The following is a 72089-nucleotide window of genomic DNA, read 5'->3' as shown; positions in this document are numbered from 1 at the left end:
ACAAACCACTTCTATGTTTATACAGTGCTTGCTGAACTTTCCCATGGAAAGATGGCACGTGATTTTAATCATTGCGGCAGTCAACTCAATGTTAGTTTCATGCATTATCAAAACAATGTTTATTGAAGGAAATTGCTATTATTAAATGCTACTGGATTAGTAAAACCATATTTTGAAAATACAATGAAAGAGCTGCTAAGTAAAATAAAGTTAGTTCACTGATATATTTAGTTTGAAAGTTATTGTTGTTCGATTTTCATCTGCGTGTTCCGTTTACTGACAAAGCATGCTTTGTGTCACGCAATAGAATGAGTTAAAAAAGTATGTGATAAAATATGTCAATATTTCGCAATTGAAATGTGTTGGATATTACTATGATGTCTTTTTCTTGGTTTGCTCCCCTAGTTCTAGCAAAATTCAGCGATGGAATGATTGCAATTGAAATCATAGTCACGTCGGTGGAGGTAACGCAACAAGCTGTTTACGGTTGAAATATTGCGAAATAGAGATCGTAAAAAGACCTCAACGGAAAGCTAAAAATGATTTGCCCAGAGATTTTTCTTGTGAATCTGATAGAAATACATTAGATAATCCTCTGGGTGTAGGTTTTGAATAATTTGGTATCTCCGCACATAGTTTTTATAAGCAGTATTTTAAGGCCTTGATTTGCATTTTTAAACTTTGGAAAAAGTGTACACGGTAGAAAAATTATTTCGAATCTTAAATCGCCAAATATTCTAGAATAAATACAACGAAAAGCAAGAGGAATACCTATTCCTTCGGTAAAAAGTACCAACCGAAAAAATTGTTAAGTAGTTTAGCTGTAGGATGCGCTTATTTTCGTACTAAATTCCTTGACCTCGTCGGTCATTTTCCCCCTGCATTTGGGCGAAATCTATTTTCGTAAATTTCGTGGGGGAAAAATGTTTTTTTCAAAACTAACAACACCTCGATTTATTTTACACTAAGGGCTATCTAAAAACCAAATATGAGCGAAATCGATTTTTTGACTTGTGCCGATGTTTGGTCGATCCTTACAGAAAGTCGCTCTTAAACAGTTTCTAACGTCCAAAAAACACCAATATAAGAGAGTCTAACGGCTAAAAAAACACCAATTTTTGCCCTAGCGCCCTTGGTATAAGTATTAAATGTTAGCTGGAGATAAACACGGTTGTGCATCTGGGCTGTGCAATACTTGTGTTTCGCGATTTCCCTTGAAGCAATGAGTCAGTAACACATGGATGTCCTTTGCATGGAATGCGCTCGCGTTTGTTATTCTTGCTGTAAGTCATAAAGGTGCTGCATACAAATTAAATTAAACTTACCAACTCTTCTCGGGTTCACTAGCATCAATGCAATGAAGGTAGCAATGTAGTCTTTAACATGTTTGGCTTAGCGAAATACCTCAATTTACAAAGGAATTCAGTGTATTTATGTGCCAATATTCCTTATCTGTCAAACAACACTGCTTTGTTGTCAGTCGATCAATATTCTTGGAAATGAATGAAGAAATACTTGTTATGGGTGAAAGGTCAGACGCCTAATTGTGGTGGTCTGGAGATGGTACCAATTATTGTACTAAAAACATTTTCAGTCCGTCCCAACGGTGTCCTTATTAACGGGGTTCCACTGTATGAACAACACATCGAACACACTGAATTCACATGTGGCGACCGCAGAAAAGGTAAATCTTATCCAGTTGACGAATCGTTTGGATAACGGCATCGAATAATATAAACTAAATATTTGTGCGGTAATCTTCTGACTAGGACTAGCTGTGGTAGCTAATGCGCTGTCTTTTATACTTCTCCCGTAGAGGAGTTCAAAGGAGACTCTGCTCGCAGGGTAAGATGAACTTTGATAGGTCCATATTTCGTAGAATATATTTAAACTTGGCTGAATCGAGAAGGAGATCGGGCGCAGCGAGTTCGCATGGGCGGAGATTGAAGTTGAAAAATCGTTCTGTGGGCTAACATGGACATTTTTCCCCTTTGCTTCTTAGAACACCCAGTATCGAGGTGGGAATTTATGGGTAAGCCCGTGTAGTGCCAAATATGCAATGTTTTTCAAATTTTAATGCCGTGTTTTGCTTCTAGCGAAAGCTTATCTTAGGAAACAATAACTTTAATCCATAGAAAGGTCTTTTTGAAAAGATCTGAACAGATTATACGAATAGGTCTTTCATCAATTTCTCAAACTTGTTTCGCCCGGTATATATACTTGACGTAATATTATAGTCGCTTTTTCACAATTATTGTATCTACATTACATTTATTAATCAAATTTATAATAAAATACAATTAAGATGTAAAAAATAATCGTATAATATATACTCTGATTTGTTAGTAGATGTTTCTGAACACTGACTGGACGGATAGATGTGTTTTGTTTCGCCGGGTACATATACTTGACGTGATATTATCGCTCATTCACAATCATCTTATGTACATGTTCATATCTATAAAATTGAATTTAATGATATGATACACTTAAGAAATAAAACAACAGCCGTATGATATATAAACTGATTTGTGAGTAGAAGTTAAAGTTTATATATATATGATTATTCGCTCTCATAATTTAATCGAGAGTTCCGTCCGTCCGTCCGTCCGTCCGTCCGTCCGGGCGTGTACACAAGCATTCCGATTGGCTGGTTAGATTTTTTTTTTTTGGCGGGAATGTCGACGCGTTGCAACATCCGGGTACACATAAAGGTAAATCCGGCTAATTAAACTTTTGTAAAAAAACGTCTTACACACGTATAGAAATACCGAAAGATAACAACACAATTTTTTATTCAAGCTTATATTTATATTTACTCTATTTACGATGGAACCCCTTCCCGAAATCGATATGTCGAAATAAAGCTCAGAGGAAAATGAAGCCAAAAAAGAAAGGCCAGAAGTAAAAGAGTTTTTTTCGAAAGAAGAAAAACTCTGGTGGCGTGAAAAAGGAAGGCAAAGACGAAGGACTCACCAAAGAAAAGCGGCAAGCAGAGAGAGAGATAGAGAACGAAAATCCAGGCGGGACTTTGATTATAAACAAGGAGAACATGATCGTGAAAGAAAAAGGAATATGAGGCAAAACTTGGCGGATGAACAAAGAGAAAATGAACGTGAAATACAAAGGAAATTGAGTCAAAACTTCACGAATGAACAAAGAGAAAAGAGCGTGAAAGACAGCAGCAGTAAGGGGGACTCGCGATTGATGCCGTATATTTGCGGGTTTTACCCGGGAAATTACGAACGCGGGTACAGCAGATTTACGGAAATTCCGCGAAAAGTCCCTTACTGCTGCTCTGTTGGGTACTGCAAACGAAGTATAAAATACGTCATATATAATGGATACCATCAAAAGTATCAAGAACAAGACTGTGCGCAAACTTAGAACCCAGGTTCTGGACAGGTTAGACGCAGACTTTGCCTTTACGACATTTATGGAAGGTAATACGGATGAGACTATGACGCAGGAAAGAGCAGAACAGATAATCGACCTAATGCCCGAGGGTAATTACCGTTTGGAGTTGACCTTTATAAAGTATCTGGACGGGGAATGGATTATTGAAAGGGGCCGCAATCCCATTAGAGCGTCTGGTAAAAAGAACCTGTTCGTCTTAAGTAAGGCTACCAACCCGGGAGCATTAGAAGGAATTGACATGTTATTCTATGAGGTTGCTTACCCTGTTACAGTGGTAATTTACGGGGCGTATGAAATGCCCACGCCAGATGAAAAGAAGTTACAACCAATGCGACATCCTGGTAACTGTGTTGGTAAGCTAGTCCGGGAATTCTTTGAAGATGCTTCCCGTGGTGGTAAGTTAACCTTAAAGCGCCGAGAAGCCATTCGAAAGTGGGAGCATTCTACCCGCAAGACTGGAGGAACCATAGCCAATATTAAGAAGTTGGAAGTGGCATTAGAGCGGCGTATACACGTTAAAGATATCACAGACGGGTTTATTTACTCTGGGACTCACAAATATGGAGGTAGAGGAGCTCCTATTGTTATCTACCAACATAATGGGCACGCTTGGCGGGAACTAAGGTTTCCTAAGAAGGTTAAGACCTCAGTCTACAAAGTATCTCCGTTAGCAGACTTGGTTCATGAGAATTCCATCTGGTTAATGGACGCAGAAGGTAAGCAATTTATGACACAAGACGGTACTTTGTATAGACCCGAAATGGAACAGCTGAAGATAGACAGCGTTTGTGAAGACCTGGGTGAAGATTTTCCCGAAGTATTAAGTTCTCGTTCCCTGGACTTCTTAGCCGCAAAGAAGCGTAATGGCTGGAAGCCGACTCCTAGCGACCTTCCAATTCCAAAAGCCTGCATAGAACATGGTCACGGAGGTCTTTGGAATATGGAATACGACGAGGACGAGTATGTCTCGCTGGATATGAAACATTGTTACCCTGCGTCTTTCAAAGGCCTAGGAGATTGTAAAGAGTATTATGACCGTTACGGACATCCGGGCAGCCAATTCTTTAGGGTAGCTTTGGATGGTACGTACGATGCCCCAGCGACAGGATTCGTTAGATTGACCAGCTGGAAGCTAAAGGAGGGATTACATCCCATAATTTACGCGTGGTATGGGAAGCATCTGCAAGAAAAGGAATGGATCCCTGTGCCGCTATTAAAGTTCCTTGAAGAACGGAAACTCCTTACGTACGCTGCTCATGAGGCAATATTATGTCGTCGGGAGTTTACCAAATGGCTGCCAGAAGACAATGCTACCGCCCGCATAGTTATTGGTAAGTTCACTCAGGGCGCAAAGGAAGGGGAGAAGCACATGCAACGCCGCTTAATCACAGATAAAGGAGAATTAAGCTTCCTCGTGCAACGAGCTCACGACCAAGGTTCAATGGTGTCAGTAGAGAAGTGGGATCATTTCACAGATTCCCTGCAACAATGGAATGCCTTGTGTTACTATCAAGACCACAGACCGCAGTATTACCATCTGCGTGCTAGCATGTTAGCTTACGCCCACATTAATCTCTTAGCGATGTTGCTGCGGTTTGACAAGGAAGACATTCCAAGAGTAGCTACTGACTCTTTGTACGTCAAACCTGCAGTGCTTGAAAAGGTGCAAGAGTTCTACACCGACGACGAATTAGCAGAAAGCGGGCAATGGAGGGTCAAGGACGAAGAGATAAAGGCCTGGCGAGCAAGAGTAACCTACGACGGTAATCATACTAAAGGAACGGTAACCCCGACTGAGGAACCATTACCAAGTGTCACAGACCCCATTTCTTACCACCGCTTCTCTTATCTTTACGGAACAGGAGGCAGTGGTAAGACTACCAGAGTCCTGCAACTATTCCCTAAAGTAACCGTATTAACTCCTACACATCGTTTAGAACGCGAACTCGCCGCTAAGGGCTTTGAAGCACAAACTTACCATAGTTTCTTTCGTTGGAATGGCACTAAATGGGTCCCAGAAGCTATTCATGATATTCCTCCTGTGATCTTATGGGATGAAATCTGTACTGTGCCCTTAGAAATCCTAAAAGAGTTCGTAGACTTCCTAAAAGGTAAGTGCCAGGTAATCTTCGCAGGAGATCCTTGCCAGCCACCCCCAATAGCAGGGGAAATGCCCCACGAATGGTTAAAAGGAATGGTAGATTACGCAGAGGAAATTAACACCGATTACCGTAGCAAGGATCAAGTAAGGAACCTCAAAGCGGAACTAAGGGGCCTTACAGACGCTCAGCAATGTAAAGTACTCCGTAAGAGAGTACGAGCCAAGTCCTATGAGGAATTCATACAGGCCTGGAACCCCAAAGATGTTGTCTTAAGTAGTAAGCGTGCTTCTCAGGCCCGTATTCAAAAAGATCTGTTAAATATTCACCGCGAAAGATTCCCCACTAATCTCGTACCCGCTTGCTATAAGCCCCGAGATACCAGAATGCAGAAAAGAGACGCACGGGTACCTGGCACTGACATTACTTTAGAGAACGCAGTTACCCACGATAAAGCCTGGGTGCTAATGAAAGACGTAGAAAGGATTACTTCCCACCCCGATTGGAGACTTGGTTACTGCATGACGGTACATAGTGCCCAGGGATTAACCGTAAAAGAAACGATGTGGATCATAGACCAGCGTTTGTGTTGGAGTAACTTAATGTACACCGCCGTAAGCCGCGTAGAATACGCCAAGCAATTGAAAAGAGCTTGGGGTCCGCAACTGCGTTACGATAAGACCCCAGAAGACGTAGCCAAAGAGAACATTACGAAGAAACTCCTTCGCTACAAGCGCCACGACGAAGAAAAAAATATGACGTTCGACCTATGCGTGGACGACGTCTATAAGAAAGGGGCAAGGTGTGCCAAATGTAACATACCTCTACTATGGAGGTTTGACCCGAATGACGATCAGCAGTTCTCCGTGGATCGTATAAATAATGAACGCGGGCATTGCAGAGGCAACGTAAGACTGACATGCCTAGAGTGCAATCGGGCGCGTGGAGCTGCGCTACTCTGAGTCTTTGGGGACTATGAGCAGCTCTTCCATGACAAATCCACGACTTGGGCCATTTAGGTAATACAACACGGGTTGCCCTTCCTTGGTGACGGACTTTGAAATCTCATACGTTTCCAAAGACCAGTTAGGATCCGTGGCTCTCTTACTGCCACCTTCGAGTTCCCCCGGCTGATAGAGGTATCTGACCACTATGTTGCGGGGTAGCTTTTTTTCCTTCAGTCCGACCGCCCTCGAACTTCTGACGTAGGACTTGTGTTCCACGTGTTTCTTTTTTATGGCATCTCTGGGTTTTATTCCCGTAGCCCTGGCCGCCTCGTTGGTCAAAGCCGCGATGACCTGGGGGAGCCTCTGAGTCCATTCCCTGTTGCGTTTGGAGGGATCTTCCAGCTCTTTCCAATACTGGTACCCAAAGAGACGCTCGGCCAAGGTTTTATTAAATCTTTCGACGATGCTTTGACCCCTGTGGTACTCAGCTTCGGCTCTCCTAATTTTAGTGCTGTGGTCTTTCAGGGTCTTAGTAACCACGCCCATGAACTCTGTCCCCGCATCCACTTGCAGCAGCTTAGGCCATTTCAAGACGCGCTTATAAATCCTACCTAGGGCTTCTGCGACTTCCCCAGAATCCTTGCTGGTTATGGGTTCGGCGTCCTTGTATCTGCTTGCGATATCAACTACGGTCAAAGCCTACCTATAGGTCTTCTTTCTCACCTTGTCGTGCGGTAAGAAGAGCAAATCCGCCTGATGAACTTCATTGGGGGCATTTACGGTAAAGCTGGGCCTGGGAATGTACTTAGGCACGGGAAGATAAACCTGCCAGAGGGTTTGTTTTCTTAGCCAGTTCTTAGCCGTTTCATCTGATACCCTGGCCGCGGTCGCGAGTTTTTTAATAGCCGACGCTCCTTTCCAATAGCCTTCAGGCCCATAGTAAATCCTTTTAAGTTTGTCCTCAGTTCGGCCCATTATATGAATAGAATCGCGCTTCGCTTGATTCAAGCGAAGGATAAAACAAGATTGATCTTACGTCCATTAAAATCCACCGTCTTTCCGTCCACTTTAATGGTGATGTTTATGCTTTCCACCAAATTAGACAAGTCATAGCTCAAAGAAATGGGGGTGTATTCTACCAGGTCAAATGGATTACCTTTGGGTAGAAACTTGGACATAAGAGAAGACTTTTCTCCATTGTTGTAACTATGGATCAAGTCGCAATAGACTTCGTAAGAGGATGCGACTTTCCATTTCACATCATATGTACTGCCGTTATTTATCGTGGTACTAGTAAGACCCAGGAGTTCTACCAATGAACTGTCCTTCAAATTAGCGCTTCCATTATTTTTCTTAAATGTCATTTCATGGGGTAATCCTGTGGTAAGAGTATATCCATGCTTTGCTAGCTCCTTAGCCAGTGTTATAGGTGTGTATTGGGAATCTGGTATTTTTGGTTTGGCGGCATTGTCAACGACAAAGCCATCAATTAAATTATACCAAGAATTGTACAAAGAGCAACTAACCAACCGAACCCTTTCCGCGCGGATGGGAGGATTCAGATAAGTGGTAAAGTCATTCTTGTCGCTTTCCAAAAAGACGATCATTATATTAGATACGCCAAGGCCACGCCTCCTGCCAGCCCTGCGACTCCTACGAAGACCAACTCACTATTTTTTTGTTTCTTAGAAGGCTGGTAGTAATTCTTAAAGTCAGGCTTCTTTAACACCACTGTTGGGTGCGCCTGCGAATAAAGTTTGAAGGCGTAGTCTGTGTTTTCGAAGTTCTTATCCGCCTGCATTTTGTCTTGGTAATTCTTATCCAACCAATCCCTGTAGGCTTGTCTTTTTTTATTCCAAGCCGCCACGTCCCGCTGATATTTCTCCAGCGCTAAGTCGTGCCTTTTTCTTTCGGCGTTAGATTCTGCGTTTTTATCACCGCTAACTAATTTATCCAGATATCTACCGCCATAATTAGCTCCTGTAAATGCTAAAGCTGCAATAACTCCACCTGCGACTAAGCTAACCATTATATGTTAGGCAGGTACTTTTCCTTTCGTAGGTAATTCTTTGCCATGATAGCCCCGCCTACGGCAGCGGTCATTTTAGCGAAATTAGCGAAGCTCTTGCTTGGGTCTTCAGTAAAGTCTTCTTTGAGCACTTTCTTACCTACCCAACCAATACCCGCAACGATGGAAGTAATGATAGCTGCTTCTTCAACAGTTTTCAACAACGCGGTCGACATTATATTACAAAGCGAGAAGGTCATTCCATTTCAGGGATTTTGTTTTTTCTGACCTCCACAGGTGCGTGATATGTTGGGGCCTCCCACTTTACTTCTGGCTTCATATTCCGCCATTGTAAGTAAAAGCTGCCTGCTGCTATAGCAATTCCTAACGCGCCGATGACATAGCCGGGATTCCAAAAGGATTCGCTTTCGTCCTCCACCTTTTCTTCTTTTTTGGCTTTGTTCTTCCTGTTCATCTCCGCGAGCTTCTTTCCCGCGGCAACTCTGCCTGCAGATTTAGGCTTGGTAATCTTCTGCTCCTCCTGAGGTTGTTCTTCGGTGCCACTCATCTTATATCTAAGGACTTGAAGGACTTGATAATAACTTGACGGCGACTTGACAATGACTTAAGGATGACTTGATTAAGTACTTAAGGACGACTTGGCAATGACTTGACTAAGTACTTGAGAATGACTTAAGACGACTTGACTAAGTACTTGACAATGACTTGACTAAGTACTTAAGACGACTTGACAATGACTTGACTAAGTACTTAAGGATGACTTGACTAAGTACTTGACAATGACTTGACTAAGTACTTGACTAAGTACTTAAGACGACTTAAGGACGACTTGACTAAGTACTTGAGGCGACTTGATCATCAGCAAGTGCTGCCTGGAAGACCTTTTCGACTTCTCTATCCTTCTTGAAGTCCTTCCAAGATGTTCCGAAGGAACCTAGTACCTCCTTCAAGTTGACGTGCTGAGCTACGTGAAGTGCCGCAGAGGCTACTGCCATTAACTTACCGCACTTCAAAGACAACCACCCGCAGGTTATTTTAAGTTCTTGGGATATGACATAGTCCTCACTTATGTCCTTCCGCAGTTGCTCCACATCGTCTATGGGCAGTGCAAGTCCAAGCAATTTAGTCGCAAGTCGGATAGCGGAGTCTGCGACGGCGTCCGTGGTCTTACTTGCAAGGGCAGCCTCGTACCTCTTATGGAACTTTTTGACTTCCTCTTCTGACAACTTGTTAACTTGCTCATGGGTAAGTTCCTTGCCTATCATTTCTTTACACTTCCCCAAAGACACAAGGATGTTGAGTTGTTCCTTGAGGTTACTTTCGTCTAACTGTGTGGGGACTTCATCTAAGAGCTGCTCAATCTCCATATACATTAGGAGTTAAAGATCTGAGATCTTTATTGAATACGGAAACCTCAAAGAGAAGGTCATCTTGGAATGTTGGTGCGTCTTTAAATGCCGCATGTATTCATGCAACTGTTCCTTGGATATCTCACCGCCGTAGTCGCTTAAGATGGTTTCCAGGTCAGACTTACTGGGTGTATAAAATACGACCAGGGAGCCTATGTTTTCCCTGAAGGGTTTAGAGACACTGGTAAGCTGCTGCGAGAGCAACCAAACACTAATATTGTCATGTCTGCCGCTGAAAGCGAGCTTCACTAATTCGGAGGTGCGCTTTTTTACGTCGTCTCCACAGGCAATGTCATCCAGTATGAGTAAAGTCTGTGTATCTTTAGGGAATTGTTTGTGCCAGAACTTCAAATGGCTGGATAACTCATTAGGGTCTAAAATATCTACGAAGAAGTCGTCATCTTTCACTCCTATGCCTTCCCAGGTGCGGTTATTCACGTAGGTGGGGCATAATAACACTATGTAGTCGAAGCGGTATCTAAAGGGCCCTAATAGCTGCTCCACGATGAACTGGGTCTTTCCGCAGCCGGTGGGTCCTACTATCAGAGCATTACAAGGCATGTGATCTGGATTCATATATAGATGGAACCAGTGGAAGCAGTAAGAAGAATGACCGCCGACGCAAAGGATAAAAAAAACACCATAGAAATACAAAGGGAAGAAATAGATCGGTTAAAAGAGCGTGTGCAGGAATTGTATGATGAAATGTGTAGTCTGAAGCGTGCAGAACGGTTTGGTGCGCTTTTGACAATAGTGGGTTGGGCTACGGAGTCCGTTAAGGACTTCATTCAATATCCTCTATAGAATGTTAACGATAAGGAACCTCGAAATGAATTAGGTCCATCGCGCAATGGCATCCTTAGGCGACTTCATCGTCGTTGCTGGCGTAGCATTTCCGCCTTCTGTAGCAGCGCATCTTTCATACGCATTTCAGCATAGCAACTGAAAGTACGTGCTTGTGATGGATCGTATAAGCACTGCCACAAGTGTTGTTCCTTCCTGACGCAGCCACACTTATTGCAAGTGTCGTTCCAGTAGTTTACGTTCTCCCAGGCGACCTTTTCAAATGTGACGTCGAAGTTCACAAAGAGGTCGTCTATTTCTTTTTTCTGGTTGTTTAATTGCCTTACCGTGTCGACTGGACAACAACGTTCTGCTACGTCGCCATGCTCTTCGCAGACGACTTCTGAAAGGTCGTATCGTTTACATCTGTATTTGTGCCAGGCATCTTCAAAGGATGCGTTGCAGCTTTTGCAAAGAGATTTGAGGCAGACTCTGTGTTCCATGTGGTATGCTAGTGCTTGAGGAGAGCTTAGTACCTTGTAGCATTCTTCGCAAGTAAGGTTGTGTGCGTTGTTTCGGCGACAGACTTTGTTTTTGACGTGGTAGGAACAAGCTTGCGCGGTAGCAAAGGTCTTATTGCAATGTTCGCATGTCGTTTCTGTCGCGCGTTGCTTAAAGCAGACCTTGTTTTTGACGTGGTAGGAACGAGCTTGGCTGGTCGTAAAGGTCTTATTGCAATGTTCGCATGTCGTTGCTGCGCGTTGCTTAAAGCAGACCTTGTTTTCGGTGTGATAGTTAAGTCGCTGTAAGGAACTGAATCGTTTGTTGCAATCGTTGCACGTCATTATAGTAGGGTGTTCTTTATGCCTTATTAATGATCCTACTTCGTTGTTGCTGATAGGGTAGGGTCTCTTAAGGCCTTTAGTTTTAATGATTGGTTATTATTCTCTTAATGTTTTGAATGTTATTAGGCTAATATTCTTAGGGCCTTTAGTTTTAATGATTGGTTATTATTCTCTTAATGTTTTGAATGTTATTAGGCTAATATTCTTAGGGCCTTTAGTTTTAATGATTGGTTATTATTCTTTTAATGATATCTTATTAACATTACTTAATATGATGAATAAAAAGAGGATAATATGAAGGACCCTAAAATAAGTCTTTACGTAACGTATCCTAAGAAAGAATAATAAGATATTATTAAGATCTCCTTACATCACCGATATACTACATCAAAGTTAAGGCGCAGGAGCCTGGGAGGAATTCTAGTTACCCTTTCAATATATGGACTGCATTACATGTGAACTACCTGCCGACTGCATAATTCGTGAGGAGAAAAAATACACCTGTCCTCATTGTAATAAGGTATTCCCCGAAGGATCCTTTGTTGGGCATTGGTGTCCCACAGATCCTAAAACACAAAGAACTTTAGTTTACAAAGAGGATCTGTAAGGTATGTATATGGAGCGACTGCAATACCGTCAAAAGACCATAAGCACCCTTTGCGGTAACTGCGGTCAAAAGCTGTCCACCCTCCAAGCCTTACAATATCACCGCGACAACAAAGTCTGTCTAAAGAACTGCTGCCGCCGCTGTGATGAGCCCTTCTTTGAAGAGAACTGGCATAAGTACCGCTGCCGCCGTTACCACCTAGAAGGTATTGCCTGCGAAACCCACGGTGACATAGCCGAACGCTGTTGTCCCCCTTGAAACCTCCCGGGCGCTGACAAAGCGTAAGAAGGAAATTGACCAAACCTTTGTAGGCTTTGACGACGTTGAGGGCGTTAAATGGGAGGACAGGGAACACTGGGAGGCTATTTGCGATCGCTGTGGCTGTCAACGGAGCGGACAACATATTTGGTGCTGTCTATACGACGGACCACGTCCTTTAGATCATTACCTGGCGGTACGAAAGGCTTGGAAAAATGAGAAAGATATATGATTCCTCAAATCGCAGCATTCGTAGGAGGCGTCTTAATTACCGTATCCGCTTACCACATAACAGAAAAAATGAGGTCCGCCGTAGCAGACCAATACTTAACCGCCCATGAGGATGACTTCTAATCGCACAGAGGATTAGCATCTACCTTCCTTTCAACGTCGAACTTCCATCGACCGCTGACCTTACCATAGCTGCGTATGTGTGTGAATTCCTCACCTTGAAGGACATACCGCACGCAGTCCGGTGCCCACAGTGTGCACTCTTTACCGTCGTGTTCCAAGACCAACCTTAAACGGCTAATGTCTTCGAACACAACATAATTTTTTATTCTGTATGAAATGCCTTGGACTAATTCACGCCAGTGTGTCTGTTCAACTATCATTATATCTATGAAATATTCTTTGGTGAGTCCTTAACGCCTCCTGCGTCTTAAAAGCCTTAATGCACCAAGGACAAGGTACGCGAATGCCTTCCGCGTAATGGTCGATCTCCCTACATATAAGGTCGTAATCATTGCACACCATAGTTAGGTAACCATTTGCTTCGTATTGTGCGAGTAATGCCTCTTGTTTTGAGGATAATACGCCGTTACCCTTAGGTGTCCTTCAACTCCAAGCATAACCCATTATATTTTTTATGTGCATTGAGAACTAAGATGTCAGGCTGACCTGCCTGGTAACCTTTCTGCCAACATACTATTCTTTTGCTAGCTGAGTCCTGTAGTTCTCCAAGACCTGGTGCCAGCAGTAGGATAGGGTGGAATCGACGTATGTAGTTTACGACCTTCTTATGCAGGTCAAATTCATTTTCTATTTTGAATATTAACTTATTAGGACTGTCAAAGCGCCGCTCTATTTCATACTTACCTGTTTTCCTGAGGGTAGGGAGAACATCGCCTAACACCCATTTTCTGAACTCCTTAGCTACGGACTTTTCAGATCCGAATATTAACTCATAAAGACCCATTTCAGTGATGTAAACGGTATGTGGTTGCGCATTAAGGGTGTCAGTCAGATTGACACCCTTTATAGACCCCAAAGTTACCTTGTTTTCCTCTGAGACGTGTGCTCTAGCTGCGTCCCTAGAGTTAACGTAACCCAACGCCAAAGCCACCTCCTTCGCTTTGAAATAAAGTTTATCGCCTTGCACTATGCATTGCAGTTTGGTGTTGTTGTTTTTGAATACGCGAAGCATTATATACGTAAGAGATATTTTTTTGGTTAAGGAAGCGCATTAATATGCAATGCTCTTTAGCTGATTCATTTCTACAGTCAGTTGCGCGTCAGAGACAACGAAGACGTATGCGTTGATCTTGTCTGAGTCACTTGCGCTAGTGTTTGGGTCACGCTTGATTTCCAGGGTAATGCCGTCCTGGGTATTTACCAGACGCAATCCCTGCCCATGTAAATCCTCGTCGTTGGTGGTTCGCATGTCAATCCACAATGCATACTTATCGGTAAAGAACTCGCCGGGTGCAACTTGATCCCCAAACTTTCTTTTTATTTCCCTGTAGATGTCTGAGGGCTTCATTCCCTGCGAATACACCTTATTTGGAACTCCATTGATGCTAATCCCGACGTTGGTGATGTTGGGGTTATGAAAGGCTTCAGAGTCGCGCTTACCGGCTTCATAAGGTTTGATAAATACCAACATCAGCCCTGTAAGACTACGACGTGGTAAATTAATGCTCTGAGTAATTACCGCGTCTGTCTTATCCAGGAAACTAAAGGTTTTGTACATTACCGCGTGGTCGTACAAGAAAGCCTTTCCGGAGCTGTATTCCATGCCAGCGCTGCGTGCTAAATCTTCGGAATGTATGGTTTCATACTGCAATTCCAGGTTGGTAATGGCATATGGAGGAATACTTCCCGACAACGCAGTGCTTAACCCGCCAATGATGTTAGTTATGTTGGCTAAGGTCACTTCAAACTGCAACTCACTCAACTGTCTAGGATAATAAACTCCGTGGCTGGTAATAGCCTCAAAGTCCAATGGTATTACGTATTTAGTACCATAGGCTGTCTTAATGGCCTTTGCATCTGCCACTGCGGTTTCTCCGCTGCCGTCAGTAGGTTGTGTCTTGGTAGGAGTCCTAACCTTACGTAAGATTGCTGCTACCAATACCCTGCTCTATCTTTTGTGCCCTTTCGAATGCAGTCAACCACAGATCTTTGTAAGGTGGTGTATAGGTCATAGTTGTTTAAGTCTAAGAGGGATTCCCCGGCAAACTTTACTCGCATCTTTGAGACGATGTTGCGACCAAGGTTGTTAACGATAATCCTTTCATCTGCGACGGTAGGTTGCACCGTCAAATCAAACCTTAAAGCTAAGGTGCCAGGAACTAAGACTAGGTTATCTGTTAGTCGAGGCACACCTACGTACAGCGTTTCTCCAGGTCTAGCGCTGCTGGGGGTAAAGGTGACTCGGTGAAAGGTGCGTTCTGCTTTCAGTCCGCCAACCTGCTTAGGTAATATATTGGGGTTTAACTTTGAGCTTATCATATATAATGGAAGTAGAAGGAACAGATTTTGATCCCACCACTGAAGAAGGTCAAGTCGATATTAACGACGAAGAATATGAAACCCTGCTTCCTGATGACAATGTAGACCCCCGAGGCCTTTTTGATAAATTGCTGAGCAAGTATGGCGTCAGGGCCCGCGATGCTATGCGTTCCTTGAGAGATAAATTTAGGTCTAAGAACCCCCACACGCCTATTCCAGAATACTTACAAATGGAATCCCTTGGCGTGCGGTCGGACTTAACAGCGGACCTCCTCAATGACCTAAGAGAGCGATACCCAAACATAAACCTGGCTACTTTGGACTTCCAAACAGGAGACAAAGGGCAGGTTCAAGTTAGAGAATCGGGTAGGGAAAAATGGCACAACCTGTATCAAAGGAGAAATACCAGCCTGCTTAACAACCAGCTTCCAAAAGGAGTCACAAATGCGCTTGGAACGCCCAACTTGACGATGCTAAGCACTTTGACTCAAGAGGAAACAAAAGTTGCTCAAAGGACCTTTATTAGAGGTATTTCGAAGCCTGGCTACAAAGATGCCCTCAGATCCGCAATCAGACTGCAAGAGGAGCGCCAGGAAAAACTCAACCAATTAGAGACCGTCAAAGAGGAAAAAAGCAAACAACTTGAAGAACTTCCAAAAGATAGCGACGCGACTGGAGGCTTGGTGAGCTTCTTGCAAAAGGTAAAAGCTGAAAAGGAAGCACTTCAAAAGGAAATGCAGGAAAATAAGGTAACCATCAACGACCTTAGGCGACAACTCGACGAAGCAACCAAGAAAGGGGGTAATGTCGATAGTCACTTTAATGCCGTCCAGGAGGAAAACCAAGCATTGCAGGGGCGTATAGAAGAATTAGAAGACGAATTCATGAAACAAAGTAGGTTAACAACTGAAAGCCATGTCGCCGAAATTGCAGACTTTAGAGCTAGGCTTTCTAAGCTGTTGGAAGAAAAAAGCGCCGCAAGAAATCAGCTAAGGGCTGCTTTGAATGAATCGGCGGGAAAAGACGCAGAACTACAGCGTCTGGGAAAAGAATTGATGGAGTCTGTTGACAGAGAAAGGCAAGTAATGGCGGACAAGGCAGTGGCGGAGGAACGAATACGACAACTTCAACAGGCCGTCGAAGACCTGGAGGGGCAAATAGAGCGGCAGCAGGAAGTAGTTGCGGACCAAAATCGTCCCGAAGAGGAAAGGGAAGCTGCCCAAAAGGAAGTAGAAACCCTTCAGGAGCGCCTTGCGGAATTACATACGCAAAAGGAAAACCTGGAAAGGGAGCTGGGGCTTACTACTAAGGAAAAGGTAAAAAGAGCTCTGGTAAAGTATGGTATTCCACTGGCATTCGCGGTCGCTATTTCAAGCGTAGTAGGAGTTATTATGACCGCGCTTAAGGCTACAGGCGCAGGCGTAAAAAAATTAGGCAATGGACTAACGGACTTGGGAAAAAAGATGGCAGCCGGTTTGCCTGGGCTGCTGGGTTCGGTCGTTTCCTTGGCACTTAGGGCCGGCGGAGAACTATTGAAGTTCGTGGGGAATAACGTTTGGATCTTGGTAGTAGCTATTGGCGTGGTACTCTTAAAGAAAATGAAGGGTTAATCTTATCCTTATGTATTACTGGGGGCTTATCATCGTCAAGCCTCCGAAGCGTCCTCGACGGGGGATAAGTAAAGATAGTATTCACACCGCCTTGATAATTTGGTATTAGCGGCAGCACGCTTATAGTAGAAATAGGCTTATGACTCCAAACTGCGTCGGTAATGCTACTACCTATACCAATGCTATTTATCCTTGCGTTGCTAAGTATCGACCCATCGCTGGTAGCATCATCGGGAAATATTTGTAACTTAGCATATTTACAATTAACTATCATATGAAACGTAACCGGCGTTAAAGTCTTCTAAGCTAATTTTGTTTGGCTCCATCGAAAAGTGAACAGCTCTTCTGCTGTTCGAAGAAGTCCGATAGGAAGGCAAAGGCTCGTTATTTTCATCAACGAGTCTAAACCCTACGTTCGCGGTAATTCCCGTGTTAATGCAAATGGTGCAAATAACTAACGCAGGTCCACCAACTTTAACCCACATTCCCATATCGAACCACTCATGTCCTTCGTACTCCTTCACGTCTAAATAGTGGACGTAGCGCATTTCACTTAAATGTGGATTCATATATTACAGGAAAAAAACAGGCTCCCTTCGTTTGAGGGGTAACAAGGTTATTTTTCTAAAGGCTTATTACCGTCAAGGTGCTTATGGTCTTGTGATTATAAGCCGCATCTCTTTGATCTTCTATGCTATTTACACAAACGCTCCCAGTATCATCTACACGCATTTGCAGCTTTACCTTCCCATGGCAATCAGTAACCATGTGTAAAGTCCAAACCGATAAATTCTCGGTGCTATTCGCTGGCGGCTCTACGGAGAAATGCGTAGGCTCCCTGTTATTATCTTTTACGCGCATGGGCTGCAGTATTCCATTGTCGTCGCAGAAACGAAATCCTACGTTGGCATGACTACTCGCGCCAATGCAAATACTACAAAGGATTAACTTCTTTCCCGAGTAGTTCAAATTCACGGACATCCCCGTGACATTAACCCAAGATGCCTGGGTGTATTTTTTCTCGCCTGTGTAAGTCGTATAAACACAATCTACTCCAGCCATGTAGGGGTTGTTCATCGCCATATATAATAGCTCAGACCAATGCTTGCAGCTGCTAAGCCGGCTTTTAGTAAGTTATGGTTATATTCCTCGGGTATAACCTTCTTTACTGGTTTCTTTGGCAGCACCTTTTTTAATGGTTTTTCTACCTCTTTTTTTGGTTTCTCTACGAAGTGAGGAATGCTCTTGGTCATGTCAGAGTTCACGTCATTCATCCCAAACTTCATATCCTTGGTAGCTCGCTGCAGCTTATTGTTATAACCCACAACGGAATTGGTGTTAATAACCAAATTACTTGGCATTAACCAACAACCAGGCGACAAAGCGTAATCCAGTCGCACTTTAGACTGCTGCACCGCTAATTGATATCTCTGCACCGACTTGGATATGTCGTTCTCTATTATTGCTGACTCAAATAAAGTTAGGAATTCTTCTTGCGTTTCCCGCGAAGCACCTTGGGATCCAACGATGGGGCTGCGGGTATTTACCTGCGCTCCTAAGATACAGTACACGAATGCTTCAATGCTGCGGTTAATCCTGGCTAGGTTTCTTAGACCTTTTCCTTTCATCAACACGAATGGATCCCAAGTGCCGAGGTAGTTCGATTGGATTCTGGTAATTAATGAATTATTACTCTTATCACCGCCCATATCACCGAACTCTAACTCATTACTTGGGTATTTTGATGTCCGTAGTCGGCTGGCTTCTCACCGTTGGCACCCCAAACGTAAACTATACCCAGCCCATGCGTCTTACCCTCTTTGTAACGAAAATCTTTTTGCTGTGGTTTGAACTCATTAATTAACCTTTCCAGGGCTGCGGCGTCATATCGATTATTCAATGGATTAAATGCCTTCTCTCCCGGTAAAGGTACATTAAGTTCCTTCAACAACCTCCTTACCGTAAAGGCAACGTGAAACCGCATAAATGAAATGTGGAACATGTCCGCGGCAACACCACAACCTTTAGTGGCAGCCCAGACAGCAAAGTTTAACTGCTGTGGCCAATATCGCATATTGGGTCCTGCTAACCATTCCCTGGCCTCTTTACCTGACGTATGCTTTAACATCGTATCCCCATAGATATTCCTTACTACTACGTCAAATGATTGCTTACCCACTGAAATCTTCAGGAACGTTACCATCGTTTCAAATTCGTTTACGCCACCTTCAGCATCGTAAAATGGGTAATCTTCCTTATTCATTAATAAATCCCTTGGAAAATTAGGCTGTACAACCGGTAAATGCTTCACCTGATCGACCAGCGTAGGTTTTAAATCCTCATTGCTGTACATTCTTTCACCGTTATAGTAAATCCCATCGGGTCTTCTTTCGAACTTACTAGCACCCGCATGTGGAAACCTTTTCCTAAATTCTCTCCAATTCCAGTAATTTTGGTTGTCGTGTATATCATTCCCAAAAGCGTCGTACATTATATATATAATGGATGTTATAGCATCAGCACCTCCGCTCTATCCTGATTTACCTAATGAATTGAATGCCGAGAACTTCCGTTTGAATAAGGTAAATCTAATCCTGGCTTACTTGGAAGGGCAAACGAAACACTATGAAAAAGTCCAAAAAAAGTACGTCAGAGCCCGAAGCATTTTACATAAAATCGCGATAACTTCCGGCTCCATGTCCGTGGCGTTAACAGGCACTGGCGTTGCTACTTCGCTTACTGGACCTGGGGTAATTGTTGGAGTTCCTTTAGCTAGCGTCGGCGCCGCCTGCGGCATCGTTTCCGCTGTTACAACAGGCATTATGAAACAGTTGTCAAGCAAAATATCCAAGCATGACACGACAATAGCTCTTTCAAAGGCTAAAGTAAATACTATCACTGACCTTGTCTCAAAGGCTTTGTGTGACAGAAAGATAGATGATGTAGAATTCTCGCTTATTCTAGCTGAAGAGGAAAAGTATGAGAAATTAAAGTCGGATGTAAGAAATAAAAAAACAATTGTAAGAGATCTTTCCGAGGAATCTCGCAAAAAGATCTACCAAGAAGCAAAAGAAGAGCTTCAAAGAAAACTCGCTCAGTAAAGATTTGCTTTGAAAAGAGTGTAACAGGATTCTATTTGCATATTGAACGCCAACTGTCATATGCAAATTGACTTAATTACATCATCGCCTTGGAATCCATTCTAACAGGGGGTGGTTGGGGTCAATTTTGTAAAATATTTCATAGATTACATCAGGGTAATAAGGAATATCCTTATTCAGCTGACAAAACATCCACTCGGCTCTGCTCATATCAGAAACCTCAGGAATAGACTTACCGGTAATTTCAGACAAAAGATAGGGAATAGCTTTGTAATATTTCCCTAGCTTTAATTTTTCTAGCGTTTTCCGCAGGCTTTGTGGCGTTGGCTCTTCTAAGTGGTCTATAATTCTTTCCATTACTTCGTTGTCTAAATATACTGGCTGATGACCTTGAATGTGACTCATCCAGTCTCTGAAGTATTTTATTCTTTTGTATGGGGTCTTCTTACGGCCTCCATTAGCGTAATACTGCTCTCTGGTGGCATTTGGTACAGCATTACGAATATTCTTACCACACTCGTAACATTGTGCTGACGTGTCGTCTTCAATTTGCATTTTCTTACCACAACACCAGAAACCCTTGGGCTTGGGTATGTTAATTTTAGGTGCTAAGCAAACTATGCAGAAGTTGTTTACGAACTCTTTACATTCATGCATCGTATATCCAACAGAATACCTTATACTTCGTTTGCAGTACCCAACAGAGCAGCAGTAAGGGACACACCGCGGAATTTCCGTAAATCTGCTGTACCCGCGTTCGTAATTTCCCGGGTAAAACCCGCAAATATACGGCATCAATCGCGAGTCCCCCTTACTGCTGCTAAGACAAAGGAATTTGAAGCAAAACTACTAGCTAAGGCGACTCTCAAATGCACAGAAAAAATCGCTTTAGGGCAAGTTATAGACCAAAGACAATTAAAAAACTTTCATGTATTCAAAGATGGATTAAGAAGTGTTCTCCAAGAATTCAGGTGTGTGGTTTAGCAAACAATCGTTTATTATTTTTTGACAAGCATTTTTTCTCGACGAATCGACAAATCAAAGAGTTTCCCTCAAAACTTTTAATATTTCTGTAGATAAGCTTAATTTATTTTAATGTTGGAGTAAATATAACATGAAGAGCATATTACAACAAATATTCGTCTTTATTTAGCTTTGTAAATCTTTAGCATTTCGGTTAACGTTGTAAAACGTTGTTTTTAACTAACTATCGTATGTTTTTCGTTCAAGAAAGATTCACCTCCTATCGCGGGTTCCCATCTTCAAAACAACGAAGACTTTAATTTAATAATTTAATTTCTACAGATAATTTATTTAAGTATTGAATGAAATATAAATTTACACCAAATATTCAACTGTTTATTACGCTATTCGAGCAAGTCTGATTATAAAAATGAGCTTAAATTTGTATTGTTGAGAGATGTTGTTGTAGAAAGACCTAGACTTTTACTTTAAAAAGCCGTAAAAAATATTCAAAAACATTTACAAACGCCAATTTACTGACAAAGAAATTCGTCATTTTGCATTGCCTTGTTGCATTGCTTTTATTTTCTATTTTGTCTCAGTTGTTCTTGTCAAGTTTAACTGAATGTAAAACGTCTCGTTCTGTAAAAGACGTAATTATTAAAGTAAGCTTATATTTTGCTCACCCTTAATCAGTTTTCAATTCTGTTTTTTGGTCTTGATTTGTCCTAAATCTCCAGATTTTCGATTTCAATGAAAGATATCCGAGGTAAATTTCATTAAGCTTGATATTGTATTGGATTATCTGTAGTTATCTTTCGTTTTTTTTAAAGTAAAAGAGATTCAAAGCCTAAAAATGTCGGTTTTTTTTGGGAAAAATTTGTCGAAGAATCTTCCAAGAGCAAAACTAGCCCCTGGGGGTGGTGGTGAGTTGTGTACAAATTTCCTAAGAGAGAGAGAGAGAGTATGTACTCGCGGAAAAAAAAAAGCAATGTAGTGCATTTCGATTCGATTTCAATGCATGGTTTTTATTATGGGAGAAATTATCTTCATCTCGAATAAAAAATAATTGAAGATTTTTTCCCCTATCTTATTTTTACCTTTCAGTTTCATTCAAATTGTTTTTTCCTGTGACTTCCGTATCGGGAGCTCCGCTTTTAGGCAGTGCCTAAATATATATTAGACCTTGTCATTCCTTCTTTTTCTGGATCATTTAGACACAAATACCATACATTTCGCACTTGATATCATCCACGAATGAGGTAAATAATTACCTCACGATCAGCGATCCCTTCTCGTTTGGAAGAAGTCGAATTTCGAAACCACGCTTCTCGTAATATGATATATCCAGGTGATCTCGCCGATTGCTTTTAGCCAATCAGATTGCGAATTGAGTTTCAAGTTAAAAATCAATCCCATGCATCTTTGCACGCTGTCAGTTGCAAAAAAATACTTATTTTTCCCGCCAACTCAGAGAATAAGTACAACAAAAACCAATCCAAAACACACATTTGCAAGCAAAATCACATTTATTAGCAAAAAAATGTAAAATAGATACATTAATATTTCGTTCAAACTTGTCCAGAGCAAATTTTAAAGTAAAAATATTTCACAAAATATGTGCCTTCTTCCAATGTGTTTTGCTTAAAACCACACAAAAAACTTACGATAACTCCGCTAAATTTGGCCACTTCTTCTGAGTTATTCAATTCTCTAAGTGTCCTTTCGAAACATTATTGGATAGCCAAGTGTTAGTAAACGAAACAATTCCTATTGACGTTTTTTTAAGGAAATAAAGTACTCGCACAGAAGCGAAAAACAAAATGGCGGACACTATACAGACCTCGTTAAGGGATAGTGCGCCCGCGGGGGTATGTGGGATTGATTATTAACTTGCAGAGAAAATCATCCATTGCGCGCGTTCCGAGATCACCTGGATAGGTTTACACAATAATAGCGTCAGCCATACTTTTGGTCAGCGGATTAAAATTCCGATTTGAAACAGCCTTGTCCATCAACTGATTATCATGTGTGCACAACTCCTTGGTTTGTAAAATCGCACTTGATAAGAACAATACGTTCATCAGCATGAAGTAAGTCATAATAGAGACACACGTGAAATACCACCGTTCTTTGTTTGATCGTTCAGCCTAATTTCATTTTTTGGTCATAAATTAACCCTTGGGAAATTTTTTTATATTTATTATTTTTTATTTTTTTTTTATTGCAATTTCTAATATTCGATTTAATGTCGATACTAGTGTTGCTATGCTTTGATTTAGAGGTAAAACTAGTCTGTTAATTAGATATTTTCGAATAATATTTTAGTGCGCATTGATTTTCGTCTTCTTCAAGCCTACTTCGTTCTCAATATAAAAGTAAAGTGATCTGAGAAACGTACATGAACATCAGAAAATACAGTCAGCATCATAGTTATTTATTACTTAACCAGAGGCGAAGTGAATATCGATGAATGATTACCGAAACAAAGTCGAGATGAATAACTGTTTTTAAACTGCTTATGTGATCGTATTTTATACCATTACTGATTACACTATCAATTAGCACTCTATTTTTCGAATCAGAACTTATTTTTTATCTTTGTGTTTTTATTTGTTTAGTGCACCACTCTTGCTGTTCGATCTCAATCTTGCTAACAAATTTAAACTATAACATTGTTTATTCCATTTACTTTTTTATTTTGCCAATTGTTAATCTCAATTTTTGTAGCTATTTATTCATTGCTATCTCTATTTTGCAGTTTATCTATTTATTCATTTCAGCAACTTGCAACTGGCAACTCGCAATTTTTTAACTCGCATTCTTTCCACACCCTTTCTTTAGAAGATGTTAATAAGTACTTTCAGGAAATTAATACTGATACTGATTATATTGCTCTTATATTTGTTAATGTTCCGGAAGGTGTAAAGTTCCACAGATAGATCCTGATTGTACCTTTAAATATTTTTCAACTTTGAAGAAAACGATCATGTGGTCCCGATGACCTTTCATATTGGCTTTTCAAGGAGTATGCTTTAGAATTAGCACCGGCTATTACATATATCTTTAACTTATCTATTGAGTGTCAAACCGTACCAAGTATGTGAAAGATGGCAAATATCACTCCTTTGTGTAAAGAATCTCCTCTCACATGTATGAATTAAGAACAGGTTGAATTTATTGATAAATTATTCTTTCCAAAACCCTTATTATGACATCTGTGATAGAAATGGGGCGTAACTAATTCATACAGTTTGCATATAAAGAAAAATGTGTAATACCGCAATAGCAATACTTAGGTGTCAACATACCTGGTTGAAATGCTTAGATGCTTAATCACTTTCTGCTATTTAATGAATTAAAAAAGCTGCATATTAATCCATATTTAATTAATTGGGTAATTGACTTTCTAAAGGGGAGAATGTAAAGGGGTTTCATTGATGGAAATTCATCTTCCTTTCTTAGCATTAATAGGGGAGTGCCACAGGGCACAATCTTAGGGCCTACATACATACATACATAAACTTTATTAACGTGTCAAACTTCTAGCATGCCACACGTAGCACACTATTCGGGGACACTTACAGAAAAAAATAAGTAAATAAGTTAATAATCATGTTAGCTAATAAGTAATAATAAATTATTATATGGACAAATGATTTAAAAGCAGTAATATATGTGTAGACGAATACAAAAAATGATCTTAAATATTGAACTATAGTGTATATAGCATAATGTGAAGACATGACCCTGCGGCGCCTTCAGGAGATCCCTACTTCGCACCAGGCGAGAAAACTGGTCATTCGTCTGGAGATGAGACATGGATCGACCTCCAGCAGCGAGAGCGATAACGAACCAGGCCTAAAGATACTATTGCTGTAGATGTGGAAAATTGGGGACACCCTTTGCTTGGGTAGCTAGGAAATTTGATAAGAATCATAAAATCTATAGTTCGCATTAGTAAATATGGATAACTTGTAAGTTCAATTGGAATCATAAAATCAGTAGTTTGCCTGTATTATAATGATTCTGATATGCAGCTCTGGAAAGTTGTTGTTGCTTCAGATAGTCCTTTGAGTGATTTATTACCGCCTAGGAAAACCAGGGCTTTAAGAGATAGGGGGCATCCCTACATTTTACCGCATATTAAAACTAAACTTTTTCAAAGATGTTTTATTAATAGATGTCTTTTTAATAGTAATTGATTTGTTTCTATTAGTATTATTTTCTCTTTATTATATTATTTATTGTATTCATCGACGTATGCCTCTTTGAAATTAAAGTTTCTATTTTATTCTATTCTCTTTCTTTTAGTTGACTCTCGATCATATTTTCATTGAGTAAAAAAGAATTGTTTGCTTAGTGACAACCAAACCTGTTGGAGATGAATCTCAATCAAGGCCTTGGAGTCATGATAGTTGCCTTACTTTTGACAGCCGTGTCCTCGACAAACGGTATGTTTAAGTAAGACATGTAATTAATAACAACAAGAGAAAATGAACTAAGAGAAGGAATCCCCCCTATATAGCCTTGTAACCATCATGTGCACAGTTTGATGCTATTTTTAAGCCATTTGTTTTTCTGCACGCGCATTTACTGCGCGCGCTCTACGCTGTTTGCTTAACATAAGAAAAGCACAAAAAACGTTAGCAAACAGCGTAGAGCGCGCGCAGAAAATCAAATGATGATATCATTGGAGGATATTTTTAGAATACATTCTAAAAATAGCATCAAAGTGTGCACATGATGAGGCACGGGGATTCCTTCTCTTAGTTCATATTCTCTTGATAACAAGGTTTGAAACTTGTATGGTATGGGATTATTTTAAATGCAGGCCTTGGAAATTTCTCCATCATGTTTAACAAAATATATGATTGAATATTAAATGCACCATACGTCTTTCGGATATCGACAATATTGATTTTATATTATTATCAAAAAGGATACGGGACCGCGAGCACGGGCAGATACTGACAAAATACCGCCCGCTCAAACAGCCAGTCAGAACGCACGATTTTTTAGGATACCGGACCGAAAAAAATAATTACTATTCTCCAGTAAAACTACTCAGTGATTGGATGTCGCAACTGAGTAGACTTATATCCTTCAGTTTGTTGTCCAAATAACTTGAATTCCGTCTCACCACAAGTTTTGAAAAAGGAAATTCCCTTTTCTTAACTTTTGACAAAATATCAAATTAGACACGCAGATTGAAACTTGAAATCACTTTTTCAAGTCTTTCTTTACAGCGTTCGCTTAGATCGCTCATTCACTGTGATGATCAACACATCTATCATTATTCCACCACAGTTCTGCCCATTCAATTTCTACTCTTAGAGAACCATTGCAAATACTTTTTTTTTTTCAGAATACCAAGTGCACTTCTGTTGCAAGTGTTCCTTCTCTAATACTTTCTTAATCTCCAACCACGACTAGTTAAAGAAATATGGCTCGTTGATAGCTCGTTGTGTTCTCTAAATGAAATTATAACCATTCTAGTTAATGTGCAGGGGCTGATCCAAGATTTTTTTCAGGGTGGGTGCACCAGTAATTTCAAATGGTGTGTCGTTCGCGAGCGTAGCGTGTTAGAGGAGGTTGGTGTAGCTAGCAAGCTTAGAAGCGAGGCGTTTTTGAAATTTCACAGAGAACATGTAAATTGGCCCGGCAATGATGATGGGAGTACGAAAAATGAACTAGTTCCACGATAAGGCATTTTTCTTACATGATCAAAATTAAAACTCAACGAGTGTTTGCATAAAAATAAACCTCGATCCGCTCCTCAGTAATGTTATGCTAGCTAATTGAAACAAAAGCGCATATTTGTACTCACGTATTCCAGGTGATCTGAGGAAAGCGAATTAGCCAATCAGAGCGCATTTCGTGTTCAGCGAGAAAAAATCCATCCCAAGATAACTTCGGTATTTCAAGGCTTCTGTGCTCATGAAAATGTTTAAAAGATAGTTCAATTGGAAAACTCCTTCATTTATCACCATCCAAACGTCAATGGCGGATTACGAATCATCACTCACGAGACACGTTTTTACGCGCAAAACTCTATATGTTGGATTTTTCTTCGCCTACCGCGCGCGACGCCTGGCACATTTTAGAGATCACCTGGTTTGTGCCTCCAAGTTGCACGACAGATCGACATTTAATCATATTATTATGTTGAAAGCCGACTAGCCGTTGGTAGTAAGATCCAAAAAAGAAAAAGGTTTTAAGTTTCAAATACTGTAACTTCATCCTAAATATAACTGTAAATCTACGGCTGCCTTCGCGACGGGTCCAAGCTTTTCCATCACGCATGTTTTGTGAATAGATTGATTTTTAATCATTTGATTATAACCTTTTCTAGTACCTGCAAGACTCACGAATAAACATTTTGACATTTTTTGTTTCTTTCCCTTAAAGGTGAACGTGTCTGTACCGAAAGTCAGTGCTTGATTGTTGGTGGCAACATTTCTATTCAATGTGACTCAAGTGCACCTCTCATGTACATTACATCGACAAAAATTGATGACAATGGAAATCGTACCACCATAATCACATTTCATAGGAACAACACGCCTAATTTCTACAATGATAGTAACGGTATAAAATACCGTGAAAGAATCCACATCACTGCTGATTTGACGCAAGGTCATGTGGGGTTCACGCTAATTGCTGCCATTCCAAGTGACAGCGGTTCTTATGTAATGTCATTTAAGACCCAGTCAGACGTAGTTGACCAGATATCAACTACAAAAGTGAAAGTATTGGGTAAGTGACGTTAGTCTGATCCTTGGCGCCTATTGCATATCGATATTTCCTGTGGCTCTCACAACCTGAAATAGTTGTACATCTCTAACATCCTATACAGGGCATTGCCGCGCTCTAAACTGCATTATAAAGGACTATTTCGTTCTATAACAATCTCTCTCCCTCTCTGTCTCTGTCTCTCTCTCTCCCTCTCTGTCTCTCTCTCTCCCTCTCTCTCTCTCTCTCTCTCTCTCTCTCACTCTGTCTCTCTCTCTCCTTAACTCCCTGCGTTTTTTGCTAGTTTAACCTGGAAAGGATGGGGTTTAGCATGTTTATTTGCAAAAGTGTTATTATACCCCTATTTGTAGAACGAGCAATTTATTTGACTTACAGTGCATCGTGTGAAATACTCTTGATTTGCAAATTACCATCATTTATTGTATTATTGTAGATGCACTGTGCTGACGAGGCCCAATACAGGCCGAAACAGCTGTCCACAGTTTCTAGTTGAGCTGGCTCATTTTTTACGCGACTTGAAGTTGTGAAAGGCTTTTATGGCACTCTTCTTCAGTCGTTTCATCTAAGGCTCGTAATTTACCTATTACGTATGTTCTTATTTGATATCCGAGCCCATCCCACATGGCTTATTGCCTCATCTATCATTTATTGTATGTTATTTCATGTATTATAGATGAGGCAATGCGCCATGTGGGATGGGCTCGGATATCAAATAAGAACATGCGTAATAGGTAAATTACGAGCCTTAGATGAAACGACTGAAGAAGAGTGCCATACAAGCCTTTCACAACTTCAAGTCGCGTAAAAAATGAGCAAGCTCAACTAGAAACTGTGGACAGCTGTTTTGGCCTGTATATATATATTATTTATAGTTTTCTCAGCTAAAAACTTAAGATACAATTCAAATTAAACTCATAATGCATATTAATAAAAATTCTATAACATCTGTTTGGCTCGTTTTTTAAGGTTCTATGAGCAAAACCTGCAAAATTGGAAACAGAAAGCGAACATATGAAGAAGTGACTGAGGGATCTGACGTAGATCTGCATCTAACAAGTTCTGAAATGAAATGCTTGGATTTTACCTGGAAGAACAACATTGCCAATATTTTTGGACAAATGGGGCCCAGTTTGTCAATCAAATCGATCATGCGCTACCAAGGAGGAATGTACCAAGTGGTTGCGCGTGATAGGTTCAACTGCTCTGCTGATATTGAGTGCAATTTTACCTTAAATGTCCAGTGTGAGTAGAATTTACTAAAAATAATAATAACCATTTACTAAATAGTCTGACTTATATTGTAGATAATTATACAGCTTCTAATTAATCCCATATAGGTAACTGTCCAATTATTTTCTTAATTGGACAGGTCTTGTTGATATGGGATTAATTAGGTAGCTATATAATTAATAGGTAATGGGATTTCATGCTCCCCAATCAAGAAATAATTAGACTCGAAAAATTCCTCTGACTGCCAAATTAGACTCGGCCTACGGCCTCATCCAATTTTGTCAGTCCTCGGAATTTTCGAAATTCCTCGTCCAATTATTTCTTAATTGGATAGCATGGAGTGCTATTACATATACTAATTGTAAGATTTGTTAATATTTTATTGTAGAGCATATCTAATTGTAAATAGTATAATATTCTACCCTATGTATTGTCATTAATAAGGTATGAGGCATCCACTCTGGCCTGGAACAATGCCCAGGTAACCCAGAATGTAATGTGTTTATATATATAACAACAACAAGCAGATCATCAACTTCCTAGATGCTACTTTCAACCTAAATCAAAATACCTACCAGCCCTACATAAAGCCTAATACTACACTGCAATACGTCCACCGTGAGAGCAACCATCCACCAATCACTACCAACAACATACCTGCCGGCATCAACAGACGACTGTCATCCCTTTCATCCGACAAAGCAACCTTCGACCAAGCTGCCCCCCCCCCCCCCTCCCCATATCAAAAAGCACTCGACGAAAGCGGATACCAGTACATCCTAAACTACGAACCAACCGCGACCACAAAACGCAAAAACAGACAACGAAACGGCATACTCTTGTACAACCCCCCATTTAGCAAAAATGTCAGCACCAATATCGGACAGAGATTCCTTGGCCTAGTTGATAAACACTTTCCTAGAGGCCATAATCTTAGGAAAGTCTTTAATCGTAACACCATCAAGATCAGTTACAGCTGCATGAACAATACCAAACAAATCATTGACAATCATAACGAGCGCATTTTACATCCACCGAGAGACGACAACGACACCGCAAACAACACAAAGGACAAGAAAACATGCAACTGCCGACAAAAGAACAATTGCCCGCTTAATGGCAACTGCCTCCAATCATCAGTTGTATACCAAGCCACCGTCACAAGAAAGGACAACAACACTACCGCAACATACATAGGACTCACAGAAAACGACTTCAAAACACGATACAGAAACCACACCGCCTCATTCCGCCACGAACAATATAAAAACTCGACTGAACTCAGCAAATACATCTGGACTCTCAAGAACGGTAATATCAGCTACTCCATTTTATGGCGCGTCCTATCTTCAAGCTCCGCCTACAACAGCTCCAGCAAAAGATGTAACCTTTGTCTTAAAGAAAAGTTCCTAATAATTTATCGACCGGAACTCTCATCATTAAATAAGCGCAACGAACTTGTATCTTCATGCCGCCACAGAAACAAAGCATTATTACGCAACAGCTAAACTACATCAACTAATTATGTATACTTTTTCTATATAAATGATAGTAACGAATATTCTTATCATTAAATCCCCTGAAGAGTGAAGCAATTCACGAAACAGGCTTGTCGGGAAAAATGTTGTCTTGACTTTTTCTTCTCAAACAAATATTCTGCTCTACTTCTATCGATGTATTGAGCACTATTTTACGGAAAATTGATTCACAGATTTCTTATATATATATATACATGTTCACTGTAACTCCGAGTTTCGTGCTTACGCACTCATCAGACAGACTTTAATGAAACATATTCCTATTACTGTGATATTTATATACGAGGTGTAATGATTATTTACAAAAGAAGTATTGTTCGGAAAGGAGTTATTTAGCTAGGCCTGGATTTCTATTGTTCATCAGATAGAACTTGTTTTCATGTCGGCATTTGGAGATCAATTCGGATCGCTTGTTTAAAAGAGTGTCGCTGTTTGCTTTGATGATGAGTAGCTTTTCTGTTAAGCACAGGTCACACCTCTTAGAAATGTTGCTGTATGGTCTGGCTGAAGTGATGATTGTCCATTCTATGTTGTAGTCTTTGTTGTTATCTTTAAGGTCCCAGATGTGTTTAGAAAGTTCGGTGCTGTTAGCGTATTTTCTATTTCGCAAAGATAGTTTGTGCTGAGTGTATCGTTGTTTGAATGTTCCTTCTGTCAGGCCAATGTAGTTTTTCCCAGTAGTGTCCTCGTTTGTTGTGACATGAGCGTTGTAGATGATGCTGGAGGAGAGGCAGTTGTTGTTTAGAGGGCATTGATCTTTTTTACGGCAGTTGCATGTTTTCTCAGAGGTGGTGGCGGGATCGGTATCGGTGTTGAAGATTTTCTTGTTGTGTTTGGTAATGGTGGTTTTCATGTTTTCCATGCAGCTATAGCTCACTTTGATATTATTCTTATTGAAGATCCGGTGAAATCTGTGGTGCTTGGGAAAGTGTTTGTGTATGAGCTTCAGGAAGATGCTTCCGACGTTGGTATATATATCCCGTTTGCTCGCGGGTGAGGCGGGTGGGTCGACGTCTGTACTCTTCCCGTTAATTAGAATGTAGTAGCACCACAGGGCCGCGCTTCCATATTTATATATACTCTATTTGCATATTACAATTCCCTAGAGTATTCATCATAATATTCACACTGACTGTGAATAGTTTGAACACTCATAGGTTACGTTTACGCGCCCTATGAGTGTCTTTACCTCGCATCCAGATGTTTAATAAACTGCATAATAATAATTATTATTATCATTATTATTATTAATATTGATACTATTCTTAATGCTCGTTGCAACATGCGAAGGAAAAAATGAGTGCTTAATTCCCTTGAGAGTGCCCGTGGCACATTGGTATGTAAAAGGTGGACATTTTGAAGTATAATAATACGCCTCCCACTCAGTTCCTACCAGCGGATTAAACCCTGGAGTGCAAAATGCTTTAGTTTTGTTGAATACGCGAACCACTACGAATTTTTCATGGCTGCTACCAACCCGGTACAATTCCCGGTAGATGGCAAGGTGAATCAAGATCATGCAGCTGACCAAGTGGATCAAGAGCAAGGACAGCAAGATAATCAGGACAACCAAGTGGACGTACATGGTCAGAGAATACCCATACCGCCTATACAGGATGGGGAAATGGAGGTACGTTAGTCCGCTAGTTTTTATTGCCTCGTATTTTTCGGCGTCATCTGAGGCATAATCCTTTAGCTTATTGAGCATAAGCGTGTATGATGTTGGTACAATTTATTAAGTGAGAGCTGAATTAATGGAGGAAACAGAGATGTACACGTGTTGTTAGAACGGGTCTTCCCTGAATTGTATACTAATGTCAGTTTGGCTGTTTGAGCGAGTTTTCGCTGAGCTGAAGCTTTCGACGGGTTGGTTCGAAAAACGAGCTGAGATGTAAACAAGAAACTGAATTATCAGTTTGACTGTTCGAGCGAGTTATAGCGGAACTAAAGCGGTGGACGGGTTGATTCGAAAGACGAACTGCATATGCACATGGATTTGTGTCTGCTTTGCTGGATTTAGCTTGTAACCAGTTTGATTGAGAACGTTCTTATGTTTGTTGAACTGTGAAGTTATTAGTGTTTTGAAATGTCACCACCGGGTGCGGAGTTAGTTCCTCGCCAACCCAATTCAGAATCAGTTAAAACGGCTATTATGAACTGATTGTATTGGTTGCGCTTCATAAACCACAATATTGGTTATTTGAATGTGAAATTTCCGTTGGGAGTGTAACATGAAGATTATGTCAGAGCATTCTTTGAGGCAGGTGGGCTTCATTGATTCTTCGGTCTCTTATTAAGGAATGTGGATACACCTTGATTCTGTTTGCTGGATTATCCATACTCAAATGCCATGCTCAGGATTATGTCTGTGCTTCCAATGATAGGCAAAGTACGATGAATTGAAACGAGCTGTGGACTCCTTTGTCAAACCATCAGTAGAGGTCATGGTAGAACGCATTATTGCTAAAGCATCCCGGCCTTTGGTAGAATTTGACCAGTACGAGACACTCGACATCATTGCGTGACGCCTTAAAGAATGTGGCCCACGATAACAAACACGAGAAGGCCAATTACTATCGGGTGGTCTACGAGACACTTCGAGGGAAGTTGGAACAGCCTAAGGAATTCTTTAGAAGCTTGGTTCTCCCCTTGCTTGGGGACAAAGATCATGAGAAGGTGCTCTCGGTTGTGTTTAAAGTTCAGAAGGAGGAATCTCGCAAGAAGTCTTCTAGAACCACCGCAGGCCCAGCGCGACGAGACACATCGAGTTCCTCTACAGATGCTAAGTGCTATTACTGTCACGAGCCTGGTCATTTTCGCGCTAACTGTGTCAAGCGCAAAAGGGACTTGGCGGGATTAGGAGCTCCCAGTACCCGGGAAAATGTGAAAAGAAATGACAATAAGTCAACATAAGAATGAATAGAATGAATAGCGTGTCTGTTAAAAGTCGCGTCCTTCTTTAGGATTATGAAATAAAGTTGTGAATTGCAATGCTGTACTTATTGAATATCAGCCTCTCAAAATAATTTCAATACCCTTGGTTTTGTCCTTGCGACCAACAGGCAGTTGAAGAGAGCTGACCGTTCTGAAAAAGAGTACAGTAAAACCCCTCTATACCGGACATTGCTGGGACCGATAAAAATTTCCGGTTTAGCAGGGGTTCCAGTATACTGAGGTTTTTGCAAATTACTTTTGTTTTCGATTTGAATAGGTGCGATATCACACCTATTGAAAATATGTTTGTGTCCTAACGTTTGGCGTCAGTATAAACAAACACGTAAACGAAAGTTAAGTAAAAATATCAACAATAAGATAAAAAACTAAGCAAATTTCTTAACTTTTTTTTTCAAAAGAACGCCAAGAAGAGCAACATTCTAAATACGATCTGAACAAAATCCCCGGTAAAATGGACTGGGAATGACCCCAAAGCCATGTGACATGAAAAAATATGGCGGCCGCAACTTCGCGAACCATTCGATCTTAAGTGTTTACTGGGTCAGGATTGTCACCCCTCTGCTGACTGTGGGTTCCCTTTTTTCTACCTTGGTTTAGGAAAACGAACGACGTTTGGGATGGCCTTGGGAATACCACGCTAATTTTGATGAGCAAGTCCGGTCTCACAATTTGCTGGCTCCCAGTCTAGAGCACTGGATCGATTTGCATGGGAACCCTGTGGATCGCAGCAGAGGGGTGGCAACCCTAGAACGCTTAACGGAAAAGGTTCCTCAGGTTGTGAATGGGATGGTTTTTGGTTGTCCGGCAGAGTTGTTTTACCGGGACCCCGCATATTTTCACGCAGGAGAGCTTCACTCGTATAGCGATCGCTGGGTCGAAATGGTGGGAAACGGTCCAAGTTCACAGCAAGCGCAAGTTCTTTATTGGATTAAACACAGAGTGTCCATTCAACCATTTTTCAACATTTTTCTGGGGTATTCAAAGGCAAGCGTTACGACTCGGATAGACCCCCACGGATATGTTTTCGGAAAAACCCAATATGCAGGCCTTTTGTGAGTTTTGTCCAGCGTACTCTTCTGGATCGATTAAAGTCGGGTGCTATTTCTCTCCTTGGAAGAGTTGGCCAAGTCTCAATGCCTCACCTGGTCCTTCCACTCACTGTCGAACCCTCAAAACCATGCCTCTGTCACGATGCCCGCTTCCTTAACCTATGGATGTGCGACAGTCCTTTTTCTCTAGATCACTTGACCAACTTACCCCGATATGTCTTCAAAAACTCTTTTCAAACAACCTTGGACGACAAGTCTGGGTATGATCACTTGCTTCTGGATCAACAAAGCCGAACATGGTTTGGAATCCAATGGGGTGGTTGGCTATTTACATATAATATATATATGGGGGGAAAACTTTGAGAGATGGGGACAGCAATGTTTTTGGAATTCGACATAATGCTCAGACGACTATTTGCCCAGTGGCGGGAATTGAGAGATACATGGCGATAGCCAAACAAATTGGTATCAGGCTCACTACGGGTTACTTGTTTCGCCCAACCACCCCTAACGGTGGTATATTGCAGATTCTCCATTGAGTTCCACTACAGCAGAAGCCCGCCTGAAGTCGTACTTAAAACAAATGGGAGCAGATGAAGGAGAAACACTGCATGGTTTCCGGTCAGGTTGTGACATTACCCTGGCTCTCTCGGGTGCAGAGCTTTCTGAACTCATGGAGCATGTGGGGTGGACAAGACGTCATACTGCCCTTTATTACATGCAATTAGCCAAGGTTCTAAATCCCTCGGGGGCATCTGAAAAACTAGCTTCGCGAGATGAAAGTCCTATTACCACGGCGTGGGAATATATGAATGAGTTGAAACGCTTTGTATGTGCCTTTCCTGTGGAAAACCCAGCTAAAAGAGAGCACACTGAATAAAAGATTATGATATACGTCTAGTCTGGAGGGTATTATGATTAGTAAGGGGAATAAGATTGGGATTAATTAATGGGTGAAGGGTTAGTGGAATGGTATAACCCTGATGGTGAACATCGGTTGTCTGGTCAATATTTTCCCCCATACTTATTTTTAACTGAGTTGGAGCAGCGATCATTATGTAATAGAATACTATTCTTAATGCTCGTTGCAACATGCGAAGAAAAAATGAGTACTTAATTCCCTTGAGAGTGCCCGTGGCACATTGGTATTTAAAAGGTGGACATTTTGAAGTATCAATACGCCTTAAATTTTAACCTCCCACTCAGTTCCTACCAGCGGATCAAACCGTGGAGTGCAAAACGCCACTCCCACCCACCCAAAAATTCGTGTGGTTCGCGTATATCCTGTTTGATGAGGCTTCACCACGATGACTTCCGTCAGCCGCTGGTCAATATTTTTTCCCATACTTATTTTTAACTGAGTTGGAGCAGCGAGCATTATGTAATAGAATACTATTATTCTTATTCTCATCATCATCATCATCGTCATTATTATTATAACTATTATACCACCTGACATACTCCGTCAAGTAACCCAAGCAAGAGACAAAGGAGCAAGCTCATGGCTCAATGCCATACCAATTAAAGAACAGGGACTTACTTTGAATAAGCAAGAATTCAGAGATTCTCTTTGTCTGCATTATAATATACCGTTATCGGGTTTACCAAGTACCTACACTTGTGGGACAACCTTTTCGGTAAGCCATGCACTATCTTGTAAAAAGGGAGGATTTGTTGCACAAAGACATGATAATGTCCGTGATCTACTTGCCATATTTTTAAACAAGGTTTGCAACAACGTTCAAAAGGAGCCACAGCTTATCCCATTGGATGGCGAACAATTTAATCTAAAATCTACTAGCACAAGTCAGGATGCAAGGCTCGACATCAAAGCTGGATCGTTTTGGGCACCGGGAGTAACTGCATTTTTTGATGTAAGAGTATCGCATGTTAATTCCAAGAGCAACCAAAACAAATCCACTTCTACAATCTTCAAAGATCAAGAAAGCGAAAAAAAGAGAAAGTACCAGCAAAGAGTAATCGATGTCGATATGGGAACTTTTACGCCCTTAGTTTTTGGTACAAATGGAGGCATGGGGGCAGAATGCCAGATTTTTCTAAAGCACCTTACTGAGAAATTAACCAAGAAGACAGGTGACACATATGCAAGTACTATAACATGGATTAGAACTCGATGATCTTTTGAAATAATTAAGTCAGTACACATGTGTGTCAGGGGGACAAGAACCCTTTTTTTTAAGAACAATGAATTCTTGAATGACTTTAACCTTAACGCCAATGTAGCAGAAATTTAGAGATATTTAGATTTTAATAATAAATGTATAGTTTTAATATAGTATTATATCAGAGTGAAGAGCTGGACTCGTGTTTTGAGCTATTCATTTATTTTACAAATATGTTTTCATAGATAAATAAGTAATCATTATATATATTCGCTATTTTATGTTCATAATCTCTCCTTTTTTATTGTTTTATTATATTATTTATTATTATTGTCAATAAAGTTATTGTTATTATTAAAATTAAAAAAAAGTATAACTATTATTATTATTATTATCATTATTATTATCATTATTATTATCATTATTATTATTATTATTATTATTATTATTATTATTTATGTAGTTCATCCTAAGAGACATACGTTCTAGATTACAATATAAAAAAAGAATAAGTAAATAAAAAAATCATGAGAAAAAATTGAAGATTTTTTTTAGGTGTAAGACAGCTGTTTTGACTAAATCTTAATAGCATTTGACCTTAAATGTATTATCATTGAAATTGATGTCAAAATGGATATAACTCAAATAGTAATTGAACTTCGTGTCGTGCAATTTTGGTCTGAAATCAAAATCACGATTAAGAAATTGCAATCATGCGATTTTGTTATCTTTTGTTTGCTTTCAGACCAAATTGCACTCCACTCAGTTCAATTACCATAATATATTAATATTGATATAATTAATAATTGATATTAATTAACCGGATTTCGCTAATCAATATTTTCAAGTGTCTTGATTGATTTGAAACCTAAACTACTACTTTGTCAGGCAAACATTGGTGGTACGTATCTTCTAAGAGCAAAAGCCCTAGCAACCGGCCATCGTGATTTAATAAGAATAAAATTTATAATTAATAGTTAAAATAAAATGAATAATTTTTATACTTGTCTGCATATTATTATCTTCAGATAAACCAGAAGCCACCGAGATCAGTGTTTTAACAAACACAAGTTTAGTGTTTTATAAAGAAGAACATATAGACGTCAATTGCTCAGCAGCTGCCAATCCACCAGCAAACTATGTGTTGTACGTTAACAACAAGCTGATCCAAAATGGAAACCGATTCCCAGGCGTATTTGCCTTCAAACTCGAAAAGACAGGAAAAAATTCTCTCCGATGTGTCCCGTTCAATAAAGTTGGCATTGGACAAAATCGAACTCTGTTTATTTTTGTAAGAGGTAAGAGTTTCCTATGCTTTATACGTTCTCCGTCGTACTTTATGTGTTTTCTGGATAATTTAATGTACTAGTAACGATAATGGAAAAGAAAAAAAGAGAAGAGAAGAGAAGAGAAGAGAAGAGAAGGAAAGGAAAGGAAACGAAAGGAAAGGAAAGGAAAGGAAAGGAAAGGAAAGGAAAGGAAAGGAAAGGAAAGGAAAGGAAATAAATGGAAATAGAGCGTTTTTGTTTTTTAAAGTTTGGTTATCTGATATGACATGGTATAGTAATATTAATTCATTAACCGTTACGTTTTAATTCTTTCCATAGACCAACGCAAGGAGCCTAAGATGGATTCTAAAGTTAAAATTGTCCTTCCCATACTAATTGTTGTAGTCTTGATAATAATTGCTGCAGCTACAGGTGTTTTGCTGATCATGAGAAGAAGACACAAAAAGGTGGAGGGGCGGAAGAACAACAATAGTTGAAAGAGAAACTCGACTACTTCCCGTTTGACTACCGGAGAAGCCCATGAATATTAGCAACCTTTAGATACGACGAAGAGTACGAGATCGAGTACGAGTACGAGTTTTTCAAAACTGGACCTGTGCACGTGCTTAACACTAAATCGCAGTCGATTCCCGATTTTTTTCTTTTTTACAATCTTAAGTTTTAATCTACGTACACGATCAAGACTACACAAAGATAGTGCCTTCCTTTAAAAGTTTAAAACCTCATATTTGTACTCGTTCTCGTTCTCGTCGGATCTAAAGGTTCGCTCTAATGACTTCCCTTCTCGTCGTGCTTCTGGGTGATTGCAGGTTACTGATAGTGCAGGACTCTATTTAAACTAGCCTAGCTAAACTAGTTGTTCCTGTCAAAATATTGAATATAAATGATAATAAAAAACTAAAACAAATCCATTTATTTGCTTAATGTTAAAAAAATGTTTTTTAAAGGGCATAACTTTAATACCATAACCTTTTTATACCATAGCAGCCAGAAAAATGTAGCACTGAATTTTTTTAAAAACACTCACTCACGCACGCACACACACGCACACACACACCACACACACAACCTTTGGTTATTACATTTTTTTGTTTAATTTGTAATTGTTTTATTTAACAAATAAGGCAAAGTGAATATCGTGGAATATTTACCGAGACACGAGTGTTCGAGCGGCGAGGTAAATATTCCCCGATATTCACTGAGGCTGAGGCAAATAATTTTTTAGCATAAATACACAGGTGATTGTTTCAAAAAAAGGAAGATAAAGGAAATTTTTTGCGGTAACAGCAACAAAGCGGCTGGCCGCCATTTTGGATTATCGCTGGAGGTGATTATCGTGGGATGGTGTAAGTTTCTCGACCAATCAGCGCACGAGATTTTTGAATAATCACCTGTGTATTTTTACTAATTGAATTTAGCCATATGAGTTCTGGATTCTTCTGAATTTTTTATGATTCGCTATGCGAAGTCAGTTTAACTAACAAAGATAGTTTTCTTGCTTTGTGCAGTGTTTGTAAAAAAAAATATATACATATATATATATATATATATATATATATATATATATATATGAGTTGTTTCGATATTTTCTGCGTTCAAAAGCTCGTATAGTGGGGATCAACGTGGTAGGGCACAACTATGTTCCTGATAATGTTAAATTCTTACTAATGACTGCCGCTTGCAACCCAAGTTTTCTTTAACCACCAACGATTTGCCGTATAGCATATTTTGGACTTGCACTGTACATCATGTGACTGTATGAGAAAACAGCAGATCCATTGTTTCATATTCAGATGCTTTTTTTTTTCCGAGGTTTGCGTCACAGTTTGCTGGAATGATTAACGAATAGAGTGATTAAATATAAATAATCATTTTTCTTAAACTTTTTCTCGCTCGATGTGTCTATTTTTGATCTTTTGGTTCTAGGGATTTAGGATTTCTGATACTTGGAAATAATGAATTTAAATCAAATTAACAAGTCGGGAACCTAAACATAGCAAATTGCTAATCGAAGGGAATGACTTATGAAAGATGTATGGGTCATTTTACTGAACACTGTTCACCAGAGAGAAAGACAATGCGTTAATGGATCCACCCACTGCCCCCCTACTACTCCTCCTCTCCACCCTTACCCCTCAATTTTTAAACAACTCCGACACCTCAGTTCGGCTTTAACCTACCTTTGCACTTTTGGTACTTTCTAGATTTAATAAAGATAATGAGAACAATGTTTATAATTTCTGTAACAAGTGTTATGCTCAGCCAGATGATGAAAATAACCGGTTCTACGAAAAAAAAAAAAAAAAAAAAAAAAAGGTAAATAAATAAATAAAGTAAATTAATAAATAAAAAAGTTTAATGGGGGCAATGTGAATTATCAGCAAGTTAATCAATACATGGATATAGGCGAGCAATTGTGCAAAATGCATTGACTGATAACTTAGAGCGTTTGCTTGTTTTCTTTCTTTTTTTTTCCTTTTTTTTTCTTTTTCTGCCACCCATTTGCTTTGTTTTTTCCCCGTTCGCTTAGAAAACCAAATTAACTTTAAATAATATATGAAAGTCTACTGCATACCGTTAATGATGTTACTGCTAGCTGCTGCCCAAAGATCTCTTGTATTTCTGATAATTTCCACTGCATTGACCTGTTATTAACAAAGAAGATTTGAATTATGAAACTACTATTGCAATGTTCAAATAATTGAACAATCAATCAATAATTTGAACAATCAGTTTTCGATGGTGTTGATGATGACGATGGTGATGATGGGCATTATGACGATTGTGACAATGATAATAATGGTGATGATAATTGCGATGATGATTAGTGATAATGATAATAGCCATTGTTGTAGTGATGTAGATAGTGGCGATGATGATAATTGTTGATGATGGTGATGATAATTGTTGTTGATGATGGTGATGACAATGGCGTTGATGTTGATAATGACGATGATGGTGGTGTTTGCGATAGTATTGGTGATTATAGTGATAGTATGAATGATAGTAATGGTGATTTTAAAGATGCTGATGATTATTGACGATAGTGCTGTTGATGATCTTGGTGAAGATGATGACGGTGATGATGGTGACGATGATGGCGATGATGAAGGCGATGTTAATGATGGTGATGCTGTTGATGAGAATGATCAAACATTAACGATATACATAATTTTAATCCTCTCCACTCAATTTATTATAATTTCATAGCAAAACTATTTATAGTCATAGCAACATACTTTTTTGTTGTCAAGTATTTTAATATTTTTTCAAATAATATATTTGGCTGTTACAATCAACATGAGTCCCAAAAAAGGAACTTTTTTTTTTTTTTCAAGGATAAAATTCTATTTTCAAAATCACTTATATATGAGCAGTGTAGTAGTGTGGTTGCCGTATTTTTGTATGTTTTTTGTTTGTTTTTTTTTTTTCCCCAAAAAGGAACTTAATTTTATAAATATTTTGTAAAAATGGCACTTATCAATTAAAAAGTTCCAGCTCAAGAATAATTCATAATATTTACATATTTGCATGATATTTGCATATCTGTAATATTATGCCATGCAACTCCAACAGTATTCTCAGGGCGACATCTATACATCCCATAATCTTGTTTACGAGTAGTTGTCAATACTAGCTCGCTTCCACCTGGATACGACGTTGTCCCAGTTGAAAATATTTTACCATCAGCTGTATACCACGTGATATTAGGCAGAGGGACACCACTTGCAGCACACCGTAAATGAATTGTGTCACCCAAAATAGAAGATACGTTATTCCCAGATGACAAGCGGTTATCAATTATTGGTTTATCTGCACGATTGAAAGAATGTTGTTAAAGTCATGCTGGTCAAATAAAGATATATCAATTAATCCAAGGAGTCAAAAGCAAGTCAACTGAAAGCTGGAGTTTATTTTATTATTTTTGTTTGCCGCTTTTCCGCACAATCCAAATATGGATTTGATCATACCATATATGGAGTGAGCTTTCTCTACTCCAACTTCGACTAACATGTAGAGTAAAGTCTTGATATGTCTTGACAACATTTTTGGAATATTAAATATATATATATATATATATATAATTACTTTCTTTACGATGTTTGTTTTTTTAATTCTTTAGGAGTAAATTTGACTATTATTTTAGGACGGTCGAAAGAGCTTAATATTACTGATGGTTTTTGCTTAAAACTTATCAAGTTAAGTCTAGTTATACTATGATAATGCATGGGTATGCAAAAAATATACAGAACAACTTTTTTTTCTAAATTTCCCCCCTCAAACTGAATAAACACAAGAAATATATCATGATCGTATAAATAAGAAGTATGTTTAATCCATAAACAATAAATATAATTCAAAATTCATAATCTCATGAACTCCTCCAAACATCACTTATATCTTACACACTTACACACTACAATAATGTCAATCTTTGTAAATACTGGGACCTCATTAGGATTATTGTTGGCATAACATTCATAAACCCCACTTTGATTCCTGTTAATCCCTTGGATTCTTAGCGTCGCTTTTCCTATTCCTTTGCTCATGAAGGAGTTACTGTTCCTTGGTACTCTTAACCACGTGACATTAGGCGTTGGCAAACCACGTGACAAACAAGGAATATCCAATTGGGATCTTTCTTGTATTATCATCGATGGTAGTGTAATTGGAAAAGTGATTTCTGGATAGTCTGGAAAGTTATTTCAGAAGCAAAGTGGTAATTAGTTTCAACAAGTAAAATTATACATTTTTGAATAATATTTATAACATAGGTACGACATAATGACTGGCTACTTTATGGAAAGGAAATTGGCGGAACACTTACTCGTTACAATAAGTTGCACCGTGTTAGTAACTGAAGGGCCCCATTTTAGTTTTAAACTACATCCATAGGTGCCATTGTCGGCTATAGTTACGTTACGAATGACCAAAGTAGCCAATGGTTCAACATGGACGCGAGTAGGGTTTAACAACCTTGCAGGACATGTAGTAGTATTTAGGGCCACTTCCCATCCCTGGCCCTGGTTCTTTTTTCCTAATGCTATGGTTGTCCATTGGTTGTCTTGGTCGATGTACCCCCATACGGGTGAGTCTCCCTGGAACTCGATGTTTCTGTTATTATAACTGTAATTCCACTCAAAACGCGCTGTTTTACCTTGTGCCACAAACAAAAGACTTGGTGGTACTTTTGTAAAACGATTGGCTTCTGCTGAAAAAAGTTATAATAAATAAACTATAATAGTATTCTAATAGTAAATATAATGGGATGGTGACAAAAGTCTTTAAAGTTGGTATCACGACGGGTTATTTAAAATTGTGTCAAAGTGGATATAAGTAAATAATTGGTATATATTACTTAGTTGACATGGCAAAATAAAAATAAAAAAGGATTAAAAAAAAAAAAAAGAAAAAAGAAAGAAAGAAAAACAGAATCGAAAGTCACAAAGTAAAAAATTTTTTAAAAAAGCAAGTGACAGTGACTGAGTACATTTCCCAAAGTCGTGAGAGAGAAATATCCACTGGTTGTTTTATTAGGAGCGTATACGTATGGGCTAATAGAAGACTTTCAGTGCTGTTCTGATCTAATTCCGGCAACGGTTTAGTAAATTATTCCAATAGGTATTTGTAGATTCTTTAGAACTTGACAAAAAAATCCCTCGAAGGACAGGAGAGAACCGAAAAACAAATCAACAAACATATGACGAAAGCTCGTGGATTGAACCTACGGTCACATCAATGATAGACACCCTGACTAAAAGATGATCTATACTTACCAATGACTATAAGTTCCACTTTGTTGGTGATTAAAGGTGATATTCTTAGCACCAAAGATATTCCATACCATCCACTGTCATTGTTTGTTACGTTAGAAATGACCAAAGTAGCAACTGACTCTTTGCTAACGCGAACTGTAGGGTACAGCAGCCTTGGTGGACACGTTCGTTGACTTATCGTCCACTTCCAACCACGCAGCCCATCATCAACTGCTATGACTGACTTAGTATGTCCATCAGGGTTATAATAATACCAGACTGGAGAAGAGACATAATGTCCAAAATCAACTTCTTCGTTAACAACTGTGTAATTCCAATTGAATTTTATTGTATCGCCGACGACTGCGTATGATCTTCCGAGTGGAGTTTGTGTAAGCCGGGCGTTCGCAACTGCGACAGAAAAAAAAACCAACAAACTGACGTAAATATATAATTTTTTGGGAGATCCAGTCATTTGCTTAATTCATTCAAATTACCAAATTTAATTATTTTCGTAATTGCCAAATATGTCAGTTTTTTTTCTTGTTTACATCATCCTAACACGCATACAATGTACACTTTCAAATGCATCAAATCCAGTCCCTTCATTCCATCAATATTTCATTTTTATTTGGCAGATTCACAATTGCTTCAATGTTGGATCACTCTCATTAGGAGCTCCAGTATCTCCAAATTTATTAAATGCATCAATACTTTTAATCTGTGTTGACTGAGATCCATTTATTTTCCTACGGTATTCTACACCAAATCGGTTGCGTTTTATTATCCCGTATCACTTTCTACAAGACCATAACATAAGCTATTTGGATGAGACTCATTCGGAACGTAATCATTTACTCAAATTCTAATATATGACAATATAGATTATTGATAAACAATGGTAAAGCATACATTCTATATAGAATACACGTTTGGATTGAAAATAAAGTGCACACTTACCGATATGATGGATCGAGGAGAAAAAAAGAAATACTGGAAACACCGTTATTTGCTGCATTCCTATCAAATGTCAACAGTCCACACATCTTTTCCCAAGAGAGTCATACGTGAAAGTGCAATAAGTAACATTACGAAACAGCTATTAATCACTTTTGAATCTCAAAATGTTTTTTCTTTGTTTTGGCCTGTATAATGCTGCAACACGATATTTTTTCATGTCCAAAATAGAAACGTTAATCTTATGTTTCAGTTTCGTCAACCATTTGTAGCCAAAATTCCCCCTTCAAGGATTCAATTGGCTTTTAGCATTACAGTGCGCGTCTTTCGTTAACCGTATTTGCAATAACGGATATAGCTGACATGTTAGAGCAAGACTATGAAGTATTAACATAAGACTGGAACCAAATGGCATAGAGTAAATAGAAATGAAACAATGAAAACAACCTATCATCAAATACAGAATTGAATATTTTATCTATTATTTTGTCTTATTAAATATTAAGTAACATAAAATAGAGGAGCGACAGTTAAAGTCAATGCAAACTTTGGCGCAAATATTTTCGATTTCCTTTTTTATATAAGAATTAAATCAATTAGTCACTCTTCCAGTAAAAAAAAATATTGATCGTAAGGATAGAATCCAAAGAAGATTTTAAAGTGAAAAAGTGAAAAGTAAAATAATTAAATTAATAATACTAATACATAAGTGGGGGGAAATGTCTGAACTAAATTAATCTACAAATAATAATAGTAATAATAATAATAAATAAATAAATAAATGAATAAATAGAAAAACAAAACAAAAATGTAATAATAACACAAAATAGTAATAATAATAACAAAAAAAACAACAACAACAAAAAAAAAAAAAACAGAAACAAAAAAAAAAAAAAAAACATAGAAAGAAAGAAAGAAAGAAAGAAAGGAAAAAAAACGATTCTACTGTGCCATACCCCCGAGACATCCGCAGAGCTGAGGCGGCGTATGGACTTCGGACCTGACGGCGATTAAATCCTTCTGCCCTTGGGTGTACGAATTACGCAAGAAAATGTTCTAGCCGAAGCATCAGGGGAGAGACCAGCCGGCCCCCAGACCATATCGGCTAATCCCTTGCATCTCTACCACGCACGGTTGAGGAATTGATGTTGAAAAGTCTAGTCTATCTGGTGCATTGTTTTCAAGGCTATTGTTGTGCTAATTCGTAATATCCGTGGCCCAGTGGAAAAAACTTGAGCATTGAATATACTGTGTCAAGACCGTTTAAGGAGGGTTAGTACCTGGATGGGTGACCTAAAATATATACTTACTCAAATTTTTTTACCTTCGTTTTTTTTTTCATTTTAATAACTAAAAAATTCTTTCGCCCCCTAATGTTAGTTTTTGGAGGCTGCAGCCTGAACGAAGGAATCATGCTGAGAGCCCTGGCGGCGAATGTTTGACTTGCATGACGCAGGACCTCTCTGAAAAAAAATACACCTTGGTGATGAGAGCTTCCTGTTTCAACAATGTTATTTGATCATTCAAGATAGCCACAAACCGCTCTTTGTGATTTCAAACACAAGATTAGTTTCAAAGCGCACAATCTCTCATTGTGGCCCTCATTGTAGTCCTCTTCGTGGTCCTCGACGTACACGCAGGAAGCTTTAATACATTGAGTAAGGAGCACTGAATTGCAACTTTGATAACATTTGTATCAATAGGTCTACTTATTACCAGTACTATTTAACTCTCCTGGCTACCTATTTACTAATCTCTTGGTTTAATTTGTGGAACACTTTACTAACGTTATCTCTGATTACCTAAGAACACTCATCTAACCAAAGCTTGGAAGGTGACTTGATCACGATAAATGAATTATCGAGTGCTTTTTCTGCAGATGATTCATTTATCACATCAATTATTGAGCCGTATGTTACGTTATAGCCGCCATGTTGGTTGACGCGGATTACAAAGCATTCCTCATTAGCTTCTCTTCTTAGATCCACCAACATGGCGGCTGTTTCGTCGTTATGTATATCTCAAAGAATTTTGAGTTATCTAACCCAAGAATAAACTTTTAAATACAGTCTAATTTTATCTCAAATAATATGAAAATAAATCATATAATAATAGAGACATATAATAATAATTATTAGATCATGGGTTCGCCTGATTGTTGCATCGATTATTAAGACGTCGCGGCCTTATCCCTTCCTGTCACATGCATTCGGCACATGACACAGCCTCAATCGCGATAATTCACGTGACATAATTTTATGGTTATTAATTTACTTTGTTAAATAATAACTTATTTTATTCCCAAAATAATTGCATATTTTGGAAAAAGGCAAGAAAATATTTAGAACTGGATGTAAAATATTCAAACTCTGATATTTATAATTATATTATTTAGATTTAAATCTAATTAATGTGATTTTAAATGTCAGAGTTTGCATATTAAAAACAACAACGTTTTAAAAATAATTTCCACATTAATTATAGAAATAAAAAATTAGCAATTTTGAAATAAAATAAAAAATAAAAACGAAAAAATAAGGGAGGAAACGAATGTAGCAAGACGAATGCAAGGAAAAATTAATGGAGGGAATACTTACGATATATTGGTATTTTAAGATGCACTGTTTTTCCTTGTCCATATTTGTTCTTTGCAATACAACTGAAAGCAAGATATCCATTCTCTGGCGTAGTAATTGTGACATAACCATCAGTGGAGTTGACCATTTGTTTGTTCCCTTGTTCGATGGAGTATTTTGCTGGGGGAGATGCGTCTGCTTTACAGAATATTTTGAATGTCTTATTTGCTGTTGTAAAAGTGTTGTTCGTTGCCAGCACTGTATGTATTGGTTGATATTCTGTAAGACGAAAAATAATGACTAGTATTATAACATGAATCACCAATATATCAAGGTCACTAATATTGTTTAAAAGAATTCAGAGAGGAAGTGATATGTTATGATTTTAAAAAAATCATTCTCTTTTTCGTTTATGTAATGTTTAACAATTATTCGCCGAAGGCGAAGTGAATATCGGGGGTATTTACCGAGACGCGAGTATTTATGGTCATAGATATATAGTTATAGTTATTATATTATCGATATTATATATATAGTTATTATATTATAGATTAATATCCCACACGTAAAAAAAAAAAACGAGTTAATAGTATTTGTTTTTGTTCTATTTTTGTTTCTTTCTTCAAAATGTTAATGACGATGCCAAGAAATCATCCGCTGTACAAGTGCTCCAACTTTATTGTGATATATCTTTAGTATCCTACTATGTAAGCCACACATACCTATTACTTTAAGGGACGTACAATTAGTCTCCTCCCCAAAACCGTTTGACACGTGACAGCAATAGCTTCCTCCTGATGCTTTACCAGTGATGTTGAATGACGTCACACTGGAATTAGCAATTGTTCTGTTTGTATCCTTGTGTGTCCATGTAACACGGGGTGCTGGATATCCAGAGGCATTACATCTTAATGTTATTGAATTTCCTTGTTTGCCATAAAGGTGTGAGGTCAGGTAGTTGATAGGAGGTAAAGCTACAAGCAAACAGAAAATATATAGAAAGAGATAGGTTAATCGAATGGTTATGTTATTGATAGTGTACTGACCAAATATAGCCTTTAGCTTTTAAACTTTTTAAACAAGTCAACATATCTATAGTTTCTATTTGTTCAAAGGCTTAAAGGTTTATATGTCCACACTTGTCTTATTACAAACTCAGAAGTATTTATAGTGGCAGAGTGCAGGACTGCAACCGAAGTTGGTTAATGAAGAAGTGTTCTGTACCCTGGCAGTACTCAGTCAAAATACAGTTGAAAAAAAACCAACAAAAAACAAATAGCTTTATATTGGAGTTGATGTGCACAGTTTATATTGGAATTGACAACGAATTGGACCAGATAGCCTCACATTGATGCACGCTCATTTTGAATATCGCTAAGACGCGGACGTCATTGCAATAAGAGTTAATAATTACAAGTTTGGTGCTATCCTTGCATAAAAATAATTTATAACCTGATTTAAAATTTTAGGTATCGCGTGATATGTTTGGACTATTAGTTATATCCATGTTGAAAATGAATGGTGATTCCTGCAATGTGATTGGCTCGCTCTTGGCAGTGCGATTTAATCATGATTGTACCATTTCGAGTATTTTAAAATCGCACTGTTTTGAAGAGCCAATACAATTGCAGAAATCAAAGCATTTTTTATCACAGAAAAAAAGAAGCAAAAGAAAAGCATCCGAAGAAATTCCTTTTCTAGATAAGATGCAGTTTTTTTTAAAATTAAATGTTGATTTCAAATTTAATTATAAATTTAGTATCACTGCAAGAGATTTCAAATTGGATATGACAAAATGGCAATTGAACTTTATATTGCGCAATTTTGTTATGAAATCAAACTTGTGCCCGATTAATAATGGTAATTGAACTGAGTGGAGTGCAATTTGGTCTGAAATCAAACGCGCGGTTACAAAATCGCACGACCGCGTAGCGGGAGTGCGATTTGTAATTGCAAGTTTGATTCCAGAACAAAATTGCACGACACGAAGTTCAATTGCCACTTTATTATATCCATTTTGAAATCTTTTTGAAAAAGACGTTTTTTCTAGTTAAACCGACATGACTTACAATCTACAAGCAGTCGATTCAAACATGCTGTCAAGTGAACTTGTTTATCATACTGATCGAGCACACGAGCAACGATACTCATTTTGAAAACCAACACTTTCAATCGAAAACTTAAATGTATTTATGTAGGACCAAAAGGCATTACATGCATGTATTAAGAATCATTTACTTACATTAAATAGCAAGACAATCCTGTCCAAAAGCTCACTGCTTGTATTTTATTAAGATTTCTGTTCAACATGTTATGATCACACTTGTGCCGAGAAAACAACAAACATCAAAGGTTGTTTAGTCCTTCGGTTGTCCTTAAGAAGTCACGTAGCTCGGCAAAATTCTTCTTCTTAAGAAATATTTCTTTTAATGACTGTATTTTCGATGTGTTTTATGCTTTAAAGATTGAAAAGGAAACCACTTTCCACGATCAATCGCCAAGAATCACATTCAAAAGATGCTGATTGTATTTTTCCCTCTGCTTTTCGCTGTAATATCTTCACCTTACTTAAGCAGTTACTTTACAAAGATGCTTTTGACAATTTTAAGTGCTCAGTTGGTCTTTTTAAGTCTTTTTACGGCTTCTTAAGTTTTTTTAACGACTTTTTACGGTAAAATCGTTCTTCGAAAAATTGTTTTGAGCCGTGGCTGTTTTTTTTTTTTTTTTTTTCGCAAGAAGCGGCGAGCTCAACACCCAAATGGATTCCTTAATATAATTGGCTAGAAAATGACATGTCTCTCTTGTGATTGGTTCATATCAGATGATGTGCAAAATCGTGCAATTTAGAGCTCAAAATCGTGCGATTTAGGCTGAAATCACTGCTGCAGGGAACCAATCAGATTGCAGGATTTGGTAGTGATTTCAAAATGGATGTAATAAACACTGAAATTGCACTCAAGCTACGCGGTCTTGCAATTTTTTTAAACCAATATTTGGATTTCAGACAAAATTGCACTCCCCACTCCGTTCAATGCCACTAGGGACTTTAAGATTTGCAAATTCTACGACGGCGACGTCAACCGGAAGTGTAAATAATTTCTTTTTGGGTTTCCGTTCATTGGAGATTTTATTCAAAACATTGTCAGTAAAGTCAACTCATCCACAGGGAAAACAGACTTTGAAGGCGCGAAATCCCAAAGTGAAGTTGTTTACACTACTGGTAGACATCGCAGTTTCGTTTTACATTTATCATCAATTTCACACCATATGTGATGAGAAACGTGCATGCCTCATCTTTATCACCATCACAATCAATACTACAGCAATATGATCCACTTTTACTTTTATCAACATCAGGGATGATAATTGTCACATTTGATCCACCAATAACAGAGAAATGAGGAACTACGTTTCTTATTGTAGAATAATTTTGTTTTGTTCCGTATCGATAGAACATCTCTGTGTTGTTGTAAAGAATTTTAGTAACACCATATTCATTACATTCGTAATACCACTTGATGTGAACAGTAGAACCAACATGTCCTTTCGTCCTTTGCGAAGGTAGTGAAATCCACTTGAACCCATCTGTTGGACACAACGTTTAAACATTGAATAATGGAATTAAGTTTGTGTGACATGTCTTATTGGTATTAAGATAATATATATGAATTAATTGCTAATGCGCATAATGTTTAATAATTAGTCATTATTTGTTTCGTTTATAAAACAGTTAAAAACATCAATATGAAGTACGTTCTAGATGACTGAATATTATATCAGAAAACGTTAACTTGGACCTATCTGTTGGAAACAATATTTATATTCAAAGATAAATAACAATAATTTAGAACCATTTTAATTGCATGTATATTTTGCGATGTGTCAGATCAGATACAAATGTTGCATAAGCTGGTGACAATTGGGTTATTGCCTACTCAAAAAAAAACTTCAAATAATCACTTGCCTAGGTCTCGATGAGCTGACTATGTTGTTACAAAAGCTCTTTAGACATAATAATTTTTCTTTAATTTTCTGTGTTCGTAAGTATCAGTAATTGATTTAACACTCTTAAACGACTAAAATACTTGTTTAAATGTCGTTTCTACATAAAACTGGATCATCTTTTTCTTGCATCCCAGCTATATTAGTTAAAGGAACATGACCATTGGAGAAGAGCAGCCATGCAGAAAAATCTCAGTGTTTTGGGCTGAGAACATCAAGTAATGTCCTGCAAAGATGCTGGCATCTTTACATAAAGACATTTGCTCTATGCGAAATATTACCTTCAATAGAATCTCAAATTACATCGACTGTATTATGTCAGGGGAAGCCTGTTAAAAAGAATAAAGCAACTGTTTGGAGTGCTTCATAAGTGAAGTGATAAGTGATAATAAAATCAGATGCCATATGGTTCCCAATTTTCTAACAAAGTGCGGTCTATTAGGCAATTCAGAACCCAAGGACTATCGAGAGCTAATTTACAGATGAATTACTTTAGTTTCTAACTTTAACATACCTGACAAGTTAACACACGATTGAAGGCAGATAACAGTAAAAATGAGGCGGAAGGTCAGCGGAAAATATTTCATCCTTTGCAATCTATGATACAAAAAGGCAAGATTCGATGCATGTCTTTAGGAGGTAGAGAGGAAATTCATCCAATAAATAAACTCATGAGATAATAAAGAAAAAGAAAATGCTAAACACGAAGATAAACTGATAAAATGCAATATCACGAAATAATCTCAAAAAAAAAAAAAAAAAAAAAAAAAAAAAAATTTAGAGTGAAAACAATTAATCCGTGAAACACCAATTACTAAATAGTACAAAATAGTGCTAATTAAACAATAGAAAACAATGGAATTTGCATGAAATTGTGCTTTTGAGTATTACTAAAGTTTCATGGTTATATTGTTTGCACTCTATCAAATAAACAATACTATTATTACTGAATAAATTATTACAGTATAAATTAAGTCGACACACATGACTTATTGCATAACGTCGTTTGGACCTTCGAAGTACGAATTTTTCTCGCTGTCCCTACCACTGCCACCAGCCAGAGGCTAACATTCTAGTGCTCTATGCATGCTGATGAAATACAGACGGGACTTAAAAAGCTTATGCTGACGGCAGGTATTGTGGGACAAAGTTTAGGTTTGTTGTATTCTATTTGTTTCGTTTTGCCGGTGCAAAGACAATTTCAAAGATATTATTTGTACTGAGAGCTCACGTGGCGTAATAATTTGAGTTAGAGTGGCGTTGGGAGGCAATATGAGTAAAGCTAACAGCCTAGTGAGCCCCGAGTATGTCGCGTAATAACTTGAGTTAGGTTGGCCTGGAGAGTCAATGCTGCCTGGAGAGCCGCGAGCAGAGCTGTGTTTTGTATCCACGAGGGAACTCGGCTAGCTCACGAGAAAGGTTGAGAATACGTTTGTGTAGGCCTGAAGCTCAAAGAACTCGGCTAGCTTGCGAGAAAACTTTGGAATTTTGTGTGCCTGGAGTTCAAGGAACTCGGCAAGACTTCGATATTCATGTTCTAAATACAGAAATTTCGTGTTCAAATGGGCTTGAATTCTGGAGTCCATCCCAGAGCATTAATTTACCGGCCATGAGTTGATGCGTTTTTGTAAACATTTCATTCAAAAACTGTGTAAAACACGAGGGAATTCGAATTTGAATAGGTTAAGTGTCGAGGGCTTTCAGATTGTGTACTCTGTGGCCGCCAATACTTCCACGTGTTTTCTCGCCCATTTTGGTTTATTTGTTCACGGTTCCTTTCCACTCTTTTCGTTGACTTGGGGGGGGGGGGGGGGGCTCTACGCAGTGCCTCAATTCTTGACTAAGTTCTGAGCTTGAGTAAACCAAGGGGTGGGTCCCTGCCTGGGGTCTCCTAGGTTTTCATTTACCGTGTAATGAATTTGGAGGTTCCGATCCCTTCGTTGGGCTTCGTTCCTTTGGTTACACGTCCCAGCGCGGATTTCACACCGATTATACAGGATATTTGAGTAGTGGATAGTGGAATTATTAGCCGCCATTATTGTATTGAGTATTGGGTGTGAGTTTTTGAGTATTGGGTATATGGGGTTGAGCTTGGTAAGAATAAAGGTTGGCATATCACTATTGGACTTATTATTATGCACTATTACGACTGGAGTTTGGCTATATACCATCTCGTTGTATTGTCAGGGACAAGGAGCGCATCTCGACCCATAACTTAATCATACTGCGACGTGATAATGGCTTCAGTGAGAATATATTACTAATACGTAGAATGAATTAACTAATGAATCAAATAAAACAAAGACACTAACCTTTTTGATCAGGAGCCTTTGGTGTATCACTTGCTTTGTATGTTTTACTGTTTTTCTACATTTCGAAACAGCAACTTCAGCGCAAACTTATTTGAATAAAAAAGCGAAAACCCAGACTGCATAGAAAATTCTTGACAATTCAAGAGTTTTGTAGAGTGATACCGGAAAACACTCGATGATGAACACTCGAATTTGAAAAAAGTTCATTACATGCCATCAATTGATACAGAAGTATTTCCTTATTTTTCTTACCGAAACACAAGTCATCAGTCATCAGTCAAACAACCACAGTTCGAAACAGCTTTGCACGTGCTTTTATTTGTACTTTGATTGTGACAGAAGGTAATGTGTATTGCTATATGAAAACCAGTCTGCGTGTTTTTACTGTGATCCATTGTTTTGTTCGTACAATACGGATGTTTTCTTATGTGTTGCCCCTTTTACAGTAAAGCTGTCATCTGATCTAAAACAATAGCATATAATCCAATCCAAGGTTGAGAAAAAACTAGGTCGAGTTTGCCTGCAATGCATTTTTGGGATGTTTTAAGGGGCGATCGAAATAGACGCCATCTTTGAAATATATTCCCTACAACAGTCCAAAAATACAGTTTTTCCCTCAACTTCGACGCAGCTTTTCTCTCGACCTCAGGATGGCTAATAATACGTGATATATAGGACTTAAAAAAATCATTGCTTTGAAAATAACCGTAGACACGAATCTGTGGTATGCATGTAAAATCGGACATCTAATTTGATAAGATTAACGGCATTTATAAAATAAATTAAATAGTACGTACGCTGTGATTGGTTGATAGCCATGTTTGCATGAGGCTATGTAAACACAGTTGTGACGTCACAACTTTCGTGTTTTACCGGTACAAGTTCAAAAATCTATAAATTTACAGTTTCTTTTGAGGAAAAAAACGCCCCCAAAAATGTATTCTGAAGACGAAGTTCCAAATTTTGACTTGTGTCAGGGCCACAGGCATAACCCTAGGGTCTCATGCAGGTCTTTCTGATCGTAATATCATGACAATCTCTCGTTGGTCACCGCAAAGAGAATTCCCTCAGGTGCTACAACACGCGTCCTCCGTCAGGACAGCTTCGGTTGTTTAGCGACGTGCTTTCTCATGACTTAAGTGCACCGACCGATAAAGAATACAAGTATTTCAAGGAAATAGTCAGCAGCTTCAAACTTTTTCCAGCAATAGCTCTTCAGCTCCACAAAATATGTTCTCGAGGCAAGACGAAACAATCAACTTCGCTTCCATATTTTTCTCGCTGTCAAATTGAGCAAAACCACGTTTCTTTCAAACGAGAATTCCCTTCACAGTGACACTTGTTATCCGCTTTTGATCACTTTCGTATTGATAATCAATTCTGAAATCTTTTATTTAGATTTCTTTTCAATCTTTGAACATTCCTTTGTGTTTGTTTTAAAGTTTTAGAAGTGATAAATGTTTAAAATAGCTCGCGATTCTTTCTCGCTTCACATTTGCCTCCTTGACGTTTATTACACAAAATTTGATTGGCTAACGATCGTAGTTCGTGATGTATGGAGAATTTGTATTTTGATATGAGAATCAAATTCAAATAAAGATTTCTTTTCGTTGCAAGCGATAATGTTTTCCCTTAGTATTTATTTTATAAAAGCAATAGAAAACTTTTTCCCTGTGTTTACATAGCCTGATAGCAACACTCGGGGAGTTGGGAGAATTCTCGACAGTTAAATGCAAACCCTCGACTACGTCTCGGGTTTGCATAACTGTCTCGAATTCTCCCAACTTCCCCTCGTGTTGCTATCAGGCTATGTAAACACGGAAAAAGTTTTCTATTGCTTAATTTCAAGACACTTCCAAGCGTAATGCAATAGTAAAATTATGCATAGTCAACTAACTGCAAGTGCAGCTAAGACATAGTGAATCATCCAACTCCAGCAATACCATTGTGAATATACAAATACTGACTCGCAAAGTGTACACCTATTTCAGAAAATGAAACCTTGACGGTCCGATATCTGAAATGTGTGATCTGAAAATAAATATAAGTTTGGCTTTAGTGTTTTCCTTGTTAAAATAAGGGGGAAAATGCATTTCTATCTCAAAGATCGTGCTTCTATTCCAATTTAATATCAAGTTTAGCTCCATACATTAGTGTCAAAAATGGAGTTGAGAAAGGTCACTCCATATATGGAATCATATAATTCCATATTTGGATTGCGGGTCTTTACCCTGAAGTCAAAGATGGCAGACAAGCGTGCTTGTCGGCTGCCGAAACGGCTGAGAGACATTCACGAGCTTGGCAAAGACGAAAAACAAGAAAAAACTACAAAAAAAAAAAAAACGAAAAAAACATACTTCTCCCCAGTTCCTCTTTTAAGATCGGGAAAGAGAGCTTTGACACTCATTGTTTGATATTGGAAACTTCGTTGATCGGCAGTGAATATATAAAAACATTGGAACGTGCTGTGGTTGGTCTAAGATTTTAGATTCCGCATATTCGACCGTCATTTTGGCGCACTTCTGCGCCAATGTTCAAGCAGTTTTTAAAGCCAAATCCGAAATAATACAGGACTCTGACAACCTCTAGGTATCTCGCCTGCGATCACGATGTTATGAATTCTCGTCTTCAAATTTCTCGTCTGTTTTGCCAACCGTTTTGGTCTTGTAGTTTTGGGAGAGCAGATGATGATCATTTGAGCTATGTCACTCAACAGTAGTTATTTAGACGTAGTATACTTGGGCTTGTACGAACAAAGATTCTTTGGTTGTCATGATATACGCGATTCTATTGTGCAATAGGAGCTCTAACTTTAATTTTTGGGCATGCTTTTTTGGAGCGTTTTCATAGAACAGACAGGGCTATTAGGGCTTTTAATTGCATTGTAGGTCATAGGCTAGGTTTATAAAAAATATAAATTAACAACTCCAAAAGTAATTTTCACAAATAAAAACGACATTCCCAAGTATGAACTCACCCAAGGCATATACATTTTAGTCTTATCATCAGATGTCATATCTTCAATGTGGGATGGGTCAATATTTAGCTATAGCGATAACGTTAAAGTCTAACAGACTGAAAACATACACGATATTCTCATTACTGAGATGTTTTAATCAGGTTTGATTAACCAGAACTAACATTCAACAATAGAATTCAGGGAATACTTTTACTTATATGTTGAGTTTAAGGTGGTGATATCTACCCCTTCATTTAAGGCAGCAGAGACCAAAATGAGATTCGCAATATGTCTTATAGCCGTATCCATCTGGACAATTACTTGCAAAAAACCAGTAATCTCCCCAGCGGCGGGCCTTGTGGCACCAACATCCTGTTGCCCTTTCCTCTATTTTGTCATCTGGTGATGAAGAATCTGGGATGGAGAAATATTACATGAGACGATTTTTCTAGCATATATGCACGCAAACGCGTGCAAAGTATTAAAGAGAGAGAGAGAGAGATAATGGTGGAAGGGAAAAAAGAACCAAAAAGAAATCAAAGAAGAAAGGAAATAATAATAATAATACTAATAATAATAATAATAATAATAATAATAATAATTAAAAAAAAAACAACAACAACAACAACAAAAGAATGGAAAATAAATATCACAAAACTGAGTTATTGATCGAGGACGTAAATGTGTTTTTGAAAAACAGAAAGGCTTATCAAGGCTTTGCGAAGTATAACTCACAAAATTTGGTAGAAAGTTGTAATTTACAACAATGTCAGCAATGAATTAACTTTTGTGTCTTTTTGACTGAATCAAAAAATTAAAGATGTCAAACTAAAACTTATCTATTGCTCTTGAATTTTTCCGCCTGCGCTTCGTCAACAAGTGAGTTCATCATCTATGTCAATAAAAGGGGGATCCTTCGTTCGATTTCTAGAGGCGTCGAATGACAATTCCTTTATTTACCAAATCGGCTTAAAGAAATGTCAAAAATGGAAGGTTTCTTTGTATTTTACTCAGACTTTTGGAGTTAGAAACAATTTTGAAAGCTGTCAATCAAAAAATCAGCCATATCTTTACCGTTTATACAGAACATAGGTTTTTGGAGTGCATCAGCCAATCAAAGCGCGAGCAGTAGCAACCTGTCACTAAAACTAAAGAGTTGAAAATTTGAAGCACTACATGACTAGTAGTCGTTTAATGGGTGTATATATTGATTGCGTTCTTATTCATGAAATAAAAGTGATTCATAGGTTGTCCGTTCGTCTAATCAACTATTACTAAAGAAAGTGATTACTATTTGGAATCTCATGGTGGACAATGTTTTGCTCTCTCTGCTCCTGAAATATGATATTCATACGCACTTAAAGTTCATTTCAATCTGCTCTAAAAACTAATTAGCTCTAATTTGTTCAGATCTGTTTTTCTTGCTAATTCTCGTCTTAAAATAATTTTCATCGTATTAATTGAAACTCCCATTTCATTACTCTTGTATCTATCATTATGCTTGCGTCTAAAGCAGCTTCTGGATAGGTCCTTTACAAAAATATGCATTAATCCAAAGGAAACTGTGCAATAGAAGCATTTAAGATATTAACGCGAGATAATTTAATAATAAATTTTCTTATATTCAAAACTTAACTCACCTTCCTTACGATAGGCTACTGCAACCGTAGCCAGAACAACAATAATAACCAAGCAAAGAAAGCGGTTATGGTACATAGCTTCTCTTACTTCTGCAATTAATAAAACAAATAGAACTTTGCCAGGGAATTTGCAATTTGAAGTAATTTGAGGAATTAAAACGGTTTGTAAACTTGGACTGTTGTTTTATGTTATGTTTCGTGTTTTATCACAGTTAATTTTATAAAAATAACTTTAAATATTGAGTTTCAAGAATTCAAGGCCTATGAAAAATACCTCCCGTTTTCTATGCACAGCTTATTTAGTTTGAAAAGTTTTAAGTGAGGGTACTTTGATTGCATTTTCCGCTGGAAGATGCAAAGCACGAACTTTGGTACCCCTCATCGAAACAACGAGTACATGGCATAGAGCTACAATAATGGAGAGCCTTTTTCGAAGTTTCATTGTCACTTGTCCAATCAAAGAGAATCGCCTGTGATCAGTTCTCGACAGCCTAGCTATAATGATGGATAAGACATGACTGATGACGTATGATTTGGCGCGTCTTGTTCCTTGCACGTCCATATTGGTTCGCCTTAATTTCTTTAAACTCAATGAAAAAGGGCACCCTATTGATGTACCTTGTGTTAAGCTAAACAAACGACGAAAGAGGTATGCGTTTCTATTTCACTATTATTTTAAAAACAATAACAAATTTGTCCGTCTTTTTGGGGAAAAAGGGAAACCTTTTTCACAAAACCTGTAAATAGAGTTGTACAATGAAAAAGGGTGGGCTTTTCTAAATTTCATCTTTTGTCAGGAATGTTAAAACTGAGAAAAGAGCCCGAATTCAACGACCTTCTTTTAATAATTAAGTGAAAAGTAGAATTGCCGGAATGTTCCACTGATTACCTTTGCTGACCTGTGTTTTCTAACCAGTGTGTCCAATGCTTGTACTCGATGTGACAGAAGATCTAGAATGATTCATTTACGAACATCTCTTGCACTCTTATGCACCACCAATCAAAAAAAGTCTAATTGGTGAGATGATTATTGAATATAGTGTTGTTATTATAATTTCTTTTTATGTCTTGATCTTTGCCTTTTTTTATTATTTCTGAACAAAAACACATTTGTCTTTGCAGATTCGGCCTCGTGTCGCCAGATTTACATGACCGGTGGTCCAAACTGTCATTAAACCAAGTTAAAAAAAAGTCGAAACATTAAGTCCCCACACTCGACGAAAAAATGGATTTGTCATGTAGGCAAACATATAGACAAATATATGGGCAAATATCATATTTGACTAATAGTAGACAATATTTGCCCAATGACTGTATATGATATGTACCTACACATTTATCCCATGGGCACAGATGGCAAAGTCCGTATGGCCCAGTAAAATCCCAAACGGCAAATAAATAGCAGATATCATATCATCCATACATTTACCCGGTAGTAAATGAGAATGCTCATTTGATATGTGCACGTATTTGCCCAGCCCGTATATGTGTTTTATGCCTTACGTATACCCTGTGTTTGCCCAGGCCGTATATGTGATTCATGCCTTACATATACCCTGTATTTTCCCAGGCCGTATATGTGATTAATGCCTTACATATACCCTGTCTTTGCCCAGGCCGTATATGTGATTTATGCCTTACATATACCCTGTGTTTGCCCAGGCCGTATATGTGATTTATGCCTTACATATACCCTGTGTTTCCCCAGGCAGTATATGTGATTAATGCCTTACATATACCCTGTATTTTCCCAGGCCGTATATGTGATTTATGCCTTACATATACCCTGTGTTTGCCCAGGCCGTATATGTGATTAATGCCTTACATATACCCTGTCTTTGCCCAGGCCGTATATGTGATTTATGCCTTACATATACCCTGTATTTTCCAAGGTCGTATATGTGATTTATGCCTTACATATAACCTGTGTTTGCCCAGGCCGTATATGTGATTAATGCCTTACGTATACCCTGTCTTTGCCCAGGTCGTATATATGATTAATGCCTTACATATACCCTGTATTTTTCCAGGCCGTATATGTGATTAATGCCTTACATATACCATGCGATATGCTCTGACCGTATATGTGATTAATGCCCCCTTAATGCCTTAGATGTACCAGCACGTCTTAGCCATATTTGCTCAGTTGAATTGTGCTCATCATATTTGCTAAATTTAACTATGTTATCAGTCTTCAGCTATTGTCACTTATGGCAGGCCAAAAAAAATAGAAACGATATATGTCGTGACAACCACCTCATACTTTAAACATAGCTAACCTATGCTAAGAAGCAGGAAAAAAGACATAAATCATACTGAAACATTTTTATTGTGAATTTCCTTTTCTTGACGACTGATTAACTATGAACAATTTGTTAACTACAACTAATTGAAAATGCTCAGTTCTGTAAATTAATTATAGGTGTTTGATTCATCTTGTGACAGAATTTGTGAAAGAAGATCATAATGTTTAGTTGTCAATCGATCTGTGGCTTATGTACGATTCTTTTTAGATATTCTGTATTAGTACACTTCATTTATAACTGCAAAAATTTAATTAAGGACACCGAACGTGGTTGGGTTTCTACGAGTTTTATGAATTAAATCTTGTGTCACTGTTCCTCCGTTCCTTTGGCCTGATTTCTAGGGTTTTCCTTCTTCTTTCGATTATTTGAACATTATACTTGTTTACTTGAAGAAATCCAAAGGTCAATAGGCATAAATAGCCGCTGCTATACCGTTTGACCTTTGGATTTCTTCAAGTAAACGAGTATAACGTTCAAGTAATCGAAAGAAGAACGAAAACCCTAGAAATCAGGCCAAAGGAACGGAGGAAAAGTGACACAAGATTTAATTCATAAAACTCGTAGAAACCCCAACCACGTTCGGTGTCCCAGTGCCCTTGATTTGATAAAAACCTTTAGGTTCTCAATGCCCATTCGGGACCTCCAGATGGCCTTGGGCGTCTTGACGGCTCCCCGATTTTCCGCTTCAAAAACATGGTGAGACTGCGCTCTGACAGCCTCCTTTTTGCCTTTCGGTCCATGCTTTCCATGAACTGGTTAGCTAGGGGGCTTCTCCATGGCAGAGGGTGTTTTATTAAGACTTTACTCTGCTTAGTAGGGCCCCCTTCGTTATCAGAGCCACTGTTCGCTGTATCGTCATCAGCCTGGTCATCCGCCTCTGACATCGACTCCTCTGATGACATATATTCCAGTTTCATAATTGCCTTGACTTTCTCTTTGTCCCCTGGTGATAGCGAGGTTGACAAGTCCGCTGCCTTGGATCTGGATTTTAGGAGCTAAAAGAAAAAAGAAAAAAAACCACCGTCAGTCAAAGTTTCTTATTAAACAAAGTCATAATCGTTGCAAATTCAGTTTACTCACATTTTGTTTTCTCTGTGTTTTCCGCTGCATCTTTTGATGTCTTCCAAGGGCCCCTGAACGCTCTCTTTTGTTTCTCTTTCTTCTCGTCAGAAAGTGACTTTTAAGGGCAGCTGAAATTATATCAAGTACCCATATATTAAAACTTAAGACAAAATTTGTTAGAAATTTTGGCATTTGGCCGACAATTACTCCTTTAGCATCCATTTGTTTTTGCTTTGTTTTGTTTTGTTTCGTTTTTTTTTTTTTTTTTTTTTTTTTTTTACCCATGTTATTTTATTTCAAACTGCTTCCCCTCCCTTCGGCATTTGAATATTTCTAAAAGGATTTCGTTACCCCCTCCCCCCCCCCCCCCCCCCCCGACCACCACCACCCTTTGTCCTCACCCCTCCCCCCGGGTTAACTTTGATAGGTGCATAAGGCCTTTCGCACTTCGTAATATAAAATACATAAATACCTTCTAACTCGACGGCAGAGACATCCTTATGAACATTCAGAACTCTATCCCTTATTGCGTTATTAATCTGTTCGTTGACGTCATCTCTGAAACTAATTAGGAAATGCCATATTTGAGTGGTAAGTGGAAAACTATGGATGATTCAGACAAGATCATTTTTATTAAATTTTCATACTTACGCTTTAGTAAAATCCCATATAACAGGGTTTTCTTCCCTGTCCCGTAATTTCTTTGCTACCAAGCGTACTTCAGACTGTAATAACATAATATAATTCATTAAAATCATAAGATGTACCTTAAGTTATTCTTAGATATAGTAATAATGTTTTCATTATTTTTATGGCTGTGATTGTATAATATTGGGAAAAAAATCGAAATCAAATCAATTCCTTTACAAAAAAGGAAATTATCATTATCATTCAGTGTCTTGTTATTGGAAATCAATAGTAAAGTTTGGTAGCATTAACCACTACGATGGCGGGTTTCCCGCCAATTTTAGCATTGCATAAATTATACCGCTGCATAATTATACCAACTACTCTTCGCGCCAAGAATTTCCAGTAAAATTATCAATAAAAATAGCTTGCTTTTTTAAATATTGCCACTTTACTTACTGCAACAGCCTTTGAGACAGTAATCTTGGTCTTGCTGTTGTCCTTGTTCTGCTGGCTTTCTTTTAAGGCCGCTAGTATTTGGCGGTTTTGTTCTTGCAGTTCTTTAAACTGTTTCACAATCGTTTCGAAATTTGAAGAAATTTCTTCTTTTTCGCTGTCGGGGTCAACGTTCTCATTCTCGCTTGTTGCTTGCAATAGGCGATTTCTGTGTTCTCTTAGCACATCCTCGTTACCACCAGGGACAGAGGGAATAAGTATATTAAGCCTTTGAGAATTGGCGCCATTTTCAGTATGTCTACTGGTACTGCTTGTACTGGTAGTTGCAGTAACAGAATGGATTGGCATTGGGCGTCCTGGTAAAGGTGTAGATGTTCTTCCCATCTTTTGATCGCGACGAATGAACGCAATTTATAAGCAAAGATATAGAATGTGCGGGAAACTAGATGACCGACAGAGTTTGTTACCTGTTTGTGACCAAAAGGCGAATGAACGAATAAGTACATCCACTGAACAAATCTACTCCCTATCTATCACGGCGTATCACGTGACTTGTGATGACATATACGTTCATATAATGAAGTCTAATAATAAAAAAAGGAATAACTGTCATAAAAATGCTGAAGTTGTTTCCAGGATTCATGTTAAGTAATATATCTATTATCTTAAAGCTCTTTGCTCCATTTTATAAAGTTATGAAATTTTTTCTAAAGCTTAGATTCACGAAATATCATTGCAATAAACTTGATTAGCTTCTAGCTCTAAAACCATCGTACCATTATCTGCCGCCAACAGTGACAGCTCTAAGGAAAAGGGCGCGGTAATAAAGATCCGGCGTGCTTTTGTCCAATGGCATGTGGTTGATGGACGTGGAACTTTATTACGCTGGAATATGGCTGTTAGCCATTCAAAATGCTTGGATTTTGAGTAATTATCCCAATGATGCACACCGTCTTTTTAATTATATAGTTCTGGAAAACAAAATGTCTTCTGCGATGTCAAAGCGTTATCATTGCTTTCATTGTAACGAAGATCTACATTACAGAGTATTTTGCCGTCACAAAGAAGAATTTTATGATCCTTTAACAAATCAATGGCAATTACAGCGGAATGACGACGAAGACTCAAATGATAGTATTTTCACTCACGAGATTGACGGCCAGAACGACACTTCTTCTAATGACTACAGCGAGATAAACGTTTTGGACCAAACTGATCAAGACTCCTCTGATGTGCCAAATACAAACCAACCATCAAGTGACGAATTCTTACCAGCTACTTCACAAAAAGGTATTGATGTTATACGTTTATTTGATGATTAGATTATATAATCTTTAAATGTTAAAGTCAAACTGCATAGATAAAAGACTGAATCTTTAACAAGCGGCTGATTTGCACATGATCTAGGAGAAATTGTCAGTGACGCAAAAAAATTTCAAGGCCCCCCCTTTGAAGGCATCCAAGTTTATCGAAAACCCCCCATGGATTGTAGTAAAAAATTTAAAAATTTTCCCTAAATATCATATTTAAATTTCAAGACCCCCCATTTTTCACTAGCAAAAATTTCAGGCCCCCCCCCCCCCCCCCAATTTCTCCTCCCCCCCCCCCCCCTCCCCCTCCAACTTAAGTAATGACCGGTCCCTTAGCCCATGAGGTTTTTTTTACTGACATTTTTTTTTTCTAGTATTATAATGGTTTCAGACTTTATCTTATACTATGTTGCAGTTATACAATGCCGAATGAATAAAATACATCGTATTTGCTTATGTTTAAAGGAGACGGAATAAATAACTTTGAGGAAGAAGATCAAGTGTTTTGGGATGACAAGTCGGACAGTGAATCTGACCATGAAGAGATAAAAGGAAATGAAAGAAGGAGATTGGTTGAAACTTGGGATATTGATATCGAAGACCTAGAAAGAGATTTTGAACAATCTAGTGCAGAAATAAGCGTTGCCGTCGAAGCAAGTTCCCGAGTGACCCTTAGTAACTGGATTGCCTTGTTTGCGTGCTTTTGGTCTGCATACTTTTCTGTACCAGATCGAGGCATTGATATTCTCCTCGCCTTTTTTAAAGCGATTTTTCAGGTTTTGTGTGAGCTTTCGCCAATCATTTTCCCAACCGCAGTATTGGTTTTCCAGAGCTCCTTCAAACTCTTGAAAAATTATCTTTCTTTTAAAGATAAGCATTCAAAGTATGTTGTTTGTCCGAAATGCGACACCCTATACCGTTTTCAAGACTGTATTACAACAAGATTCGGGCGTGTCATTGCTAAACCATGTTCTCACATTGCTTTTCCGAATCACCGTCAATTGTTTCGCCGCACACCTTGTGGAGCGGAATTGTTTAAGGAAATTCGTTTGAAAAATGGACAGACGAAATTGTACCCACATAAAGTTTATTGTTATAAAAGCATCAGAGAGACTCTAACTCACTTTATTAAGCGACCAGACTTTGTACAAAAATGTGAGATTTGGAGAAATCGGAATGTACCGGACGATATTTTAGTTGATATTTACGATGGCCAAGTGTGGAAAGATTGGCAATATTTTAACGGCACTCCTTTCCTTGCCCAGCCTAATAATTATGCTTTTATGCTGAATGTTGACTGGTTTCAGCCTTTTAAGCACAGTGTCTATAGCGTTGGAGTCATATATATGGTCCTCCTAAATCTTCCGAGAAAAGAAAGGTACAAAGAGGAAAACGTAATAATAGTTGGGGTAATACCTGGTCCACACGAGCCCAAATTGAATATCAATACGTACTTACAACCACTTGTAGCCGAATTGAACTTATTGTGGCACGAAGGCATCCAAGTTCGGCCTCATGGGAGTAGAACAGCAAGATGTTTTCGAGCTGCCCTCCTTTGTATTGCTTGTGACATTCTTGCACTAAGAAAAGTTTGCGGTTTCTTAGGATGTACTGCTCACCGAGGGTGCTCAAAGTGCACAAGATTTTTTCCCGGAGATTTTAGTAGCATGGATTTTTCAGGTTTCGAAGATGACGATACACCAAGGACAAATGAAGAGCATCGAAGAGAGGCTCAGAAAATACTCAATGCAACAACCGCTGATGAACGAAACCAAATTGAAACTTCCACTGGAACAAGATATTCTGAACTCTTACAGTTGCCTTACTTCGATTGTACTCGTTACCATGTTGTTGATCCTATGCACAATTTGTTTTTAGGGACAGCAAAACATTTAATGAAAAATGTATGGCTAAATGCTGAAACGCCAATTATTTCTAAAGAAAATTTGAATAAAATCCAGGAAAAGGTAGATGACGTCAAAGCACCATCATTCATTGGGCGTCTCCCGAAAAAGATATCAACATCGTTTGGAGGATTTACTGCTGATCAGTGGAAAACATGGACTCTCTTGTATTCTGTATTCTGCATTTGGAATATCGTTCCAACAGATGATTTGGAGCTGTGGAGGTTATTCGTATTGTCCTGCTTTCACCTTTGCTCTCCACTTATTACAACTGAAGAGCTACAAGAAGGACATGATTACCTAGTGGAATTTTGTAAATCGTTTGAAAAAAGATATGGAAAGGAACGTGTTACGCCAAACATTCATCTACACCTGCACCTCAAACAATGTATTTTAGATTACGGGCCTGTATATTCATTTTGGCTTTTCAGCTTCGAACGTTTCAATGGGATTTTAGGAGCGTTTCGAACTAACAATAGATCTGTTGAAATACAAATCATGAGAAAATTTCTCCAAAAGCATGAACTAAGAGATATCCCTTTACCAGAGAGATTTCGAGAAACTTTCCAACCAGTATTGCAACTTCTTCAGGAGGCACAACAAGTAGGAACACTTGGCGAAAGCATCCCATCAATACCATCAACACTTAATCTTTCAGTTGGTCAAGTACTACGTTGCTTAGAGTGGAGCAATATGAATGCATACTCATGTTTTTCACCTCGATCCATTGATGTTCTTGATGATGACTATACAGAATATCTCTTTAAAGCTTATGAAACAATTTTACCTCAACACTCGGTCATTGAATGTGTTACCGATACGTTTGAGAGAATTAGTACCATTGGATATTCGGGGACAAAGCTAGGGTCCTCTGACTCTAGACTGGAACGTTCGTCCTTCATTCTTGCAAGTTGGTGTGGCCAATATAGTGGCAGTATTGAGACCGATTCATTTGACTTGCGCCCCGGTGTTGTCGATTTCTTTCTTAAACAAACCATTATAATTGATGGCAAGCAGGAATCATTGTGTATGGCAAAGGTTCGATGGTATCAGCGACATCCAGAAAGACACAGGATTGGCAGACCACATGAAATTTGGTGCAGAAACTTGTTTGAAATGGAAGGGCCCTCTACATTCATTCCCATACAAAGGATACACAGCCAGTTTGTTGCTGCTTACGATGTTATTGACAAAGAAAGAGTATTAATTGTTTGTCCTTTACAACGTAAATTGTACGGATGATGGAGATGACAGTAAAGTATCATCCAGGAAAAATATTCAAAGCTATCAAAAATAAACTGTTTGAACTGTGCATCAGTAACTAGATAGTCAAAATGAAAATTGAATGAATTGTTTGATGAGTTTAAAATTAGATGAATTAAAATAATTATGAATGAAATTGCATATATTGCCAATAAAAATTATGAATTCATATGTTTAGACTAAACAAAATTGATGCTTCAAATAATATTACAGATGTTAGCGGTTTGAAATGCAGCTAAGGTTAATGGGTTAATGAGTTTTCTTATTGTCACTGGAAAAAACGCATGTACGACTTACGCATATTATAAATACATCGTTCGCGTTTTTTCCTGTGTGTATCAACGCATATAACCTCACTTTCATGACATCAAAGCAAAACAATGATTGAATTAATGTAGTCGCAATATTGATGTCATGCGTTAGGAGAAAAAATTGACACATATGACTGAGATGGACCTGCATGCACCCCCCCTTGTAAGTCGTAAAAACAAGCCAACATCCATTATAATTCAGTTGAAAAATTATCGCCATTTGTTTTGAAATGTTTTGATTGCAATGCATTGAAACGGAAACCTCACATCGGATATACTCAGTTTGGGGTATTGTATTTGCTCCCCAGGTAAATATGGGGCAAAGCCTAGTGCAAAGTTGATTTCATATGTGCCCTTCATTTGACAATAGGGCAAATATAGGACAAAAACGGTTATCATATATCCCCACTGGGTAAATGCGTCTAAACTAAGGGCAAATATATAACATATTTACCCATGTGTTCAGATGTATGGCAAAGCAATGGCAAATTTATTAGAAATTTACCCCGACCTTTGCCTGCATAGGCAAATGTATGGGCAAATATAGAGCACCATATTTGTCCAACATTTGCCAAGTGGACATATGATGACCAAATCCATTATTTCGTCGAGTGCCATAATCGTTTGTTTAAAAAAAGACTTCAATGTAAAATATATCAATCAAACATGAATTGATAATGTTACATAATTTGAAGAAATAATTTGGATAAAAGAGGTTTTGTGCAAAATCACATTCTTATATTTAATATATTTTAAATATCAAAAGCTGAATATTCTAAAACATGACTTGCCGTCAAAAAGACAATTAGCTTCGAACTTGTGATTAAACTACGTGAGGAAACTAAAGGTAATGAAATAATTATTAGTTAATAATGCGATAGCGTCTAGACGACCGAGGCGCAAAGCCCTAAGGGCGTTCTGATCCCAAAAGGTATAACACGCAGAGAAGGACACTATCCTAATTTTACTTTTGAAATTCAATATGGACTTCCTGAGTCTAACTTTTTACAGTTTTAATTCTAAAACATACATTTATTCTCATAACATATGTGAAAAAACGACCCAGTCTTTCGTTGTAATTACCCTTTGGTGAGGTAAAATAGGTAGAGACAAAAGGCGACCGCTGCGGTAAAATTTACTTAGTTGCATTTTGACTTCATCTTGTACTTGCTCAAATATACGTACTTCATTGTTAGATATTTAAGTCAAATACGAATTTATAGTCCTACAGAATTTAGAAGAACACGAAAAGTGAATATCACGGAATTCTCGTAAATAAATGAAAATAAATAATTTCGATTCAAATCGACCTGTTTTTTTAATCTTCCTCAACTCTTCTTCCAACTGTCGCGAGTCTCTTATTCCTGTTCTATAGTACTAAGCGTAGGCATATCTCACGATAACGTCCAATTCTTTTAATAGCTACATTGTTGAAATATGAAAATACAGCATATGCAATAATAAAGAAATGCGTAACTCTACTCTTTTATATCTTTACTATCCCGCAATTTTTCACTATTATCATGAAGTCCCTTAAATGTTTTTATATCGCTGAATAAAAACCATTTAGCTAGGTTACCGACGTATTTCTTTCCACAGAGCCTTTCCTCATGCTTCATATTCCAATATAAAAGGAAACTATGTTGATCGGCTGTGAATTTATTAAAAAAAAGAGCGTGCTACGTTGGTCTAAGATTTCAGATTTCACATATTCTTCACATATATACTGCACGTTACGTCTTCGGGGCCATGTTGGTGACATTTAACAAAATATAACTCATTAGCATCCATTGTTAACTCCACCACAATGGCCACCATTTTTGTTTTTTGACTCTCTTGGGGATGTTTGCAACACACCAATTTGACCGTTTTTTTGGCGCATTTCTAAGCCAATGTTCAAGCAGTTTTTAAACAATAATCCGAATTAATACAGGACTCTGACAAACTCTAGGTATCTCGCCTGCGATCACGATGTTGTGAATCAGCGGATGCGTGCATGCTTATGCAAATTTCAAGTCTGTTTTGCTAACCGTTTCGGTCTTGTAGTTTTGGGAGAGCAGATGATGATCACTTCAGCTATGTCACTCAACAGCTGTTATTTAGACCTACTATACTTGGGCTTGTACGAACAAAGATTCTTTGGTTATCATGATATACGCGATTCTATTGTGCAATAGGAGCTCTAACTTTAATTTTTGAGCATGCGTTTTTGGAGCGTTTTCATAGAACAGACAGGGCTATTAGGGCTTTTAATTGCAATGTAGGTCATAGGCTAGGTTTATAAAAAATAAACATAAACAACTCCAAAAGTAATTTTCACAAATAAAAACGACATTCCCAAGTATGAACTCACCCAAGGCATATACATTTTAGTCTTATTATCGGAAGTCATATCTTCAATGTGGGATGGGTCAATATTTAGTCATACGATAACGTTAAAGTCTAACAGACTGAAAACATACACGATATTCCCATTACTGAGATGTTTTAATCAGGTTTGATTAACCAGAACTAACGTTTTACAATAGAATTAAGGGAATACTTCTACATATATGTTGAGTTTAAGGTGGTGATATCTAGTCCTTTCATTTTTTAAGACAGCAGATTCCCATAATTGAGAAGCAATATGCGTTATAGCGGTGTCCTTTAGGACAATCATGTCTAAAAAACCAGTAATCTCCCCAGCGGCGCTTGCTATAGCAATAACATCCTGTTGCCCTTTCTTCTAGCTTGTCATCTGGTGCTGAAGAATCTGGGATGGAGAAATATTAAATGAGACGATTTTCCTAGCATATATGCACGCAAACGCGTACAAAGTTTGAGAGAGAGAGAGAGAGAGAGAGAGAGAGAGAGAGAATGGTGGACGAAAAAAAGAACAAAGAAGAAAGGAAATAATAATAATAATAATAATAATAATAATAATAATAAACAAACAAACAAGAACAAAAAAAACCCCAAAAGAATGGAAAATAGATATCACAAATTTGAGTTAATGATCGAGGACGTAAATGTGTTTTTTGAAAAAAAGTAAGGCTTATCAAGACTTTGCGAAGCTTAACTCACAAAATTTGATAGAGTCGTAATTTACAACAATGTCAGCAATGAGTTATCTTTTAATTTGTGTCTTTTTGGCTGAATCAAAATATTAATCTAAAATATTATCTATTGCTCTTGAATTTTTCCGCCTGCGCTTCGTCAACAAGTGAGTTCATCATCTATGTCAATAAAAGGGGGATCCTTCGTTCGATTTCTAGAGGCGTCGAATGACAATTCCTTTATTTACCAAATCGGCTTAAAGAAACGTCAAAAATGGAAGGTTTCTTTGTATTTTTGGAGTTAGAAACAATTTTGAAAGCTGTCAATCAAAATATCCGCCATATCTCTACCGGTTATACAGAACATAGGTTTTGGGAGTGCATCAGCCAATCAGATTACGCGGAGTAGCAACCTATCACTAAAACTAAAGAGTTGATAACTTGAAGCACTACATGGCTAGTATTCGTTTAATGGGTGTATATATAGATTGCGTTCCTATTCATGAAATAAAAGTGATTCATAGGTTATCCGTTCGTCTAATCAACTATTACTAAAGAAAGCGAATTACTATTTGAAATCTTATGGTGGACAATGTTTTGCTCTCTCTGCTACTGAAATATGATATTCATACGCACTTAAAGTTCATTTCAACCTGCTCTAAAAACTAATTAGATCTAATTTGTTCAGATCTGTATTTCTGGCTACTTCTCGTCGTAAAAGTATTGCCATGGTATTAATCGGAACTCCCATTTCATTATATCTTGTATCTATCATTATGATTGCTTCTAAAGCTGCTTCTGGATAGGTCTTTTACAAAAATATGCATTAATCCAAAGGAAACTGTGCAATAGAAGCATTTAAGATATTAACGCCAGATAATTTAATAATAAATAAATAATAATAATAATGTTTTATTCAGCGCCAATTCCCAGCGGTTCAACAGCGCTTTACAAAATACCAAAAATATTCATTATAGATAATTAAAAAGTAAGATGATAATTAAAAGAATATAATAAAACAGTTTAACAATACTAATTTAAAAATAATTTAACAATATTTCAATACCATATATTAATGTATCAATAATGTTACATAAACAACTTTATAAAATAATTCAGATAGTACGCGTGCAGTGATTGGCCGAGAGCCGTGTTTGCATTTCCCTGTGCAAACACGGTTGTGACGCTCGTCGACACCGGCGGGAAAATTTGAGTTTTGTTTGGAACTTGTGCTTGTACACAAATAGTCATAACTCCCGTAAAATTAGAAAAATATGGCTAATTTTCCAAGCTTAGACTTTGACTTACCCGAGGAAGCTTCTGCAATAGTAGAACCACCAGAAGAGACTTCAACAAAAAAGAAAAAATCCAGATTTGTCAGCCTGAACTCGGAGAATCTCGCCGAACTCTTTCAACAACACCCACGGAAATCAAGCTTGAATTTAGCGAGTTCTAGCTCTCACAATAGTGTTTTCTTTCAGTCTAGAATGACTAAAGCCATTGGTTAAGCTTTGGAATTATTATTTTATCAAGATTTGCTTGTAAAAACCTCTTTTTCTTTTCGGTTTGAAATAAGAAATTCTCAACTTGAATTTCATGCTTGGAAGCTTGTATCAAACTCGCAATTTGATTGGTTAAGCGTCTTCTGTCGCTCAATCTGATTGGTTATTGCAAATGTACAAGTATGTAAGGAGAATTTGTATTTAAAACTTTGAATTAAATTCTTCAGTATTATTCAATCGTGTTTCATTATTTTTGTTTTAATCGAAGAAAATAATTTTATAAAACAAATAAAACACATTTACTGTGTTTGCACAGGCTAATGCAAACCTCGATGTGGTTGGGAGAATTCTCGAGCAGGTGCACGCCTAT

At 38.2% G+C, this 72089-nt stretch overlaps 2 protein-coding genes and 1 long non-coding RNA gene across 3 annotated transcripts; all 3 read right to left on the bottom strand.

Moving 5' to 3' along the window:
• Nucleotides 1–11828: 11828 nt before the first annotated feature.
• LOC148905643 (uncharacterized) lies at nucleotides 11829–18956 on the bottom strand. Its single transcript, XR_016121648.1, has 2 exons — nucleotides 18913–18956; nucleotides 11829–12095 (listed from the first exon to the last, which is right to left on the bottom strand). It is a non-coding gene; the product is annotated as an uncharacterized LOC148905643 (long non-coding RNA).
• Nucleotides 18957–39487: 20531 nt separating this feature from the next.
• On the bottom strand, nucleotides 39488–44524 carry LOC116289621 (uncharacterized). The gene is made up of 8 exons (XM_089040599.1): nucleotides 44458–44524; nucleotides 43519–43908; nucleotides 42570–42953; nucleotides 42156–42434; nucleotides 41265–41554; nucleotides 40317–40386; nucleotides 39922–40026; nucleotides 39488–39570 (listed from the first exon to the last, which is right to left on the bottom strand). Exons 1-8 carry the CDS (start codon nucleotides 44513–44515, stop codon nucleotides 39488–39490), a joined length of 1659 nt encoding a protein of 552 aa, XP_088896725.1. The 5' UTR covers nucleotides 44516–44524.
• A 13081-nt stretch (nucleotides 44525–57605) lies between these two features.
• LOC148905642 (uncharacterized) lies at nucleotides 57606–62778 on the bottom strand. The gene is made up of 7 exons (XM_089040236.1): nucleotides 62398–62778; nucleotides 61963–62036; nucleotides 61784–61875; nucleotides 61330–61439; nucleotides 61091–61244; nucleotides 57944–58033; nucleotides 57606–57637 (listed from the first exon to the last, which is right to left on the bottom strand). Exons 1-7 carry the CDS (start codon nucleotides 62776–62778, stop codon nucleotides 57606–57608), a joined length of 933 nt encoding a protein of 310 aa, XP_088896362.1.
• Nucleotides 62779–72089: the final 9311 nt, after the last annotated feature.

Source organism: Actinia tenebrosa, unplaced genomic scaffold (genome assembly GCF_029948245.1).
Source record: "Actinia tenebrosa isolate PJP-AT-01 unplaced genomic scaffold, QUT_ActTen_1.0 PGA_scaffold7__59_contigs__length_16204524, whole genome shotgun sequence".
NCBI classification, from domain to species: Eukaryota; Metazoa; Cnidaria; class Anthozoa; order Actiniaria; family Actiniidae; genus Actinia; species Actinia tenebrosa.
Note: the sequence above shows the minus strand (reverse complement) of the source record. Positions and strands in the feature narration are given on the sequence as shown.

Coding starts and splice junctions, on each gene's coding strand:
- LOC116289621 (XM_089040599.1), bottom strand. CDS start 44,515: ATGCAGCAAATAACGGTGTTTCCAGTATTTCTTTTTTTCTCCTCGATC. Junction 40,387..41,264: donor TGCAAATATCATGCAAATAT/GTAAATATTATG, acceptor TGTTAATAACAG/GTCAATGCAGTGGAAATTAT. Junction 40,027..40,316: donor TAGCAGTAACATCATTAACG/GTATGCAGTAGA, acceptor TTTTTTTCGTAG/AACCGGTTATTTTCATCATC.
- LOC148905642 (XM_089040236.1), bottom strand. CDS start 62,778: ATGGGAAGAACATCTACACCTTTACCAGGACGCCCAATGCCAATCCAT. Junction 61,245..61,329: donor AAACACAGAGAAAACAAAAT/GTGAGTAAACTG, acceptor TTTTTCTTTTAG/CTCCTAAAATCCAGATCCAA. Junction 58,034..61,090: donor TGATGACGATACAGCGAACA/GTGGCTCTGATA, acceptor TATTAATTGCAG/AAGTAAGAGAAGCTATGTAC.